This window comes from Helianthus annuus, chromosome 1 (genome assembly GCF_002127325.2).
Source record: "Helianthus annuus cultivar XRQ/B chromosome 1, HanXRQr2.0-SUNRISE, whole genome shotgun sequence".
Lineage (NCBI taxonomy): Eukaryota > Viridiplantae > Streptophyta > Magnoliopsida > Asterales > Asteraceae > Helianthus > Helianthus annuus.
This window is the reverse complement of record NC_035433.2, coordinates 125,261,280-125,333,368: the sequence shown is the minus strand read 5'-3', so window position 1 is coordinate 125,333,368 and position 72,089 is coordinate 125,261,280. Positions and strand designations below refer to the sequence as shown.

Genomic DNA, 72,089 nt, shown 5'->3' with positions numbered 1-72,089 from the left:
AAATCAGTTGGTAATTAATATTAGAACATGTATGAACATGTTCAGCCCGTCATTTCCAGTTTATGTATCGGTTCGCAACCGAAAGTTAAGAAGTTTGATTTCTGCTTTGATTTTCAATTCTGACCCGATTTAGCAAACTTTAGCTACTAATTCTAAGTTGTATTATGATCATATTACAGTGTAGAATAACCCTCTTTAATTATACTACTTGATCACAATCAGATTATGAGCTTTTACACAAGTTCTTATAATATGCCTATTATTAACCAAAATGCCCTTTTTGTGCAAAACATGGTTTTAATCAATGATAAACATATGAAATGATTACCTAATGATATGATATTATAATTAACATGTTTTGACAGAATGAACTTGTTCATAATTTAAGTTTTTATACAAATTCTTAAATTATGTCACATTATGACTAAAATGCTCTTATGGTGCATATTTTGGTTTTAAACCATAATGTTCAAACAAAGTTGATAACCTATTGATGTTATAACATAATTAAAGTATTTTGGCATATGAAACATGTTTATAGCTCATCCGACCACCCGACACCGCCTGTGCGCGTACGGTTAGCTTATGTAACTACTTTGCGTAAGTTTACTGAAACGGGTCAAATCTTTTCAAATTCCATAATGTATATTTTTTTATCCATATCATACAAGTCTATTACTTGTGAGGATTAAACTACATTCTATCCGGTCATTCGCTTAATCTAGCGTATTGTAGTGTTTTCGTTAGTTTAAGTTAACCGGTCCAAGTCTATGACTTGAATAAGGCCTGTTAACATTCTAATTGGTTATTATACCATTCATTCCAGACTAAGGCATTCCAGTAGATTGAAACCAAGCTTAGTTAATTGATAAACGACTGTGATTATTATTTGTATCTTGCATTGTGAGATTATTAATCCAGGTAAATACTCTTAACCTATTTTCCCTATACGGCATAGGATACGGTATATTATTACCGCATGGTCATGTATGGGATAAAGACCAATGTGTCAGGAATCCAAATAATCCGTTTTAGTTCGTATTGCTTTGACTTAAACATTGGGGATTAATACGACCGTGTCCTGGATATCCTTGGCTCATTTAATTGCAAGTGGCCACGACCTGGTGTAAGCATACACCTCACAGATGCTAACACTATATTAAAATGATTTTATAACCTAATACGGGTTCGCCCAATAAGGGAATTAATGTGGTGTGTCGGATAATCATGTCCCGGCATAGTTTCCGGGCCCCCTATGTATTGTCAAGCTTGTGAACTGATAACATGAGAAATAGTTTATCCCAAGTTACTTATGAAAATTATATGTACCATTGTGTACATGAAAATGATTTTGAAATATTTTCAAAATGTGTCAGTTATTTGTATTTACCAGTGTAAACTGACGTATCTTCAAAAGACTAAGTGAAAGGTTGCAAGGTTATGAAATAGGCAGGAAGTGCCCGGTAATGCTTAAGAGGAATTTGCAACTCCTTGCATAGAAGCCTATTAGTCTGTTATTTCATTTTGTAAATTTACGATCCGCCTGTGGATCTTTTGAGACAATATCCGCCTGTATTATATTTTGAACATTCGGACATTATTATTTGTAATAGTATTTTATATACAAGACTTCTATTTTGCTATTTGTGTATTTGATATCAATATCGTCACGTATACCCCATCCGGGTTTACAGGGTGACATAAAATATCGGGGTGTGACAGTTTCAAATATTTTCCATAGTCGCTTTTTATATGTTTCAATTTAAAACTTTAGAAATCCACATTTTCAAACAACATTAGATCATTCTCCTCGACTCCAAGCATTATAACAACTGCTACCCAACCATCACAGATAAAATGTTTATTGGACTTCAATTGAACAACAACGAACCATTTACAACCACTATCTGTTATGAGGTTTTACTGACCCTACAAGATATTTAGGTAGTATCACTGAATTATACCACATAGGCAATTCCTGAATTTGACAAAAATATATGATAGCATGTATAAGAAAATATAAATGAAAACAATAAGAAAAGAACTTATGTAATATGTAAAACATGAAGCATAGGAAATTAAACAGGGTTTATCACCAGCTCAGATCTATATGGGTCCGTCATATCAACCAAAAAACCATGATCCATATCTGAAACAAAATTATATTCATTGTCAATGCAAAGACCATACGAGTAGACATGAATAATAAAAAACCTAAGAGAATTAGGATTTAAAATTATGTAGAACAAAAAAAAAAACACAATATGAAGAACAATGAGAACAAAATTTCTGACTAATGCAATTAGGGTTCATATCAACCATAAAACCACGAACCATACCTGAAATAAAAAAAAAAAAAAATCATTGTCAGTTAAGAGACCATATGAGTACACATGAATAACAAAATACCTAAAAGAATCAAGGATTATGATATGTAGCAAAAAACACAAAATATGAAGAATAATCAGAACAAAAATTGAGATAAATGAAATTAGGGTTTATGATAACAACTCAAAACACACAAACTGACATGGAAATCAAAACAGTAAACTCAATACACCATAAATCAAAGAATATAAATTCATTAACATATATGCAATTAACGGATTAAACATCAACATCAACAAAATACATAATATAAGAAGCAATTGGTTGAAAGCACTCACCGATGATTAAGATTTGCAGAATGATGAAAAGAAGATGAATACGGTATAGCCAATTCGCGTTTGAATTCTCTGATTAAAAATATAGAGTTTATAAGTGATAATGGAAAGATATTCAGAACAATTTCAACTGATTGAGAATTGACTGGGGTTTCTGGATTGAAGAACATATTTAGGCCGTTTCACAAATGGCGGAGGAATGAGGAAAAGGAATTGGCGCTCATAAACAATTTTCTCAATAAGTAGCAATGCCACATCATCAACCATATGGCCTAAGATTTTGACATGTGGCTAAGCTATTTTGCTTTAGTATGGAGATAGATTTTTGATGTATGACTTAATCCCAAGTGTAATTAAATTGTGTAATTCATATAGTTTCAATGTGTTTAATGGTTAATAATTTGGTATGGTTCATTGTGTAATTCAAACAATTTATGGGTGGTTTGACTTTGCAAGGTCAAACTATAATATTCATTGTGTAAATCAAAATAGATTATGGTTGGTTTGACTTTGTAGGGTCAAACTGTAATGTCATTGTGTAAATCAAAATAGATTATGGTCGTTTGACTTTGCAGGGTCAAACTTAAGGTTCATTGTTTAACTCAAGGCTTGAATTGCTCATTTGACTTTACATGGTCAAACTTAATGTAATTAACGGCTGGTCAAACTTTATGTAATTCAAGGTTGTAATGGTCATTTGAATTTGCATGTTCATTGTGTAATTCAAGGTTGTAATGATAATTTGACTTTGCAGGATCAAACTAAATTGGTAATTAATTTGGGTGATTTTAAAACAGTTTTTCAGGAATCATTAAACTCATTCAGGGACTTAAAAATTGTCAGTTACTAGAAACCATGTAAATGTAAACTGAAAGGGTATAACTGTGATTTCACATTCAACATAACAAAAAGATGATGTCAACAGACAGCAGGGGATAGAATGATGGCTTTAGGAAACGTCAAGGGCTTAAAATCACGATTTTTCAAAATAGGGTTGCAAAGTGTCAATTGGAGTAACCACAGGAACGCAAAATGCACTTTACTCTAATGTCAATTATAACTCCTACTTTTATTATTTAAGGGGCTGTTTGACAATTTCTAAATGGTTAATTGCTGAACCAGTAACCATTAAGTGTTGAACCTAAGATGTCTAAACCATTAAGAGTCAGTATAATGCTTAACCGTAAAGAGGCAAATGTCTGATTAATTCAAATTAGAGGTCTTAACCATTTAGACTAAGTATAATGTTTAACTACTCAGAGGCAAATGTCTGAACCATTCAGACATCTACCCGTGAAACAAACAGAACCATTAAATACTGAACCAGTAAGAGGTCATTAAGAACCCCATTAAGAGCTATACAAACAACCCCTAACTTATTTCAAGTGTTTCATTGGGTATTCGTTGTTTCCACAAGTCTTACCACTTTTCTTACCCAGTACTTAATTCAAACATATTACTAAGTACGTTCAAAATTTCCTATGTTTGGTAAACAAGTATACAATACAAAAACAAGTAAAGAAAGATGACCAAAACCTCACTAGGAGATGATTTGTTCCACATACTCACAATCACAAATTCACAATACTCAAAACTACAGATCTTTCAAATTCTAATATAGACATGCTGATAACCGAAATTTACGCACTCGACATACTTCACACTCAACAAAACATCTTATTCGTGATTTCCACACGAAAAAGAACAGAAATAGCGCATTATGGCAAATATATATGATGATGACGTTATGATGATAAAATGGATTGCAATGCAAGTTGTTGTTGGGGCTGCAGGGTTGACCATGTTGAAGCTAATGTTGCAGGTGGTAGTGTCTGTTGAAGCTGTCTCAAAAGGTTGATTATGCGATTTATAGTTTGCTCCGAGGCAAGGTCCTTCCCCGCACATAAAATCTATATCGCAACAAATGAATTGGTAATAACGGTTAATTCTAATAAAAGCAACTTACTTTCTTAATTTACACAAAATGTCCCTCAACCTAACTTTGATATATCAAAATCCCTAAACTTGTCAAATATACACGAAAAGTTCCTTGACCCAATTTTGACACCTTAAAATCCCAAAACTTGTCTAATATGCACGTATTTGTGAAAAAAAAAAAATAATGATTTATTAACTCTTAAACTGATCAAATAAGATGGTATAATTTTTTTGTGCAATATGTTGAATGCCACTAAGTTTAGATGGTGTTTGGCGTTTCACGAATCTGAACTAACCTCGGCAAAAATGGAAATAAGTTTAGGCAGACATTGATTGTTGTGGCCCAGGAGTTCTGTTGCTGACCTGTTAAAGAGAAATGTTATTATATAACTAATAAGTTGTTAATTGTAATTATATAAACAATATTTGTATATTAATAATCCAAATCTTCAAAAGAAAAAAACGATTTAAAGGGTTTTAACCTTTCGACCATAGAACAAAGCAGGTCATGAACAGCTTTAGCCTCAACAAGATCGGTTTTTATCGGTAAACAGCTTAACCATGCAGGAATAACCTGCCAACCAACAAAAATAATTGTTTATTAAAACTAAATCAATAAAAAAAATATATGACGTCACAAAAATGTTGAAATTACCTGAGCGGAATCAATACTGTCACGATGAAAATGGCATACTTTCCCTAAAGCAGAAACGGCATTATCATATGCCATCACATTATCGAGTTCGAGAGCATCGGGTTGCCTTATAACAAAATTTAGCCTTGAAAGGACCTCTGAGAAAGCCAACAAAAAGGTCAAAAAGTCAAATTCTGAATGCAAAGAGTTGACTTTTGTTTATGTGAGATCTACTTTACCTCCAATAAGAGGCTTGATAACAGAACCTCCATGTTCTGCACACACACCAAGGCCATATACAGCTGCCTGAAAACAATATTTGTAAGGGTAAGTTTGTAATTTTGTATATTACCAACTAGATGTAAAATAAGGGACGGTCATCAAGCTGACCTGTCGGACATCTGGATTTTCATCATTGCATGCATCAAGAAGGAATGGAAGATAGGTATCATAATACCTGGTTTGTGAATTAAAATAGAAAAATAAAGATTACACTGGATAATTAGGGTAGATATTCTTAAACGGGCAAACGGGTTAGTTAAAAAAATAAACTTGAAAGAAACGGGTCAGAAAAGTCAAACGGATTGAAAGTCACCCAAAGGGTATTTTAATACACAAGACTTCCTAAATCATTTTATTTAATAAGTAAACTATTGTTGAAATAATATATTTTTTATATCATAATTGACACACTAGTTATTTGTAAGAAGAGTAAAATGCCATTTTTGTCCCTGACCTGAGGTTCAGCTAGTTTTGCGACTTTCATCCAAAGGTTTGTTTTTCCGCATCTGGATCCAAAAGGCTTGAAATCTTGCCATTTTCATCCGGCTCGTTAACTCCATCCATTTTTCTCCGTTAAGTCAAGGGTACTTCCGTCTTTTTTTAACTTAATGGGCAATTCGGCCTTTTTCAGGGATATTCGGTCTTTTTACATAAAGTGAAAAAGACCGAATTTCCCTTTAAGTTAGCAAAAAAGACGGAAATATCACTGACTTAACGGAATAAAATGGATGGAGTTAACGAGCCGGATGAAAATGGCAAGATTTCAAGCCTTTTGGATCCAGATGCGGAAAAACAAACCTTTGGACGAAAGTCGCAAAACTAGCCGAAACTCAAGAACAAAATTGGCATTTTACTCTTGTAAGAATTTAAAGTTTAATGACAAAAAGGTTTTAAAACCCAACTTGACCCGTTTTGACCCAAACCAACCGCCCATTTTGCCACCTCTAGAGAAAATTTTAGAAGTGTTTGTACTTTAACGCTGCTTCACGACCCTGCTCTGCAACATCATCAAAGATGCAAATAGCAATTCTTCTCTCTTCAGATGATTTATCCTTGCCCTTCAATAAAGTGAAGGTGTGCGCAATTATTTAGACAATAAAGAAACAAATAGAATTGCAAACATGCATTTAATCAAGCTGGATAAAACATGAAATCTGCCGAAAAAGGGATATAACAAACATTATCTACTTACCCACATCGGCATTAAATAAGACGATAGCTCATCAAAGAAAGGCAAGAAAGAGGCTTTAAACGTTTTTACTAAAGTCCCCAAGATTTCACCAACCTGTAACGAGAAACAGGGAGTCAGAAAATAGAGTTTTATAATTTACAAAAACTTTTTTTTGCAACAAATTACAGGTGGCAATATCAACCCATTTTTTTATAAATACAGTAAAGTACACAGATGGTCCCTGTGGTTAACCAAATTTTGGATTTAGTCCCTAACTTTTCAAAAGTACACGGATGGTCCCTATGGTTTGCACTTTATAACGCATTTAGTCCTCAACTTTTGCCAAAAGTACACAATTGGTCCTTATGGTTTGCACTTTGTAACGCATTTAGTCCCCAACTTTTAGTGACTAAATGCGCTACAAAGTGCAAACCCTAGGAACCATGTATGTACTTTTGGCAAAAGTTGAGGACTAAATGCGTTACAAAATACAAACCACAGGGACTAAATCCAAAATTTTGATTAACCACAGGAACCATCCATGTACTTTACTCTTATAAATATGTTTGATGTCTAACGGGTAAAATCAATATTTCGCTAAAAAAAGAAGTGCTCAAATGAGTTGAAAGTCGCCGAGAGCGTATATTTAGTGCATAAAATCTCCTAAATCATTTTATTAAAAAAAACGTTTTAATTAAGAAAATCATAATATTGTTTGAAAAAAGACACTAATTAAAAATACAAGACCCTTTTTGAGACAAAAGTCCGTTGATCATTAACCAACCCGTTAGGCCCGTCTATTTTGCCACTCTACTAGAGATAAAAAATGTTAAAAGAACAAACTTGGTCAAAGACTTCTTCTTCTTGCTCGTTTTCCTCTTTAAGTAGCTCTCCTTCTTCGGCATCAAAATCTTCAGCATTGGTCCTTTCAGCGCGTTCCTTTTTCCTGCTTGAACTGGCAATGATCACATGCTTTAACTCATCCACAATGCTTCTCACCTGATTTTCATCTAGAAGTGGACCAGATATCTGACAGAATTTGTCAAAATTACACACGTAAGTCATCAAAATTATGAAAAAAAAAACAATTTAAACAAAAATACGAACAGTTCAACACAGAAACTGGCCAACCTGTAGGCATTCATTCAACGCATTCAACATATTTGCACAAATTTCCGTATCAGGCTCCTGCAACAGATATACAGAGAGTTAGTTACAAGCACTGTGAAATGCAATTATCTTTACGAGAGAAAAAACGACCATAACCTTATGTAAAGCTTCCACTAATGATGGAACTATGTAGTCAGACAGCTGTTTTAAATATGATCCATCACGACCCTGAGCAAGCCCTTTCTCTAAAGCTAATTTTGCAGAGCACATGAGCTCAGGCATGGCTAAAACAGTAAAGCAAAATAATTAAATAAATAAGAATTAACCCTCGAATACTCGATTTGCAAAAAGAATTGGCACTCAAACCTGAAACGGCCGCTTTTCTAACTTCTTCATGAAAATAAAATTTGAGAAGCGGCACTAGTATTGGGGCAACCTGACCAGTGTATATGTTAATAAACACCAAGATAACATATTTGTTAATAATAGGGCTGCAAACAAACCAAACGTTCAGCGAACAGTTCGTGAACCGTGATAACATATTCGTTTTTGTTCATTCGTTTATACAAACAAACACGAACAAGAAATTGCGTTCGTTTAGTTAAATGAACGAACATGAACAAAGGCCACATTCATTTATTTATGTTCGTGAACGTTCGGTAACGTGTTCGTTTAAGTTCGATTACGTTCAATAGTTCTTTAGTGTTTTTTTTATATTTTATTTAAATACTTCAAAATTTCGACAAATAAAATATTTAATAATGTCAGTGCATTATATGTTCTGTTCATGAACACTTGTTTGTGCTTGTTTTTTTTTTCCGTTTGTGTTTGTTTGTTTCCATTTGTGTTCATGAACGTTCATTTTCATTCGTTGCTTAATTTTTAACAAACGAACACAAACAAACACGAACACGATCATTTCCTTAACAAACGAGCACGAACAAAAAATCTCGTTCGGTAAGTGTTCGTGAACAGTTCACGAACACGTATATTTCTTAACAAACGAACACGAACCTTGTTCGTGTTCGTTCAGTTCGTTTGCAGCCCTAATTAATAATATATTATGCATGAAGACCAACCTGGTCGATCCATGGATAGAAACCTTCCTTTAGCTCATCGGCATAACAACACAACATGTTGCAAGCTGTAGCTTTCTCCTCGAGTACGCTAGTCTTTATCCCTATTCTCTTATCACCAAGTGTGATGGTCTCCATACTGTAAGTCAAAAAAAATAAAGTAGCATTAAGATAAGTTATGTTCATAACCACATCTAAAGTTGTTAAACTAAATGCAAACGATACAGTGATACCTGTCATCATCTGATTCAATTTCATTATCTGAATCAGCAGATGTGATAATCACGTCAGGTTTAAGTTGGGCAGACTGAAGCAACGGAGGCATAACTACACTCATGTACGGAAGAAAATCTTGCCCCAAACACTTGCATAATCTGGCCCATGCCTATAACGCCACACATGCACACAGTTAGAAAGATAACACACATTAGATATCCGATAATCCGATATGCTTTTTATTAGAATAACACCTACTTGAAGCATATAACTTGTGGTGGGGTCGTCAGTCTCCATTTGAGATCCTTGCAACGACATAAGAACCTCCATCACCTAAAACCGACCATCAGCAACCATTTTCAAGATCATTAAAACCTCAAAACAAAAAAAAGTGACCGACTTTTTGTTCAAAAATAAAAAACTTACCTGCTTAGCATCACTTCTGAACTTTTCCTTTCCAACAGCCATTCCAACAAGACTAATGCATTCCATGGCTTTGGCTCGAAGCATACGATTAGCTTTATCATTTGCATTCACTAATATAGCTTTCAAGTATGGCATAACCGCATCATAGTACTTCTGGAAGTATTCCTATTAATGCACCAAACACCCATCTTAAGTATTTGAAGTATATGACTAATTGTTATAAGACATATTTTGATGTTATGATTGGGTTGACTTACCTGTGATGAATCAGCAACTGATGCTAAAGCAGTCAAGGCCCCTTCTTGTACCATTTGTTTACCATTCTGCATACGAAACGATCATGAACACGTTGTAAAGACTAAATGATAAGCAATTTATTCTGTTTATATGTGTTGTTCTTGTCCTTTAGAAGTTTTACCTGTAGCAGTACAAGCAGTTTGCTCACTATTCCATCTAGGTAAGGTGTCAAAATATCAGGTGTGCAATTCTCACTGAAATTTAACACAGCTGAAGCAGCATGTGCCTGCAAAAACAAGTAGTTAAAAATTAAAACCCATTGTTGACCAGTAATATGAACCCTTAAATAACTGTTAGAGTGTTAGGTACTAACCTGAACGCGGGGATTCTGAAAATCATCCATTGCGGAAGCTAGTGCTGGCAACACACGCTGGTGGTACTGAACTTGCAAGTTTGGACCTAAATCTGTAGATAACTGCCCGATTGCATTAATAGCTGCCCATCTCACTCGTGGGTGAGGGTCTTGGAATGAATTTAAAACCATGGTCACCACTTGTTCCAAATTTTTAATCATCACCTACGAAAGCCAATGAGATGGTTACAACCATAGTAATTTGTTTCTTACTGATATACACAAGCACAAAGAAAAGAAACAATGGAAAGGTTTTATCTTGCAAAAGAATTCACCTACAAAGGATGAATCATATACATAATAATTATCAAGTAATATCACAATAATAGATCCGCAAATAATTGGGCTACCTTTGAGCATCCCTCAGCAATTTGTGCAAGAGCAACGAGAGCAGCATTGTGTTTCTGCCACTCCGGTGCAGCCAAGTACGCAGGCAACAGCTCAGAAGCAACAGGGACAATGGTATTCCCACCCAACGCAATTGCCAACCGATCCAAACATTCCTGTCCAAAGCTATAATTACTCGACTCCCCGACATCCTCATCCTCCGTTTCCGCAGAATGCCAAGCAGGTTCATCCTCGATATCCAACAACATCCTCATCAATATCGCAAACAATCTACTAACAAACTGCGGCAACTTCCTCATCATCCCCGGTGCTCTTTCTCTCGCCTCTGCAAGCGTGATCACAAACTCAATCGCCAAATGTCTAGTCCCTTCCTCTAACGGCTCCGCCTCAGCAATCTGCAACATTGACCCCACCACCTCAACTATCTGCCTTCTCAAAAACCTCGGTTCCGTCCCCGCCAATTCAATCAACAACTCCAACGCCTCTTGCGCTGTAGCCTCTTGTCCACCATTCAACGACTCAGTCAGCGTCTGCATCATCGCCGGAAGCAAATCCTGAAACCGATCTCTGTCCCCAGCGTTAGACAAGCACTGGATGAAATTAATCGCCGCACTCAACGCAGCAATTCGCACATCTGCACTTCCGGATGTAGTCAAACACTGCAAAAACACTCCATGAAGATGTTTTATATGCGGAATTAAACTCTCGCCTACGTACTGTGACAAATGTGCGAATATCAACAAAGCAGACTCCTGCAGCTTATAATTATCCGACGAAACACACTGAAACATGAACGGTAACAGCTCGGGCCAACCGTTATCTCGCAAAATAACCGAAGCTAATTCCGATATAGCATCGCATAACTTCTTCATTATCGTCTTCGCCTGTTCGTTCTGCACACAATTCAAAAACACAGATTTAAGTGAAGATTGAGTCTCAGGAGATAACGAGTTCCACACTAACGACTCATCCTGAGTCAACTGTTTCCGTAACAGAACTGCTGACATGGCACGCGCTTCCATATGAGGCGATAACTGCAACATATGAGCGAGTTTAAGCACGAGCCTGTTAGGATCCGCTTGTTTGCATAGATTGAATAGCTCCTCTGCGTTTGATCGTTGCTCGTTCGATGCAGACATCAGGTGCGATATCAACACTTCAAACGGCGCCGGATCTGCACCGAGAATTGCCGCCAATTGTGCTTGCTGGACCTGTGGATCCATCGGTAGATATATAGATATAGATAATAATAACAATTAGCAACAAAACGGTTACGATAACGGTGACGATGACGGTGGTGGTGGTGGCGAGTGTGTGAAAGTGTGAAATTACACACAGTGAATGAATGTGGAAGTGATGGAGGTGATGATTGGAATTAGGGCAGAGGGACAGAAAGAACAGAAGCAGAAGGGGCAAAAAGGGAAAACTAAAATATTATATTATTATGCTCGAATAACAGGAGGGAAAATGTGCGGAGTGACGTCAGATAAAAGGAATATGGATGGATCCGTAGCCCAATAAAGTGGTTTGTCTTTTAGGGCTGAACCCAAAAAGGATTTGTAGAATCCAATGTGATTAGTGAAGATAAAAACTGACTCAAAGGTTTCAAACTTTAACTTTATTGTTTTGTTATGTTTTGTTTTAATAAAATAAAAATTTTTGCATGTTTAAATAGTGAAATTAAGTTGAAGTTATAGAATATTACAAAGATGTTTTGATAACTTTGGATGGACTCAATTGTTTGGTTAAAATATTGTATTTTACACATGGCATTGAAAACTCCAAAATAGTATGTATTATTAATATACAGGATATTGTTATGAATATATTTATTATTAATGTGGTTATTAACACCAAAAATAGATTAGCTTTCTCTTCAAGTTTTGTACACTTATGTATGCCACTATTGTATCTCATTGTAAATCATACCTATCAATGAAATATCAGTCTATTTCTCCCTACATCTATTTCTCTTATTGTTTGCTATTAGGCTAGTAGGTCGTTGCTTCACAACACGTTATCAGCACGAATTGTTCTTGGAGTTGGATCGCATCATCATCAGTGTTTTGTTGTTCGGTTAGTCAACCATCAATGTTCATTGCTGCCCCGTTGAATGAGTTTAATCTGCCATGTCTTCATAAAGGTAACTGTTAGTATATAATTTTTATTTTATGTTCACGCTCGACCTTTACCTCAGTCGTACACCATCAGTTCCTACATTTTTTTATGTCTACGCTGAACTCTAAGCATTGAATTAATTTGAATTTACCGACAGAAATTTTCCGGTGACCTGGGAGTCATCGGAGAAGATGAACTGCTCATGCTTTTTCTTTTTCTAAAATTATATCCTTGTCGTACTTCATGCTCAATTTAGGTTGGGTTTCATTATACACGTACACCTATAGCAATTTTATCATTGATTCTTAAATATATTTTAATATAGATCATAAACTTAAATAAATCTATACATATAATAAAGTAAACTAAATGGAGTACACGTGGCATTAGAAGAGGCGTTCTTGGAGATATTTGGCGCCTAAACCAAAATCCCTCTTTTTTCCTTTTCTCGCGGTTCTAATTGATCCTGGATCCAGCCCATTTTTTTTGTTTTTTAACCCGTCTTACATTATCTGTTAAATCTTATGTTGCCCTTTACAATTTCAAACCCTAAATCCTCATCATCCATAAATGACGACGCCACATACTTGCTTCACTTGATTTTGTTCAAGGTAAGTTAAGTGTTTCCTCCCATTCTCGATTTACCATTCCTTTGCTCATCGATTACGGGCTCTAATGGCAGTTCTTTGTGGGTTTGTTGATTTTGTTGGTTGTTCTTAATTTTCAAAACATTAATGATGGTTCTTCACTTTCAGCTTGACTTTTTTCTTTGTGGGTTTTGATTTTGTTGGTTCCTCGATGTTTGCAGGGGTTCATTAATGTCACAGATGCGAGTGACCTATTCTGAACCAACATCAAAGTGCGAAACAGTGGTGAACCCACAAGAAGATTTGTGGAATGATTGATAGTTGCACTACTTTGATTGTTTCAAGTGGTTTCAAAAGGTGAACACCACGAGATATAAAGAAAAGACCCCAAGTCAGATTTCATGTTTTTTTACTGAAGTTGTTAAGGGTTTTATTAATTGTTTGAATTTTTTTAAGGGTCCTAAGATTAAGAAGAGTGGCGATGGTGGTGGGATGAGGGTAAAGTTTCAATGGATCTGAATATAAAGTTATTTTGTGAAACAGTGGATCTGCAAACCAAAAACTTGATAGAGATTTTTTGTTTTTTGTTTTTTTGGATAAAATCTTGATTTTGCATTTAGAAATTAGTTTGACTATACAAGATCAAAATTGCATTTCTTATGCTTTTGCAAATACACCCTTGGTGCAACATGTAGAACTATGAATAACAGTAGCCTAATAGTTGTGGTTTGAAACCTAAGATTTTTTTATATATGCATTTAGCTACCGTTCTAGGTATAAATTGCACTAATAAAGTACTTTCTTTTTTCAGTTAGGGTGAAGATTGTTCATTCAGTTAGTTTATGGTTTGGTTAGTTAACCATGCTTGGTGAAGTTTATTAGTGCATTTGAAAGTAAAACTTTTGTTGTCTGTTATGTTAATGTTGCTTGAGTTTGTACATATATATTTTTTTAAATTAATCTCAAGACCATTGCTGAGTTCTTAGCCGATGAGCTTATCAACGCTGCCAAGGGCTCTTCAAACAGGTACCAATGTTGTCTTTAACCAACGTCACATTGGATCTCTTCTCTGTAATCTGCTACACCCTTCTTTATAAAAAGTATATCTAGCTCTCTTCTGCGGAAAATTGAATTGTTTGTTGTGTTGTTGGATTCGTTTAACAATTCAGGTTATAAGTGTTCAAAATAGTGAAATGTGGGGCGTCTTTATTGTATGCGGCTCAATTTATTAAGTAGTCGTTTTCCACTTGAGGCTGAAGGAGAAGAACCTAGAACTGTTTCTTCAGTGGAGTGACGATGACAAAAGACTTAGCAATATTTTTAATGCTTTCTTTTTCTATACAAGTATACAACGGCGTTGGTGTTTTTTTTCATATGAATACAAAGAATAAATTAAAGATTACTGATTTGACTGACATGTTCTTTCTCTTAATTTCGGTCCGTAAAATATCCAAATTCACAATTTATTGAGACAGGCTTCTTGTTATGTTTTCAAGCTGCTGAATGGCCTGAGGATTCCCAAAGTACAGAATTCAAAATTATAGGTTCTCATACATTCATATTCAAAATTATGTGTAAGCTTGATTTTTTAATGTATATGTATTTTAATTGTAATTTTACTTTTACATTAGTTTATATAACATGTAATTACATTGTATCTTTTTTTATTTATACACTTATATTTAAAGTAAATTAAATGGCGCAGCCCGTGTAATACACGGGGTTTAACCTAGTTTTCTATAATTGAATTAAGGGTTTTATATGGATTATTTTATTAATTCATTAGCAAAATCATATTACTATATTATAACAATTATCGTTCTCTACAGTAATATAAAAATCCTTTATTTTACCCATATAATAGTGTCATGCCTTTGATTTTCATCTTAATTTTCACCACATAAAAGAGGACAAACGGATAGCTTTTTTGTCTTTCTTTTCTTTTTTTTTCGTATACTATAGTTTACATTTACCATCAATCATGTTTCTTTACTAATTTTAGACCTGAAAGTTTAGTTTTTTTTTTTTGGTCTTTAAGTTAAATATTTCTCTACAAATTCGAGTTTGTCTATATTTTATGCCAGTTCATTGTTGCCTATATGACTATGTTTTACGTAACATGACTGTATAAATTCGCATTTTTGTTTTACGATTATTTTTGTTTTAGTCTACAACCCTCGCACCCGCTATGTGAGGGTTAAACACTAGTTGAATACAAATAATAATTAGGAATGCCAGCAAGTTTTATGTTAAATGTTAGTGGGTTGGACTTCCTAGTTATATACATTTATGATATATACCTCATAAACACAGTTATTTAGAGTATTATTTTGATGGAACATGATTTATGGGATTTATGATTTAAATAAATAAACCAGTTTCATTTACCAACCTATTCCAAGCCGACAATGGTATTGTTTTTTGAAACATAAAAAAATCATCACAGAAAACGATTCATGATATTGATATTAAATATATAGCCGTTAGGTTGATATGATTCTTAGGAAGGCGCTATAGCATTTGGCATATTCATATCCTTTAATCGTTGTTTGGTTATGTTTTTATATTTATTGAATTTCATAAATAGAATAACATTGAGAAAATTGAAAGATCAAAATCTTGAATATCGCATGAAGATGAAACTGTTATCCATGGTATATTTTAGCTTACAAATTGATTAGTTGATTCTTTTTATTAGACCAGAAAAGCCCACAAAATATTTTAAAATATTAGAGTAGAGTAAAATACACGGATAGTCCCTGTGTTTTGATAAAGTTTCACCTTTAGTCCTCACCTTTTCAAAATTACATGTATGGTCCCTATGATTTGACGACTTGTTACTCAGATAGTCCCTGAGATGGATGGAGGTTAGCTTTTCTAGTTAAGTTGGTGCAGAATGACTAAAATGCCCTCACCTTTATAAAAACAACTAATACTAAATTTGAGACATCTAAATATGAGTATATATTGCGGGACCCACCAATAAAAAAAACTAAAAAACCACCTCACCCTATCAACAACACAACCTTTCTTCTCCATTTCTGTTTCTCACAAAAGAAGGTAAAGTCAAGATCCAGCCATTTATGGAGAACAAATGGGGATTTCTTGAAATCCACCTTCTTTGACAATCAAACCCCCATGAATTCATTCCTAGAATAGAAAATCGGTAACTGGCACATAGATGTCTGGCGAAGATCGAAAGACGGAGCCACTGCCATGCTTTGACAGTGGCGTCTGACGGTGGTTCTTTCAACATACGCGACCAACGGTAAGGGTTATGGTCGTCTCAATTGACGATGGTGGTTAAGATCTACTCCAATGCGTTTTCTGGCGAGTGGTTCTAGTTGATGTTTGAAGAAGATGTGAGTTTTCTGATTATTGTTGTCCTGATGGTGTTTAATGATTGTTGACAGTGAATGTTGTGGTTGTCGGTAGTTAATAGCCGTAGAACACAGTGGTGATTAGGGAAACAGTGATGGAGTTTTGGTGTTGGTTCTGGCTATCTCTGGTGAAATTAGTGGTGGATGAGGCGGGGAAAAAAGAGCTGCAGGTGGGTGGTGGTTATGGTTATTGTGGAGGTGGAGGTGGATGGTGGTTATGGTGGTTGCAGGTGGTGTATGAAAAAGGGATGGGGTCATACAACTTTTTTTTAATTAAATTGTTTTTATTATTTAGGTGGGTTTGATTAAGGTGGGACCCACTTGAGTCTAAATGATTATTAGTTTAATTTATGTTTTAGTTTTTAATTTTTGTTTTTAATAACAATGACATTTTGGTCATTTCATAACAACTTAACTGAAAAATCTAACCTCCATCCACCACAGGGACTATCTGAGTAACAAATTGCCAAACCACAGGGACTATACATGTAATTTTGAAAATGTGGGGACTAAAGGTGAAATTTTACCAAATCACAGGGACTATCTAGGCATTTTACTCAAAATATTATAGGTTACTTATTATTATAATATCATTTATACAAAAGATATTTGATGTATTTGAAAGATTTGAATTGATCTACATCAGTTATGAATAATCATTAAATTTAAATTTGTATGTATGATCTCTAACATTATTATTTTATCATATTTGATTATTTGCTATGATATTTATGGATAATACCGTATGCATGTTTGGGTTTTAACTTCAGTTAATCAATAATTTGTAAGATACTATCATAAATTATAAATGTTTGTGGTAAAAAACATTTTCATAAATTAACTTGATGAGTGATAAGTGATCATAAGAAGATTATTTACAAGGAAAAATCAGATCAAACAATTTCCATTTGTCATATCTCAAATATGTTAAAGTCGCAATACTATAGAACCATGTAACTTTGTTGGTTCACTGAAGTGAATGTGATTTTATAACTATCATTGAAAATGTTGCGAGAAACTTGTAATGAGTTCGAACTACCAGAAAATGTAGAATAGCCAAGTTAATAGTGAGACCGACTATTAATATTGTAATGATAGGCATAATGAGATCGACCACTAGAGGTGGCAATATAAGGGAGTGATAATATACAAATAATATTAATGATAATGATATAACATGTTAGTTTCAAATGATATCTCTCTCGGGTCTTACTTTTGTATTACATACGTACAAGTAATACATCTACGATCATAAACTAGAAGTTTATGGATCATGATATTTGATTGGCATGACCGGCTAGACCACGCCGAGTCAATGATGATGTGAAACACAACGAAGAACATGAAGATTCTTCTTGACAATTAAAGATGTCTTTGCTCTCAAAAAGAAATTAATTATTTATCAACTAAGATAGGGTGTGAATCCCTAAATATTCTGGAATAAAGAAAGGATACGTATATCCAAACATGATACCATTTAGTGTTTTTAAATCGATGCATCATCTAAATGGTTATCAAATCCACAACCTGAAGTTTGTGTGAATGTGGCTTAGCTAATATGATAGCAAGCATATTAATCCAGATTTGCATATTTATTTGGTAATAATGAATTTGATTTCCAAGTTATTAACGATCATTGGAATAAGTGTTATTGTTGAGATGGTCACTAAACGTCTATTATTGATTACAAAGCCAATGATCATGAGAGGAGAAAAGTTCATTTAGGTACATGTAATTTTACATATAGTACCATTAATTCACACCAAGCCAATATGTTATAGTTCTCCCCATACAGTTGGTTTTTGGTCAGGAACCAAAGATGTCTCATCAAAGATTTTGGTTGTGCGACATATATTGAAACTCATCCACCACTCCGCACAAATATGGGACTTCTAAAAATTTTTGAGAATATGTTGGGTATAAATAATCATCTATGATTGAATACTTAAAGCCATTAGTGAGAAATTTGTTTATGGCTCATTGTTTTTCACTTTAGTGAATGAATGTTCCCAACATTAGGGGGAGATAACAAGCAGTTGGAAAGTGAAAAGTGGAATGAATTATCATGTCATCTTGATCCTTAGACTATAAACGGTGAACCAGAAGTTCAAAGGATAATTCATTTACCAATATTAAAGAACAAATTACCAGACAAGTTGACTGGCCTAAATAGAGTGACTAAGTAAGTCACATAATCAACTGCTTATGCTCTAGTTATATTTGTGTCCCAAGAGGACAACCACATTGTTTGTAATAAGTCTATTGTACGCCTAAAGCGTGGTAGACTAGTTGATTCCAATAATAAAATTCCTCGAAAATTAGAGCAAGTAATTAGGATGGTCAAGTCGAGGTTATAGTAATAAGATCTCCTGAAGAGACAGTAGACATGATGGTTCAAGAAGAACCTCAGGTACCTGAAAATAAAGAGATCTCGATAAGTTGTATCATGTCGAATATATGTATGGAATCAATATAAAAAGCGATGTCGTTATACTTTTGTATATAATGTAGCGCTTGAAATGATTAAGTGATGAGGATCAAGATTTGAGATCTGCCTATGAACGTAAACATAGAAATGATTGGCCATAATGGAAAGACGCAAGGCAGAGTTGAATTTTCTATTAAAAATGGAAAGTTTTTGGACCAATAGTCCGTACAACTGAAGTTGTAAAACATATTGGATACAAATGGGTCTATTATGCGAATCATGAATTGAAATCAAATTAAGCGATATAAGACAAAATTGGTAGCACAAAATATTTGCAAAGACCCATGATTGATGATGAGGAGACACATTCTCCAGTGGTGGATGCATTGACTTTACAATATTTTATCCGTCTGGTAATATAGAGAGATAATTGATATGCGTCTTATGAATGTTATGTATCACTTGATATTGAAAGTGTACATGAAAGTCCTGAAGGATTAAATTATGTAAGTCATGTAAAGTAAGTTCTCGAGAACAATGTGATCATTTATACATATTCGAATTTGAATATGTTATGATTATTTTACATGTTGGATATAATTGGAACTACTGATGAGTTTCTAAAGCAACCGAGTGCTTAAAAGGTTAATTGAAACATCTTAACGATGTAATACTTGTGCACCAAGAAACATACATAGAAAACTTGTACCCGGTGATTGTGATATCTCAATAAATAGTGTACACGCATAATACAATATGGATTTCGGAGATAAAAGCAAGTGTTCATGACATTTTTGCATATGATATAGATATTTATGTGTTAAATGGGCAAATTTTATGTAGCAAAACTTCTAAAGAGTAAAAGCATGTGCATATTTCGATAAGATGGAACAAATTCCCTCATGGATTGATAATGCTAGAAGCATTGATGTTAAAACCTCAAGAACATACTATATGAAGTTGACAAAATATGTATGGACTAAAATAGTCGAGTCGAGTGTTGTACAACTCGAGATATTCGCATAAAGAGGGATATAAGTTTGATTAAATTAGCCATGTTTTATCAGCATTCTACTTTTAAAAGTTCACTATAATCGCAGTTTACAGTGATGATATTTAGGCATCATCGAGAGAAACTGTCGAGCTTTTTGAGGGAGAATTTTTTTAATGACCTTGGCACAGTCTAATTATTACTCGAACTGCAGTTCGAGTATATATGTAATTATATTTTATCAATCCCTCGAGTACATCTAGAAGATGATGTTGGGATATTTTAGTATAGACATGGTTGAACCTTAAAGTATGTTAAAGGTTCTTAAGTCACTTGTTATAAAAATGCCTATTATCATCTCCTACCAAAGTAGAGATTCTCATTTTAGAAGTAACATCGTTAAATGCGTATGTTCATTAAAAATGTTTTGCTAGCTATGTATGGTTAAAATATCTTTCACTTGAGTTTATTGTCATGATATAACCTTTGTCAAGCGAAGAGACATTGGAATGAGTTCAACGAAATATTTCAGGTATAAACGATATTTGATTATATTTTACTAACTCATCAAAACAAGTTTGGTTAGTCTTGTAGATGCAGGAATGTAACTAAACATAGTCCTGGACATATGATATTTTTTTGGAAGGATGCACCTAAAGTCTTGTTAGAAGATTATACAACATTGCTCAACATAAAGGATTGCACATTAAGGGATCGAGCGACAAATCATTGACTACAAAAGCTTTGATCAACTTTCAAGGAAGATGGACACACGTCACTTAAAGGATACATGTTAAAATGAGGGGGAGACTTATTTAAGTTGCACTCTTTTTCCCTTGACTAAGTTTTGTCCCATTGGGTTTTCTTAGTAAGGTTTGTAATGAGGCAACATACCTGATCTAGAAGTATCAGGGGGACTAATGCGCATTACACGCTGCACTCTTTTTCCCTTAGCTATGGTTTTGTCCCACCGGGTTTTCCTAGCAAGGTTTTTAACGAGGTAGCATCAAGCGTATTATGTTGATAACCAAGGGGGAGTGTTATGAATATATTTATTATTAATGTGGTTATCAACACCAAAAATAGATTAGCTTTCTCTCCAAGTTTTGTACACCTATATATACCACTATTGTATCTCATTGTAAATCATACCTATCAATGAAATGTCAGTCTCTTTCTCCCTACATCTATTTCTCTTATTGTTTGCTATTAGGCTAGTAGGTCGTTGTTTCACAACAGATATTGGATTTAAAAAAATTTAATTTTCACTAATTGATTAATAGCACTCTAAGCTTTTGATTTGTATCACACTACTCCTAATTTTTAACTTATTGATCGATAGCACTTCCAACACTGACCTAGTTGCTGACATCAGCTGCCACGTCACCAAACCAGTACCACATCAGATGCCATGTTATAAAAAAAAGCCAAGTCAGATGCCACGTCGGTTGCCAAATCATCAAAAAACCAAATCAGATACCACATCAGCACAAAATTCCACGTCATATGTCACGTCAACACACAAGTGTCGCATCAATAAAAAAACTAACTGGTTTACGATTCAGTTAGTTTAGGGGTGCTATCGGTCAATAATTTGAAAGTTGAGAGTGGTGTAGTACAAATCAAAAGTTGAGAATGCTATCAGCCAATTGATGAAAGTTGAGGTTATTTGATTACAATAACCCTAATATATAAGTGTTACTTGATGTGGTTTTCCTCAGAGAAGTAAAGTTGCCAATGGTTATCATATAAAACTCTTGATGGAAATATAAAACTGAACATATACCTATTGTCTTTTGTACTCTGGAGTATAAATTGAGTTGTCGTAAATCATCTAACTTACTATTGCGGCCCCTCCAAAGCAAAGAGAAGCATGATTGGCCGATAGCAACAAACACCCTCATTTCGCGGGATGTAAGTGTTTACCATGTTGAAAGAGAAGGAGGTTATTTTTTATCAGTCCTAAGAATTTGGTTCAGTGGTTAATTGGTATGCCCTCCCTAGTGAAGATGCAGGTTCGATTTCCGTTTGGATCATTTTCGATGGACATCGGGGTGAAGGGGCGAATTGGGGCTTTAATTTCGGGTTCGAACCTGACGAGGGACGAGAGTTTACAGATTCATAGCAATTGAGGATTGGACATAACCCCGAGCAGAGTGGGTTTACACGTGAGCCCCACGACCATGTTGAATCAACGCCAGCATATCATACCTTATTTAAACTATCATATTTGCAAGGCAAAGATTGTATGTGTCATAAACACCAGCAAAGAACAAGGAACATGATCCATAGCTGCACAAATCCCCTTTATGTGGGTAAAAGTGTCCAAACACCATCCGAAACTAACCTCACACGTGTGTCTTAGGGTTAAAAGGATAATTCGTGGTGTTTGCATTACCAAACATGTTAGTTGGCTCAACAAAAGCAACATATGGTGTCATAAAGACATTTACCAACACAAGGCTATAAACAAGGAATTGGTGGAAAGTTTGATCAAGACAAGGGGATGTATACTTTCATCTAAAAAATAACTAGGTTAGAACCCCGTGTATCACACGGATTGAATAAATGTTATTTTATAATGATAATAAAAAGTTATATCTTTATGAAGCTCGTATATTGTACGGGTTAAATAAATGTAATTTTATATATCAAATAATAAAAAAAATGTTATATCTTTAAAAACCATGTGTATTACACAGATTAAATAAATGTAATTTTGTATACTAAATACTAAAAACGCCGTATCTTTAAAAACTCGTGTATAATCGAGTTGAATAAATCTACCAAATGATAAAAAAAATTACATCCTTAAAAACCCCGTATATTACACGTGTTGAATAGATTTAAAAATGAGTTATATCTTTAAAAACCATGTGTATTACACAAATTAAATAAATGTAATTTTGTATATTAAATACTAAAAACGTCGTATCTTTAAAAAAACTCGTGTATAGTCGGGTTGAAAAATCTACCAAATAATAAAAACAATTATATCCTGAAAACCCCGCGTATTACACGTGTTGAATAAATCTAATTTTACATAGCAAATGATATACAAATTATATCTTTAAAAACTTCGTGTATTACACGGGTTATATAAATGTAAATTTGTATAGTAAATAATAAAAGTTAAATTTTTAAAAACCCCGCGTTTTACACGAGTTGAATAAATATAATTTTGTATACCAAATAATAAAAAAAGATATATTTTTAATAAATATGAATAACATTTAATATTAATTTATTATTTATATATTTAATATAAGATAAGTAGGAAAGAGATGTATTTGTTTTAAAAATATATTAAATTAACAATTTAGATTTGAGGATAATATTTTATTAAAGTATGATAAGATTTAATATTAATTTATCATTTATTTATTTAGTTAATATAAAATAAGTATATATTTAAGGATGCTCTCAATGAATGACACGTGTCCAAAAGTTGGTTTCTTTTATTATAGTAGATAGATAATAAATATAAAAATAAAATAAAATAAAATAAAATGAGAATATCTATCCTAACATAGCGTATACATATTAAACTATAAGAAAATATGCAAATAGGATGCCATTTAATCAAGGTTGATTTCATGCAATATCTTCTGGTTTCAAACCAAATTCATATACATGATGTGAGGTTATGGAAGATTGATCCTTCAAATTTAGAAAGCATACCATTTATGTAACTTGAGTGATGAAATTGATGTTACGAAAGAAAAGAAGAGTGGTGGTATTTGAGATTGAGTTTGGAAATGACTTATTAATTCGTTTTAGCCAATACGTCAATAAGTTATTTGGAAAAGCCCCAAATCCTAGCTTTTGGAAATGACTTATTAACTTATTAGTTTTTTTTTTTAAAAAACCTAATAAGTCAGTAATTCATTTCCAAATTCAATCTATGGAACTCATAATAATCCATTGAATCTTTGTTGTATGCTACTAATTTTTAGTATTGTTTCATTTTTTCGGTTAGTTGCTAAATATTATTAACATTGAGTTAATTACTGTTTTCGTCCCTGTGGTTTGTCAAAAATCACTATTTCAGTCCATTAGTTTAAAAATTGCGATTTCAGTCCCTGTGGTTTCACTTTCGTAACCATTTCAGTCCGTCTCGTAACCATTTCAGTCCCTGTACTAACAGAATAAATGGATTGAAATGGTTACGAAAGTGAAACCACGAGGACTGAAATGGTTACGAAATTGAAACCACAGGGACTGAAATCGCAATTTTTAAACTAATGGACTAAAATAGTGATTTTTGACAAACCACAGGGACGAAAACAATAATAACTCTTTAACATTTGATCTCATGACTATTAAGGTGCGGTTAGTTTATATATATATATATATATATATATATATATATATATATATATATATATATATATATAGGATAATGCTTAGTAAGAAACCCCATTATTTTAGAAAACTTAGCAAACTATATATGTGGCTTACATTTTGCCACGTTGCACAGATCCCTTTCTATTACTTTTGACATCAAGGTTATATTAGTAAATTACATTAACCCCCAAGAACTATCCCCAATATGAATTGACATGTTCATTAATTGCCCATCAAATCGTACCATTCACCCTCCCCCATATTTCTTTTTCATATTTTCCTTTATATCTTCTTCATCATTCATCAGAGAAACCCCATTTCACTTTTACTCCAAATTAGCGAGTAACTCCATTAATATCCATGGAGACAAATCCACCAACCTCAAAATTAATGTCGCCGGTCCGTAGTTTCCCAAACCGGTTCTTTTGCAGCGACTTCCAAAATGATGAGGAATTTAATGCTCCAGGTTTGTCCATATATGTCAATTAACTGTTCAAGAAGTTCTGTTTTTTTTTTGTCTTTTACAACTTTTTAATCTAATAATCCAAACTATACTGCATGGCCATGTTCACTTGTTCCATTCGAAGCTTCTGTATACACTTATATGCATGTTGATTGTTCTCGGTCATCTGAAGCCCCTGTTAGATCCCCGGATGTTGTGGTATCCAACAATTTCATGAACAACGCGTTTAATGATGACCAGGTTATGGATATTGAAGAAGGTTTGTTTTTTCTATACACTGGTTTTGTTTTTTTCTTCCCCAGATATGGCATTGTTCAAACATATTCCATAATGTTCACATGTAGCATCCCAAGATTCCCAGATGCAGCCCATGACTGTTGCTGTTTCTGGATCATCTCATGGTCCTTCTATGTTTGCTGAATCATCACGCGGCCAGTTAGACGGTTGTACAATGCACAATGGGAGCCCACTTTATTCTCATATCACAGATTTATAACCTTTTTTGTCATGCCATGTATAGCAGATTCCTAACTTTTTTCGTTTTATGGTACAGGGCCTTCGAATCCATACTTTGTTTTTGATACCCCTCAGGGAACCCGTTACTGGATTCCTAACGTCGCTGATAAGTTCATACCAGTGTGTGGGAAATCTTATCCAACCTTTGCGGATGTTCTTTCCATGTATGAACTTTATGCGTTTGAAGCAGGTTTTTCTGTAAAAAAAGGGCAAACTAAAGTCTGGAATGGAATTCCCACACACAAGTATCTCCGATGCTCAAAATATGGAAAACCACAACCAAAGAGGACTTTTGACACCCTAGATGAATCTTCTGTTAAGCACCGGAGGACCACCTTCACATGGTGTGACTGTAAGGCAAGCATACTAGTCTCGATCTCGAACGATTCATACACAGTTCTGAGTTTCAATGATATTCATAATCATGAACTTGTTGAGAGTTACAACCGTGATCTTAGCAAGATATCACGGAAACTGTCATTCTCCACGAAACAATTCATTCACAACATGAGTCTAAACCGCATCGGACCAATGAGAGCTTATAGATGTCTTGTAGCTTTAAAAGGAGGGCATCACAATGTCAATGGGACGCCGGTCGATTTTAAAAACTTTAGCCACCAGTTGCGAATTTTTATTGGTGAACGCGACGCACAAGTTTTCCTTGAACGCCTGCGTGAGCGTTTTGACAACCTACCCAACTTCTTTTTTGATTACACTGTATCAAATGGAAAGTTGTCCTCTGTATTCTGGGCTGATGAGATTTCAAAGCTAAACTACAAAGCTTTTGGCGATGTCCTAGCGTTTGACGCAACTTACAGCACAAACAAGTTAGTCCCCCCCCTTTAACATATGTTAGGCCTGATCCCCAAGTATCCAATCTTAACCCCAAAAAGTTTTACATATTGTTAACATCAAATCAATTTTTTGTTCATAGGTACAAGATGGTTTTTGTGCCATTCACGGGTGTGGATCATCATTTCCAATGTGTCACATTTGGAGCGGGTTTGATATCAACCGAGTCCATTGAATCTTACGTGTGGTTGCTTAAGGCTTTCTTGAAGGCACACGGTACTCAACCAACTCTCGTGCTGAGTGATCAAGACCCATCCATGCTACAAGCTGTTCCTATGGTCTTTACCGAATCACGACACCGTCTATGCATGTGGCATATAATGAAAAAACTACCCTCAAAGGTATACAGAAGTTTGTTAGCCCTTAACATGTGTTATTCAACATAACACAATTTTTATATGTCTTCTCAAACTGTTTTAATCTAACTCGTGTTATAACTATTAAATTTTTCAGATCTCTGCCGACGTGCTCGATAACACTGATCTTGGGTCCTGCATTCACCGGTTGGTTTGGAATGTTTATATCAAACCTGAAACGTTTGAGTCCCGCTGGAATGACCTCCTACAAACATTTGGGCTTCAAGACCACAGCTGGTTGAACGACATGTACAACATCAAACATCTCTGGGTACCAGCCTACTTCAGGGAACTGCCCATGTGTTGCTTGATGAAGACCACCTCCCGCTGCGAAAGCTCTAACGCTGCCTTCAAGGTTAACTCAACAAGCGCATACACCCTTGTACAATTTATGATGTGCTTTGAAAATAGGGTAGACAGCCAATGATATCGTCAACGTGTTTCAGAGTACAAAACCTCATCCACAATGTTCACTGGCAATACTGATTTAGCGATAGAACAGCACGCGTTCGCCATTTACACAAACGCTGTTTTCGCGCAAGTTCAAAAAGAGATCATTAAAGGGAAGTTTTTATGCTACATCACAAACCAAACCGAGACCAGCGATTCCAGTCTTCTGATAGACGTCACTCATTTGGATAAAAGGAACAACATCACAAACGTCTATCAGGTAACACATGTTAGGCAATTTCATTATTACCCATCCTCTATCATATGTTACATCTAAAGGGCTTTTCTTTTTTGCTGTCTATGTTCAAAACAGGTTACGTATAACACTGTGGATCAATCGGCCAGTTGCTCATGCAGGAATTTCACACGTATCGGATATCTGTGTCGCCATGTCTTTTGCGTCTATCGCTTGAAAAATGTTGAAAGGATTCCACCACAATACATAAACGATAGGTGGCGTCGAGATGCCCTCCCCAAACATGTTTTTTCAATTTCCAGTCGATACGGAGTCAACCCACATGCACCGTCCGTTATGCGGAATGAAACCCTCGACCTCGTTACTGAATGCGTTGATGTTGCCAGAACCGATGAGGATGCGTTGGCAAAATTAGTTGACCAACTCAGGGATTTCAAGATCAATGTTCTTTCCAAGCAACCTTTGTCAACAACTGAAAATGAATCAAATGAGTGTCAAATGGAAGAAATAGTTGGACAGCCAATCAACATTCCAGTCGAAGTTGCTAATCCAGAAGTTGCACGCAATAAAGGATGTGGTACTCATACTCGCATTTCTGGGCCCGGTGAGAAGGCCAAAGCAAAACCACCAAAACGTCCAAAGCAGCTTCGTTTATGCAAGCGTTGTGGTCTGTATGTCGACGACCACGACTCACGCAACTGCCTTAAGGTGGCTGCAATGAAAGCAGCAAAGGCAGCTGCTGAACAACAAAGGCAGACCGCCACTGGCGACTGATCCTCTGATTAAAATCTTTATGTAGTACTATGTAATGGGAGACTCTCTTCATTTTGGCCTTCTTACACACATGTAACAGTCTTTTGACATCATCCTGCTATTCTCTGTTACGTGTGTAAGAAGGTGGAACTATTTTCATCCCAATAACCATAAATAGGATTGTAAGAAACTCTATGGCTTTGGCCACTTTTGTGTTTGTAGGACCGAAGATCTTCGGGGACCGCTGTGGTCTATTAACGGGTTTATCTTAATATTATCTGCATTTTGATATTTGTTTTTCTGTGTTTTATTTTTTTACTATGGCATAAAAACAACTGCTTAACACATGTTATTCCCCATAATGCTTTGGTCTTTTTAACTTGAAAGGATCAAAACAATCTTTGTTAACCACACAATCTGGCATAAAAACAACTGCTTAACACATGTTACTCCCCATAATGCTTGGGCATTTTAACTTGAAAGGATCAAAACAAGCTGTGTTAACCACACAAAAACAGCATATATATTAAACCAAGTCAAGTCAGGTTATATAAGTATACTTCACCTCTAGACAACTTTACAGTGTTATAAAAACAGCTGGTTAACACATGTTAGTCCCCATAATGCTTGGGTCTTTAAACTTGAAAGTATCAAAACAATATGTGTTAACCACATAAAAACAGCATATATATTAAACCACGTCAGGTTATAGAAGTAGACTTCACCTCTAAGCAACTTAAACAAACATTCTACTAGTAGGTTACAAAAAAAGAAAAAAAAAACATAATAAAATACCAACAAGACGACATTCGTATGTCGTTTTGTTACAACATAGGGTCATCAGGTTAACACATCTTCAACCATTTTCAACATACTAACTACCCATTGTTATCCTCCATCTGTAACAAGCTTTTCATCATGGTGTGGGAAATTCCTCATCATGAAAGTACAGAGGAGAGGGGATGCGCTCACTCTCCCATGGGTCATGGTAACACCAGGACTGGATTGTTTCGGGTGAGTATGGACACAACGGGCAACCACACATTTCATGGTCTGGATCCGTTAGCAACCTAACCAACTCATCTGGTAGCCCCTTCAACTTTTCATCTTCTGGAACAACGTGCTCCCTTCGGCGTGACGGTTCTTGCGATACACCAGCTACATCAGTTACATTTTTGGTTCCGCTTTCTGAAGCATCTTCACCAGAAGCTACTACAGTTTTCCCGTCTTCTCCATTCTGGTGACACCCTTTTCTTTCGTTAACCTCCCCGTACCGGCCCTCACATGCTTCCTTCCCCTTTTGCTTCCGCTTCTCCATGCCTGGTTGGCTAGCCGTAACCTTACCTTCACACGGGTCCATCACATTAAAAGACTTTGGGACCTCTACCAGTTTATGGTTAACTGAAGTGGTGAAGTATTACAGAATATGAATTTGGTTCTTCACTACAATACTTATAGAGGTGTTCCCTGACTACATTTAATATAGGTCTTTGTGACTTGACTTTGATGTGACCAAAAGGTGATAAAAAGCAATTGTTCCTTTTCCCAATAAAGTTGTTTTATAGACACCAACCCCTATGCTTGTAGTATTCTGCCACCAACTTTCCCCAATTTCCAATATTCGTACTACCTTTTTAGAAAGACTGTTCCCCTTGGAAGCAGCATTTTCTCTTTTTCTATAATGTTACACGTACCTTTATATAAATTCAAACAATTTCTAATAAAATATTATAAACTACGTCAATAAACTAGATTAATAATATTCTAAGACATTTAACAACACATCAATATTCTTTAGAGTTTAGAATTACCAAGTTACTAAACATCAGATTGAATATAGATAGTCTATCCCCAAAAAGACATCGTGACGATGCCATACCCAACAAAACACCTACCCCGCAATAACTTCAAAGCAACATCCCCAAATCCATCAAAGTACATTACATGTTTCCAAAAACATAGCTGGCGCAATTAATGCACAATGGTTCTACAGTAACTTCCGTTTCACCCCCCTAACACATGTTACTCTATTCGGCAATCCTCCTTGATTTTGGGCAGCAACACATTCACCTCCGAACATAATATGTGCGCCGCATACCTCTTTCTCAACTTTCTCACCTCCGCCATCTTCCTCGCCCCACTCGTGCTGAACCCACAGTTAAAACTTTTGTTTTTCCCCATATAGCACTCCATGTGCCGCATCAAGAAGACCCCACAATCAGTTGTGTTTGCGGTGGTCGCCCAAGGAACCGGCATACGCTGGATGTTGCAGTACTCTACGTCATCGGCTCGCGGATTCCCAACCTCCCGCAGATATTGCACAAACATATCTTTCTGCATACGCATACACAAGCCATGGTAAAAAAAAAAAAAGCAGATCCTCAATATTATCACACTTATTTGTTCAACAATTGTCAGTTTAGTAACTTACGATCTTATACGCTGTGTCCTTGTGTAGGTAGTAGACACTATCTTCTATCAACTGACCTTGTCGGGCTTTGTCATTATCAATGACATAAATCCCGGGGTCGCGTAACTCAAACACTAGCAAGTAAAAGTGTTTGTGCTCCAATATAGGGAAGAAAACAATGTCTTGATTTCGAAAATCAGGAACGTTTTCACCGCTGTTAACCGCACCTTTTATCCCAAGCCGAAACTTGTGCATCCGCGCCTCTACTCCGCCTTCCTCAGATGTGAGCATCCACGGAAACTTTAAGCATAACAGAGAAATTAATAAGGTCAAAAAGTCGCCACACTGTAATCTCTATATACATGACACTCACCACAACTTTAGTACCAAAGAATTGCCTACTATAAGCCTCCCGTGATTTTCTTTTCTCTTGGAAGTTTAGCACCTCCGCCCAACAGTCAATAATACCATCTGAGACCTCATTGCCAACGTTTAAACTCTTGAACATAGACCGAGACGCTTGTACATGGGTAGGGCTTCTAAACAGCAACTCCCTGGTGTCAGATGTACAAATTATAAATTAAATTGCATACGTTAACATATGTAATTTATTGTTTTACTAAAATTTCGTACGGTGACCCCCCTACTTACACAGCCATGTGTATCGGACTATCTACATCAACCACCGACGACGAACCCTGTTCCCTCCTGCGGAAAAAAACAAAATATAACCAATTATCTAGTGTGGAACTTGGTTGATGGTTTACCCTATTACTATAAAACAATAAACCACGTTGCAGTTCTACTTACACGTTTGCCTCCATTGCCCGCTTCCTACGAGAATACCCACTTAAAAGGTGCAATGGGCTTTCATCAGCGTATATGTACTCCCACAAATTTGTCTCCTTCTTAGTTATTGGCTGGCCCATGTCAACAGTCCTTATATAGTAAGGTGATCTGTTTGGTTCCGCTGCCACTTTCTCTCTGAAAGGGAGCTTCCTTTTTTGTGCCCCCAACTCAGCCAACATACGCACACGGTTTGCAAGCGGAATATTGTCCTCCACCTCATACATATCACCCCCACAAAATTCCAGACCAGTTTGACCTTTGTGGATTGCAATGGCCGGGTCATAGGAGCTAACTGGGTCTACCATTATAACCATACTCAAGTCTGTGGTAGCCTCCATATCACCTAACACATATAAAATAAATAGCTCACGTAACGCATTAAAGATTACAACACACTTGATGCGGTAAATGAATGTGTTTCAGCTCACCGGAACGCTCGGTTTCTGTCCGAGGAATGTCATCCATCTTCCCACTTGTGCAACCTGCACGTTTAATGCAAATAAGTATATTATATATGACTCGAACTAACCCATCAATACTAAGTTTGTTTAATGCTATATCGTACCAATTTCCTGTGACACGTCGAATTGACCCCCAATTTGTGTCATCCCAAGACTCCAATTCGGGCCATCTAAATTCCGTTCATCAAAAAGGGTATCGCCTTCACACACTGTGTGTATGATTAACACATGTTAACTCACTAAATGATACATGTAGGAAACCAGTTAACACATGTTAGAGCATGAAAGTCCTTACCGTTCTTCTCCGCAGGAGGGACCTCTTCAGCCGCTTTCCCTTTTCCATCGACAACCTGGGCCTTCTCGAAACCGTCGCTCGAAACTAAGTCTACCCCCGCGCTACTGCACCCTTGCATATTTACAATAGTAGCATACATCCCATCATGCTCAATCTTACCTTCTGCAGCTGCATAAAACAATGCTGTTACATCTCATGCACAACTTAGTACCAGAAGCTGCATATATAATTACCGTTAAAAACACGGTCACACTCATCAACAGCCCCCTTGCCTTCGCCATCCAGAACCCCATGTTCATCCTTATCATTAACAGCACCTTCCACAGATGAAAACACGACGCCACCACTCTCTTCTTTTCTTCCATCAGATGCAGCCCTAACTTCATTCTCAATCTTACGATCTGTACTTGCATAAACATTTTTCGAATAAATAAGGCATGGCTAAGCATGGCTAAACAACTAAAACGGTTTCCGAAGATTACCTTCCTTCTCATTCCATTCAACCTGTTTGCTATCCTTAACCTCCATCTCGACCATTTTGGCCACCTCTTGATCACAAACAAACCTTCCTTCGTAAATCTCATCCTTTTTGGCGTCATTCGCTTCCAGATCGGTGTTCTGTTCATCATTGTCATTCGCAGTCACTTTATTGTCTGTATCCACTCTATGTTCATCTTTACTAACAAACTGCATGTCCGAACCACGGTAATCTGTCCAAACAAGATGCCCTATGTTAAATCAAATAAAGTAACAAAGCACACTTTTAAAGTCAGGCATTATTAAAGGGGTACGGGAACTACCACGTGCACCATGCACTTCTGCTGCTTTAATACGCAGTATTGCACGCATTAAACCCAGCGGCTTATGCACTTCTTCAGCATCACTTTTATCCACGCCTCCTGCTCCTTTATTTTCTTCGGCCCCACCAACACTACAGTCACCTCCACTTGAATTACCAGCATCATGAACACTCTTATCACCTTCGACGACTTCATTTGTTTTTTGCCCAAGTTCACTAAACCCCAGTTCTCTCTCTTCCAGTTGCTTCTTAGTCTTGTTCAACCCTATAACATCACATGAATATTAAATGGGTTTCAGACACGTACGCATATTAGAGGGTACTAAATTTTAACGAGCAACAAACTACGCGTTTTAATTCTAAATCTAAAAGTATGATGAAACTGGTAACACATGTTACAGTTTACCTGATTCGTTGCCATCATCCGTTTTTTCCCGATCAATCTTTATTTTCGTCTTCGGGCAATTCGGGGTCACAAAGCTTGCTTTCGTTTCGGGAGCATCCTTTAACTTATTCAGACGGGGAGATCTCCTTACCCGCGACGACATACCTCCTTCTTCCAGCGCTCCGGTACACTTAGTTCCATCAGCAAATACGCATGATCCCCCCGCACCATCTGCTGCAACCACAAAGGAAGGTTATACTATACGATAATTATCACCTTAACGTGTGTTAGAGTAAACATTTCATTCCATAACATATAGTAAAGGTACATAAACTCTTTTTGCGCTATAAACGTACTCTTAAAATGGTAATACATGTAACAATTTACCTTTTTCTTTGCCACCATCCGTGCCTTGTCCACCAAACTTCATAGTTGTCTTTCTTCTTTTTGGGGTCACAAACCCTTCTTCTGTCTCACTAACATGCTTTAACTTCTCAAGTCTTGCAGATCTCCGCACCTCACCCGACTTTCCACCATCTTCCATCTTTTCAGCATAGTCTTCTCCACCATCATCTACGAATGATTGGCCCGCAACATCAGCTGCAAACCCAAAAAAAAATGTCAATCAATACAGGTTGCCACACCGTCAAAATGTGTTACAGTGACCAAATTAAGAATGATAACCAACACAACAGGTATAACATTTAACACGTGGTTCCGTGTTCATTTCATAAACATCGTCAGCACACCTTCTTGGGCATCAAAGTCTATTGCTGAAGATCCTACTGCTTTCAATCTACTTTTACTGATTTTTTTGTTTTGCCGGATAAGCGACTTCCTGTACAAGCTCGCTATTGGTGACCCATCCGAAAAATCGTCGTCCATGCCATCCCCTACGAAATCGTTTGCACAACGATCAATGGATTACAAAATATTTAACTAAATAACACAAACAATAACAGTTACTAACCAGCGTTCTCTCCTTCGTTGATGTGAAACCTTTCATCATTTCTCAAATCTCCCAAGACCGAATTGATCTTGTGTGACGCTAAATCTACCGCGTCATCGTGATCCTCCCTTTCACTAACTTTCTTCTCAAACATACTTTCAAACGTTGCCTTCAACTCTTGTACTTCTTCGTCTTCATGGCTCTCCACCAATAGCGATTCTAACATACCCTCAATGTTGACTTTGTTCTTCTTTGTCACGTATATTAACTGTCGTACTATCGTCAACCTCTCCTGTTGAGAATAGTTTTTCAACATTTTTCATACTATGAACATATACTAATTGCAAAAAACACATGTTAGAGCATCTAACTTTACCTCTTTAGTTGCCCAGTGTTCCATGTTATAGTTTCTGGGACGTGTTAATCCTTTAAACCGTCCTGTTCCAAACCCACCAGCAAGGATTTCAAGCCTTTCTCTCTCTCTCAATCTTTTCAAGTTCCAAAAAGCTAAAGGACACACCGCACTGTCTACCTCCATCCCCGTGCACTCAATGCTATCAACGTACAACAACTACAAGAAACAACGATCCGTTCAGCCCGGAAATAATCAACTATTCTAACACATGTTAATTATCTAAAATAATTAAAAGTACACTTACCATCAGAATCGCTAGAGGACCGACGAAGAAACTTTGTGGGTCAAGCCGATTCCAGGTATCCTTGCAAGTTCTCAGCTTTTCTACAACAAGGTCACACCAGTCTATTGTTGCAAAGTCCATTTCTTCATCCAGATACTCCAAGATTTCTTCCCGTAAACAACTTTGTTTATGACAATCAACCAGCACTGCCACAAAACACATTACAAAATCCATCCTGAAATCAAAACTGTCTTCGCCATCGGACTCATCTATCATTTTCACCATCTTTGTTGGAGGCACCATTGCCCCCGGGTATCTCGCCCTCCAATCCGCAATGGCATCAGTCAGCATCGGCAGCTTACCAATCGAACTAAACTTTTGTCCACCAGTCGGAATCCCTAATAACTTATGAATCACTTTCCTGTTCACCTTGATATCACCGGCAGGCGTACATATCACCATCTTATCTGGATTAAAATTGTCCACAACAAAATAACCTAACTTAGCCGGCAAACCATCAACGCTGAAAGTTAGCAAACGTCCAAAGCCCATTTCCCTGACTGTGTCACGTTGTTGTTCTGTCAATGCCCGTACACACTTATAAAACTGCAATGGTGCAGATCTTGTCCTTATGCCTGGAAATTCATCCTTTTTTGCTCGCTTACGGGCTTTCTGAACCTTTTCCGGTTTGTTACCAACTACCTTTGGTTTCCCTGCTTTACCTTTCCCATTGTCATCCGAACCCTTCTTCTTTTTGGTCCTTAACGCTCCGCCCTTCGATGTAGCCGTCACTTCTGCCCTACTTACTGAAATAACATTTTATACGAAACAACAACATCCCAAACAATTAGTCTACTTTACAACCACCGATGACAACATGTAAGAATTTTTCATTCGTAACATCCAAATTTTTGAAGGGCTTAAAAAATAACTAACCACGGTTTTTTCGCATTACATTGCCATAATTATCATCGGCGCTGTTTCTTTCACCTGCTGATTATCACATGTTAGTGAATTTTCAAGGTCATGCCCAATTAACACATGTTAAACAAAGCCAACAGTATTTAACTAACCACGTTTTCTTTTATTTCCACACCCAGAAATATCCCCGACAATGCTTTTCTTCCCTACAGTTTCAAACATGTTACTCAGATTTATCTGGATACGCAATTAGCCTCTATTGCAACAAAAGGAACTTACCACTGTGCTTTTTGTTATGTCCCCGTTTGCTTTCCACACAACCTTCATTTAGCACCGATACATTCGTAAGGAAAACGATTAGCCCAACAATACTTTATACAAATTATAAACAATATTACTGCTTAACCGTTACCTGTTTTCCGTCTTTTCCCATGGCTTACTGACACACTATCGGTATCATCATACACTGCAAGGCATCCAACAAAATTCAGTTACGCCTAATTTCTTATCCAACACACTATCAATATACAGATCACCTTGAACTATGTTAAGTGTTCAGAAACATAAAAATTCTAACCTAACTCCCGTTGGGTCGGACCAAAGTCAGATTGTTGTTTGGAAGGTCCGGGCTTGGGTTCGTCGGATAAAATCACAACGCTAGGGCTCTCAGACCTTTTTTGCCCTAACCTGTGTTTCGAAGTCCTACATATATAAAAGAAAACTAACTCAGGTGCCATTTTCCAATAATCCGTTGAAGAAAACCACCTTTTACATGACGGATAACAACAAACTAACCTTTTACTTGAAGTCTGAATCTTCCTTAATCGTTTCAGCTTCAACGACGACGACAAGATTATGAACGACTTCCTCATTCTCCAAGCTGGACACTATCGGCTTCTGTGTTAGGGTTTGGGGAGTAGCTTTTCAATGTTTCTTTTTAATGGTAAAGAAGAAAAACTTTTGAATTGTGTTAGGGTTAGGGACGAGAGAGAAACATGAACAGGAGGGGAGAAATGAGTATAATGGAAAAGAAGATAAATTTTTGAATTTTGTTTACACTTCTTTGATTAGACGGCTACTGCATGGCAGTGGTTTCTGTTTCCCAATGTGTATGTTCACTTCCGAAAATGCCCTTGGATGGTACAAAATGGCAGTCCTTTTTATTTCTTTTTATTTTTATTCATACCAAAATAATCATGGCCTTTGATCAAGTTTGATGTAAGCTAATCAATGGTTCACAATGGGTTTCCATAGTTTTCTTAAAAAGATAGGGTTTCTTATATAACCAAGCCCTATATATATATATATATATATATATGCTTCGTTTTGGCAGGCTACTAAGGGCTGTTTGGCAACTTCTGAATGGTTAAGTGCTGAACTATTAAGAGGTCTGAACCATTAAAATACATTATAATGTTTAACCCTTCAGAGTCAAATGTCTGACCAATTCAGATTAAATGTCTTAACCATTCAGACTTTGTATAAAACTTAACCATTCAGAGACAAATGTCTGAACCATTCAGACATCTGCTCACGAAACAAACAGTCTGAACCATTAAGTGCTGGACCAGTAAGAGGTCTGAATCATTAAGAGCCTCATTAAGAGGTAAACAAACAGCCCCTAGAACATTTAGCAATATGGTTAGCTATTCGTAAATAGGGATTAGGATCAAATACAAAGGTTCTTAATTGTAAGAAGGGTACAAAGGCTCCTAATTATTTATTTATTTATTTTTTTTGCCGAGGAGGGGGGGGGGTTGTTCAGGTTTTGGGTGGTGGCGTAGTAGGTTTAGGTTATAGGTTATTAGACCCTTGTCACTTTATAAATCTTTCTTACACTTCTTACAATTATGAGTATTTGTAGAATAACTTAACCCTCGTAAATAGATTTGTACATGATGCAGCGAGATTTGTATAGTCATAGATTTATGAGTTTAACCTCCTAAAAAAAACCGTGTTCAAAGGTTGTGGTATTGTTGTATGTTCATATTATTTTTACAAAGTCATGACGTTAATCATTATTTTCAAAATAAAACCATAGATAAATCGGTTGCTCTACTAATCCACTGATGAACATGTCTGTTGGAACACTCTCAAGAACCGAGATGATTTAACAAATAACTAAAAGATATAAAAAGTATACTTGAACACGTATAGAAACGAAAACTAAAACTATAAAAAAAATACATTATACATGTGTTTATTATCATTGTGCAGCCAGTTAAATTATATATAAAGCACACTTAGACCATGTGTAGTGGGGTGTTTTCTTTAAAAAAATTTCAAAAAAAACGCCCTAAGAACCATTACAGTAGGCGTTATCTTTAAAAAAAATTTCAAAAATTGGGTTTTGGCGTTATGAGGAAAACGCCACTACACATTTGACTATCCAATGTTTGCTTTTTCCTAAGTTTGACTATCCAATAGTTGTTGGCAGTTGCTTTTTCTTTTTTTTTTTTTTTTAATTATTGAAAGGGGCATTATTTGGGCATTATCCCCACTACACCACTTTATGCTATAATGCCCCATGCTGACTGGATTGTCACGTGTCGGATAATGCCCTATGGTGGGGGCATTATAACAAGTTACCACTACACATGGTCTTATAATGACATGTAGGTTGATAGTGACTATACATTTGACTTTAAACAAACTATTCACGTCATTAAAAGAATGTTTAATTAATTTATCATTCATGAACTGATGAATTATGAAATTTCTAGAACCAACTTCAACCCAACTTGTGCACAACCGGGTTGGTCTGGTCTAGCCCGTAAAATCCGGTTCAACCCGATCTAACATTTTGCCAGTTGGATCATAGAGTAAGGGGCTGTTTGGTAGCCTTTTAATGACCATTCAGATGCTACCTCCTAATGATTTAAAATCTCTAAATGAATAAGAGGTAACTTCAAGTCTGAATGGTTAAGAGGTAACCTCTGAATGGTAAATCATCATGGGCGTAGCTTAGAAGGTGTCCGGGTGGCGCCCGACCCCTCGAACTTTTCGTTCAGTAGTGTTATATTTGTAGTTTTCGTATATAAATTTTTGGGTATATACGTTTTTGACCCCCCGGTTCTATAGAATTTTTTTGGTATATACGTTTTCGACCCCCCGTTATTCGGGTCAAGCTTCGCCACTGTAAATCATCACATGTCACATTCTTCTACCTTCTCATTGGTAAAATTCTTAATGGTTTCATTAAGAGATAGCCTCTTAATAACCATTCAGAGGCTACCAAGCAGCCCCTAAAACCGTTAATTACATTTTCATGTGTCTTGTCTCTTATTATTACTAGTTTAAGATCCCGTAGTAGTGTACTACACGGGTAGTATAAATTATACATAAATGCATTTTTTATAAATCTATTGAATTAATAAATTATACATACATGTATATGTTATTATACTTACAACTGGTTCCCAAGTTACGATTATTAACATATTTTAACATTTCCTACCATTTAACATGAAGTGGCTTCTCATTAATAAATAAATACAAAAAAATCACACATCGTTTTATTTAATATATTTTACTTTTATATAATATATATAGTATAATTCATTTTATATATATATATATAAGTAACAAACATATAAGCAATCTATAAATCTTTAAATATTTCTTTGTACCCCACATCTGTCGTTTTATTTGTAAGATTTTTCATCTTTATCTAATATTAGTAACTTGATTTTGTGTCTTCTTTTTATTCTTAATAGTGTCACATATAATATGAGCAAAAATCAATTCTTTTAAGTATAAACCAATCTTTCATAGTGATTTTATTTGACTTTTATTAATAATCTTTTGCTAAACAACAAATTGTTGTTTATTTATAAACTATACAAAAAATTTAAATATGGAAACGATTTTCAGTTATAATTAAAAATTTCATTAAAAAAATAATAATAATACCAATACATAAAAGGTAATAATTATTATATTGATTTATTTAAAAAAAAAGCAATTTAAACTATTACCATCCTTGAAAATAAATAAAAACTTTAATTATTTTATAATTTGAATGCGTAAAATATATATTATAGTATTTAGAAGTTAGTTATAATTTTATATTAGTTATAATTATAGATTATATTTTAAACGGTCATTGTAGTTATTAAGTGTTTTAGGAATGACGACTCAAAAAAGGAAACTAAAAATTAAGATAGTTATAACAAAATTACATTTACAAGTTAGTTATATAGAAAAAACTTTATATAAAAGAGAACACAATTTCAAAATTAAAGTAAAAAAAAAATCTCATAAATATAAAAAATGGTTTGATTAATATTAAGAATGAATGTAACTAAAATTACAATGATACAACAAAATAATCAAAAGCATTTTTAATTATCTAATACATAAAAAAATATGTATGCAATCGTTAATTGATTAAGATTTATTATAGAAAGTTTGGTAAATGAAATAAATTTATATAACCTGGAATAAACTATTGACAATCACCACCTCCTCACCTCCGGCTCAAACCTAGCCACGACCACCTCGACCCGACTCAACCTGCTAGCTGTCACACCCCAACCGCGTTAAAACAACGAAACCGCGGCGGAAACGTCGGGGAGTGTTGCAGCAGAATTATTGTTCCACAACCATGGTAATTAAATGTTTCGTTTTATTGAATTATTAAGTAAATTACATTGTCTTAAAACCAAACAAACAAATTACATATCGTCTATTATTGTTTTTATGTCACTAAGGCCTCGTCCAGGTCCTAAGTGAACACGCTTCCTAGCAATCAACATCATGCAATACCACCTGGAACATATGTAAAAATAAAGTCAGCAAAGAAATGCTGGCGAGCACATAGGTTTTATAAGAGTATCGGATTCATGGCTCCTTTATATGTTGCAGTATCTCATTAGACTACAAGAGTCAAAAGTACAAACCTCGTTTTGAAAAGTGTATTGCAACATAATTAACCAACTCAAATCAAATTGGTTATAGTTTATAATATCTCGTAGCCATGATTCTTAACCCAAAAACATTTGTTTTAGTAAACCAAATCGTATAACATCTCGTAAAAACTCGTTAATAAAACACGTATGGTTTATATCATTTCGAAAACCTCGTTGTGTGACATCGTTTCGAAATCGTTTCCCAAGTGAACTAAATAATGACACGTAATGCAATATGATAAAAGCACTTATATATAAGATGTACCAGCGGCGTATCTACCATGCTTTTATCATGCTGCACCCGTCCCATTATCTATTCACTACCCAAAACCAATCGTTTAACCAAATCGTTTATGTCGTTTAAGTCGTCTCAAATCGTTTAACTCGTCCCAAAATCGTATTCGTTTTAATTGTGAAACTACTTATGATCGTCTTGCTAATAACATTCAAACCTTCGTGACTCGACTATCTCGTTTCTCGTATTAACAAACCACCAAAGGGTAAGTTAACAATCATCAGATTCGGTCGTTACCTACATAACCCCCACACATAACCATGGGTGTAGTCTGATGACGGGATTTGTCAGATCATATGGTACCATAACCTAATACTGGTCGGTTCGGCCAAAATTAATGAATGTCATTCGTTGTGTAACTACAACCAACAAGTTCGTTCACATTATCAAAATCATTATTAGTTTAATATAAACCATTTAAATCATTTTTGAAACCATCGTTTAAACCTCGAAATCGTTTAATACATATGAATCACCCCAAAACAATTGAAAACAGTAAAATAGGGGAACTATGTACTCACATTGAAGTGCAAAGTATCCTCAATCTAAAGAACTCAACAAGCTCAATCAAACCAAGGAAACTCAAGCAGCACCTAATAATTGAATCACTAGTAAATAAATCGACACCTAAATCGGAAGATCGGATAGAATGAGGTCTTTTAAACCAACGAGTATTGGAACTCGACTATCTCGTTTCTTGTATTAACAAACCACCAAAGGGTAAGTTAACAATCATCAGATTCGGTCGTTACCTACATAACCCCCTGTTGGATCTGAGTTTCTTTTTGATTATATTTTGTGTTTGAAGTTAAGATGGAAATGGATGAGTTGTGCAGCGGAATTAAAATGAAAACAAACTTTGCATACAATCAAACAAGAGTAATACTTTAATCAAACATCTTTTACACAATGAACCGAATGATTGAATTTAATTTCAACAACGATTACAAAGATAGATGTATGAATACAAACTCCCCCTCAGCCCGAGCTCAGTAGTTTGTTCGTGCAAAGAAGACGAGTGATGTAAAGAGCTAATAGAACAGTACAAAGTACTGAACTATTTATAGGCACTTGCAAACTACTGAGCATCTTTGCTGACGTCACCATGAAAGTGACATCTAACCTCCTAACAAACTCTAACCTCTGATCTATACAGACACTGCTTGGGTTAACTACTACTAATACATTCTATTACAAAACAGACTTTAGAACAGCTGCTGCAACCTTCTACTGTTGTGAACCCAGCAGCACTTGTCCGGATCAGCAGTGCTTGACTCAAGGCAGTAGATTGAATCAGTAGGACTTTAGTCTTCCATCAGATCTTTAGTTGAGCAACAGTTATGAGTCAGCAGTTTGGTAAGATCAGCAGATAGGAGGTCATCAGTAGTTGTAATCACTTTCAAGGGGAGGGATTTGTGTATCAGCATCTGCTTATTCATAATCCACTGTTCTGATCCAGTTTTGGCTTTAATTATTTGTTCCTCTGATAGGGTTCAATCCCAACAATCTCCCCCTGGAACAGATAATGCCAAAACCCTTCATTATTTGTGGATATTTTATTGCCTCATTAACAGCTCCCTTATCTGACCTTTAAATTGTAATTCAAAGTCAAGGGCATCTGTATCTTCATCATCCCTGCTAAGTGGAAGATCAAGGAGATCCTGCAAATCTTCAAGACTCAGGCCAAGAGCTTGTTCCCTTGATATTTTCTCCACTTCTCCACCAGACCTGAGCAAAGTCAATACGCAGGTCTGTTTGTCAGTTGCCCACTTTTGTATTTTTGAGCCTGGTGGGTTTCTTGGGAGATGTTTATATGCAGAAGTATTTGGTGAGGCTGGCCTGTTCATCACTGGCTGAGCAGTGGTAGCAGAGTTTTCCTGTTCAAATTCTTCTTTTAACGTTCTTAACAAGCCTTCTTTTAAAACAGCATTTCCAGCAAGAATTTCTTGAACAGTTTCAGCTCCTAACTGGCTTTGTGTCCTTCTTTTGTAGATGGCATTACCAGCTGGAGCAGTGGATCTCCTGATTTGCAGCTTTGATGGTCCTTTTGAAACCGCTGCTTCAGGGTAGTCAGGTTTTTAAGGAATTTTTGGATCTTTCTTCCTTAATTCCTCCAACCTTTTGTAGGTTGACCTGACCAAATATTCTTTCCATCTAGCAACTTGTCTTTTGGTGCCAAATTCAGCAACAACCAATTCTTCTTTCATTCTTTTTAGTTCCAACTGCTTTTCAGGTACATTCTTTTTGAACTTTACCCAATCAGGAGGAGTGTGAGTGACTTTCCTTTTTATCATTACTTGAATTCTGGCTGCTTCAGCTTCAAGCTCTGGAACAGTCCACTCTTTGTACATGTGTCTCTCTCCTTTGTATTTCTTGTAAAACATAATGCTTTCAATGTAGTCTTTCTTCAGAGTTTCAGCTGCTCTTTCTGAAATTTGTTGACTGACATTTTTAGCAAAACGTTCTAGGGAACTGACTTGTGTGAGCAAATATTGGTAGTATCTTGATACTTCTTTGTCAGATTTCCCTTGTGTGTTTCTTTTCGAGATATCCTCTGCTTGCTTGGCCTTTATCTTCAAATATTCTTCAATGTTTTTGGGCCAGGGATATCCTTTGATTGAAGGCAAACTCCTTTTGGCAGGGTCATCCTCAACATAGAAGGATTTTATCTCTTCTCTGACAGCTTCTAGTTCAAGAGGGAATTGAACACCTGCAGGAGGTAAGGGTTTGAGCATTGGAACAGAAGAAAGTGGAACTGGTTTTGGTATATTGACAAGAGCTAAAGGTTTTGAAGATGTTTGGGATGGTGTAGTGACATCATCTTTAGGAATTAGCCTTCTCCTCTTTATTTGAGGAGGGACTGATGATGTTTTGGATGGAAAGGTGGTTGTAGTGGCAGTGGTTTGTGATAGACTAACAGTTGTTGAAACAACTGGTGTTCCAACCACTGTTGTCTTTACAGCAGAAGTTATAACAAGTGCTGTCTTCTGCCTTTTGACAGGAGGTGATTGTGATTTTGGTGGTGATGAAGTGTGTGTTGAAGTGGGAACAGATGTTGAAACTACTGAAGTACCAACAGCAGCTGATACAACAAGAGTTACAACAACTGCTTTAGGTGGTGGTTTTTTAGCAGACTTTGAACGTCTGACCGGAATGGATTTGGGTAGCCTTTCTTTTCTAGTAGGCTTCTTCTTTTCATCAATGAGATTTTCATCATCTCTTGACCCTGAAGTACCCTGATCCGGATAATCTACCCTGGCTTTCTTTTTGGCCTCTCTATCCCTTTTTACACATGCAAGTGCTTCTGCAAGTGCATTTGTGGTCACATCAATTTTCTTACTCCCATCTGGCAAAGGAATATGTTTGGTCATATTGGAATTTTCTGGTGCGAGGTAGAGACCATCTGTTATTCCTTTCCTTATCCATTCCTGAATTTTCTCCCCCTTTTTGGCATTATCTTCGGGGAGTTGATCAATGAAGAATACTGGTGGAGGAGCAGTGCCAGTGGAGTGCAAGATCTGAGTTTTGAGAGCCTTTAGATCAGCCTGAGTGTCTTTGTACCTAGACTCCATAGCATTTCTCAATTGTTGAAGATGTTTTTCATGTTGCTGATCTGCTATTTGTGCTTGATGATGGAGAAAAGGTTGAAATAGATTCCAGAGCTCATTTGTAGCAGGTGCCTGTTGTAGAGCAGGTGCTTGAGGTGGAACAGCAGTGGATTGTACCTTTTGTGCTTGTAACAACTGTTGTAGCATTTCTTTGAGTTCTGCAACAGAGGTATCAAGTTTTCCAACACGAGCCATCAATTTCTGGTACGTTAAACCATCACCCAATTTAATGGGATCATCTGATTTCCCACTAACAGTGGTTTTATCAGTGGTAGAAGTAGGGAGTTTACTCCAAACCTGAACCACTGATGCCCCTTTTTCTTGGTACTGGGGTCTTCTTCCTTCAACACTTGACAACCTTTTGATGTTGCCAGTAGGAGAAATAAATCCACTGGTGGTTGGCAGAGGTGCTATAAAAGGAATTGCCTCCAAGGAAGTCTTATGGATGTAACCACTGTCCAACTGTAAACCTGTAGGTTCAACAGTTGTAGTGGCTGCTTCACTTGGATTACCACAAAGAGTTACTTGTAACTCAATGGGTGTAACCTCCTCAGGTTGTGTTGGTGGGTTAGCAAAGAATGATACAACAGGCTCAGTCATTTGTTGAGGCATATTCTCATTGATAGGTGATTGAGACGGACTGTGTAATGCCTGGTTCAAATCAATTGCATCCAACAGTAGTTGTGTTTTTGGTGGAATTGAGGATGTGATGGTAGGTGTAGAAAGCGGATTTGCTCCGGGCATTGAGCTGTGGATGATGGAAACGAGTGTATCCAGAGCATCATAATGTGGTGGCCCTTTGTGTACAACCTGTTCTTTTTGTGAAGAAGCAGGAGGAGTTATGGTTATGGGTTGAGATATTTGTACCATCTGCTGTGAGGAAGAAGCAGCAGTGGTTTCTTGTGACATTTGTGTTGTCACAGGCATTAACTCTGGTATCTCATCCTCCAGAGTTGCAATTTTGATTGGTTTGGGGGGTTTTTGATTTTTCTTTTTGTAAAGCTTTTTGGGTTTTGTAGGTGTGGGTTTCAAAACAGTTGGTCTGCTGCTTTGATCACCTAGAGCAGTAGGCTCAGCAGCAGATACCTGAGGAGCAGTGGTTGCTGCTAAATTCTGCTCAGGTACCCCTGCTGGTGTTTTGCAAGGTGCTAACATTCGTGAAAAAGTTTCAGATGTTAGGCAGTTTATTGCAGTTATTTCACCTTGGTTTATTAAAGCTAAATCATCCTTACTGAATTTCTTTTGAAAATAATAGCTTAAAAACCTTGGGAATAGTAAGAATGATTTGCTTTCAACATTATTAACCAAATCTTTAAAGATTTCCCGAGAATAATTATAATTTTCTTCTTGAAGAATTGCATATCCCAGATTTTGAATCTTTATAGGGATCTCATTAAAAGAAGTGGTTTTGTTTGAAACACATAGGAGGAGGGTATGAAATAGAAATCTTGGTGCAGGAGGAAAATAACCTTTTTCTAAGGTTAGTTTCTTCATCATTGTGGCTTCATACCCTCTTTCAATGAAATCAATGTGCAACTCGTTTTTAGTGAAGGAAGTTTTACCTGCCTGGTCATCGAGTTGAAAGACTTCGGAGATGGATTGTGGTGTAATGTGGACAGCTTTACCCTTTATGGAAGATTGGATTGCAGTTGCAATGTCTCCTTGTTTTTCAAGGGTTGCATTCTTCCAAAATTCCCTTTGGGTCGCCAAGTAGAGGGGTGCGTCGGCGGTGAGCAAAGTTTTGTACTTTGATTTTGCCATGATGGTGATAATGGAATCGAAAACATCTGTGGTTCCTGGTTTTGTGAGAAGACCCAGGAGATTGTGAGATTTTTTGAATGAAATTTCAGTGGTAGTTGCCTTTTGAGAGGCTGTTTTCGATGATTTTGATGAGGGTTTTGCAGAAAGCTTCGATTTTGTCATTTTTGAAATGAAATGATCGAAGAAATTTGTGAGAAATGAGAAGAAAAACTGCTTTGAGAAGAGAATTTTTAAGAATTCAATTCGACAGTAAAACCCTGTTTTGATGGTGAGTGGGGATGTTATAGGAAAGAGAATGAATGCTGATGTGGCAGCCGTTACAAAAAGGTCTGACTGCTATGTACTGCCCACGTGACAACCACTGGTGAAAATGAAGGACAATACTTTTGGTGAAAGCAACTGATGAAAGCAGTGGAAAGGGGGCAGTGGATGATTTTTACTATCAGTGGATAGCATATCAGTGGATAAGACACTGCTTTTGAACAACAGTGGTTATCAAGGAATGAGAGAACAGAGGTTGCCTTTCAGCAGTGGGCAGACTTTTTGAAGTAGAGCAGACTTTTGAACAATCAGTGGTTATGGCAGACTTTTAAGGATTTTAATGAAATTTTCATTTTTAAGCTATTTTTAAGGATGGATTTTTGATTTTCTGAAAACATTTTGTTGCTTTTATTCATAGAAAAACAAGATGTTGCTTGTTATTCCATGTTTAGCATCCCAATTCTAGAGACCAAGCTTTCAAAAGTGGCTGTATCAAGTGCTTTTGTGAGCACATCTGCCAGCTGGTCTTTAGTTGAGACATGATGCAGAGAAATCAAACCTTTTTCATAGCAATCCCTCACAAAGTGATGTCTGATGTCGATGTGCTTTGTGGTAGAATGGGAAACTGGATTTTTGATGATATTTTCTGCTGCCTGGCTGTCCAACATGAGTGGTGTCTTTAAGGCAGTGATACCAAAATCCAGTAACTGATTTTGAAGCCACAGGAGTTGGGCTGTACAGCTTGCAGCAGCAATGTATTCAGCCTCAGCAGTGGATGTTGAAACTGCTGCTTGCTTTTTGCTTTGCCAGGATACTAAGCAATCACCTAGAAACTGGCACCCTCCTGAAGTGGACTTCCTTGTGGTGTGACATCCAGCAAAGTCACTGTCTGAAAAACCTGAAAGCTTGATATTCCCATTAGCTGGATACCAGATACCAAGTGTGGGAGCACCTTTTATGTATCTGAGAATCCTTTTTACAGCAATGAGATTTGATTTCCTGGGAGCTGATTGACTTCTTGCACAGACACATGTTGCAAACATGATGTCTGGTCTAGATGCAGTTAGGTACAATAAAGACCCAATCATGCTTCTATAGAGTGTTTGGTCAATCAGCTCATCTTTTTCATCAGACATGACCAGCTTATTTGTGGCCATGGGTGTGCTGCATGGTTTACAATCATTCATATCAAATTTGGTTAAAAGTTCTTTAGCATATTTGCTTTCATGAATGAAAGTTCCATTTTGCAATTGCTGTACTTGGAGACCAAGAAAGCATTGCAGCTCACCCATTGCACTCATTTCAAACTCAGCTGTCATGAGTTCTCTAAACTCTTCACACATTTTGGTACATGTGCTTCCAAAAATAATGTCATCCACATAAATTTGGACAATCATTAAATCTTTCCCTCTCTATTTAAGAAACAGTGTTTTATCAATGGTACCTCTTTTGAAACCATTTGAGAGTAGAAAGTTGGAAAGAGTTTCATACCAGGCTCTAGGTGCTTGTTTCAGGCCATACAAGGCTTTGTTTAGCCTGTAGACATGATCAGGATAAAATGGATCCTCAAAGCCTGGAGGTTGACATACATATACCTCTTCTTACAATGTACCATAGAGGAAAGCACTTTTGATATCCATCTGAAACACCTTCATGTTGTGGTTGACAGCAAAGACCAGGAACAGTCTGATAGCTTCCAATCTAGCAACAGGGGCGAATGTTTCATCATAATCAATCCCTTCTTCCTGTCTGTAACCTTGAACCACAAGCCTGGCTTTGTTCTTGACAACAATGCCCCTTTCATCTGTTTTGTTCTTGAAGACCCACTTTGTGCCAATGGGACTAACCTCTTTTGGCAGTGGTACAAGCTCCCATACTTGTTGTCTCTTAAACTGTTGGAGCTCCTCTTGCATGGCTTCTACCCAGCTGTTGTCTTTTAGTGCCTCTTGGTACTTGACTGGCTGATGAAGTGATAGAAAACCAGCAAAAAGACAAATGTTTTGGGTTTGGCTTCTTGTGAGCACCCCTTCATTGATGTTGCCAATGATTTGATCAGGTGGATGAGATCTCAAGAAGATTAAATCTCCTTGGTATGGTATGATGGCATTTGTTGGTGAAGGCTGCAAATGTGTATCATCTGAGCTAACCACTGCTGATGACTTTGATGACTCAGCAGTGGCTTCAAAAGGTGGTAATGGAGTGGACCACTGCTGACTTTTATCCACTGTTTGAGGACTTTTGTCAGCAGTGTTTGAGGATGTGGAAGCAGTGGTGAATGGGCTACTTTGGTCAACAACTGTTGATGTAGCAGTGGTTGAGCTTTGACAGATGTTTTGAACAACTGATGCTTTTCCCTTTGTGGCAGACCTTTGAGGGATGATGACTTCATACCCATAGTCTGGTGTTGTATCCTCTGATGGACCTGCACTGTTAGTCTTGACAGCAGTATTTTCAAAAGTGAATTTTTCAAGATCAAACAGTTCAGCAGGATTTGCTGGGATTTTCATTGATGAAAGTTCATTGAACTTTACATCCAAAGTCTCCTCCACTACCTTGGTCCGTGCATTGAACACTTTGTAGGCCTTGGCAATGGTTGAGTATCCCAGAAAATAACCACAATCAATTTTGGCTGCAAATTTTGAAATGGAATCTTTTAAGTTCAAAATAAAGCATGGGCAGCCAAACACCTTGAAGTATGAGATCAGTGGTTTGATTTTATATAGAATTTCATAGGCAGTCTTTTTGTGCCCGGGGTTTATTAAAACTCTGTTCTGGACATAGCAAGCAGTGTTTACTGCCTCTGCCCAGAAAGTTAATGGCAAACCTGAATCTGCAAGCATGGTTCTGGCAGCCTCAATCAAAGTTCTGTTCTTTCTTTCAACAACCCCATTTTGCTCTGGTGTTCTAGGGATGCTGTACTGCCTTACAATCCCTTTCTTCACACAGAAGGCATCCAACTCCCTATTTTTAAATTCTGTGCCATTGTCACTCCTAAAGCTTTTCACTGGAAAGTCAAATTTCTTTTCAACCTGTGTCACAAAGTCTTGCAAAATGCCTGCAGTTTCATCTTTAGAGTGCAAAAAGAAAGTCCATGTAAACCTAGAAAAGTCATCAACTATAACCAAACAATATCTTTTCTTTTTAAGGCTCATGACTTGAACTGAGCCAAACAAATCCATGTGTAGCATTTGCAAACACTGGGTTGTTTTGGACTCTTCAATGGACTTGTGGGAACTTTTATGCTGTTCTCCTTTTAAACAGGAAATGCAATGTTCAGGACATGAAAACAATTTTTGTGGTAGGCCTCTCACCAAACCATTTTTTGAAATTTCTGTTATTGTATTAAGATTTTTGTGCCCCAGTCTTTTGTGCCAAAGTTCTGTCTCTTTGTTAGAGGCAGCTGAGAACAGACAGGCATCAGCTCTGGGACACTCTTTTGACATGTCAACAACATAAACATTGCCACTTCTTTGAGCAACAAGTTTAGTTTGACCATTTTTGATTATTGCTTCAATCTTTTTGACCATTTCTGGTCCAACAATCCTACAACAATCTTTTGTGAAGAATGACCCAAACCCTTTGTCACTCATTTGAGATACACTCAGAAGGTTGAATTTTAGATTGTCTATTAGATTGACATTTTCAAATTTTACATTGCCAGATTGCACTGTTCCAGACCCCAGAACCTTTCCTTTACTATTATTTCCAAAGGATATATCACCCCCACCATGGATTTTAAAGTCTTTGAGGAGGGCTTTACATCCTGTCATGTGCCTGGAGCCTCCACTATCTACATACCAAAGACTATCAAAGCATGCAGAAGCTCCCTGCACATGAAGTAAAAGGATTAGTTCATTAAGGACTCCAAAGCCAACAGGGCTTTGGATGGAGTCTCAACAGTGTCTGGTATGGATGCAGTGTGATGGACAGTGGTTAAGTCAGGGGTTTGGACAATTTTAGTACTGTTCCTTGCTAACCACTGTTGAGGGTCTTGCCCAATCACCTGCTGGTAACCGAAAGGATGCCTATTTACTCTGGGTTTAGAGGGCTTTTTGTAGACCTCATAAACGTGTGGAATCCTTTGGTAGGACTGTTTTTCCTTGCCTTTTCTGAACTGATTGGCAGGAGGTGCATCAGTAACCTGAACATCTCTTTTAACAGATGTTTGGTTCAGCTGTTTGAACTGGCACAAACAGTGGTTGTTTCTTTGTGAATTTGACAGATGGTGATGCTGATGGACTCAAGGATGTTTTAGCAAGGTACTCATTCTTTTTGATGTCAAAGTTTTTGAGATACACACATGCTTGAGTTTTGTGGTTTGTTTTTCCACAAACAATGCAGCTTTCAGCTGAAACTATGACACTTGTTTTGTTTATATCATAAGCTTTTAAGTGGAAACAATCTTTTGTTAGATGGTTCCTTTTCTCACAAAATTCACAAAACAAGTTATCAATTTTTTCTTTCTTCTTCCTCTTTTCAGACTCCTTTGTAGCAGAGGTTTTAACCACTGCTGGGATGTCCTTAAGAGGAATGACTTTAGCTTTTGGAGCTTTAACACCATCAGTTGATGTAAGTCCATTGGCTTGAAATTTTCAAGAATATCACACTCATCAGACCATTTTGGTTTAAATTGACGATTCTCAATCTCCTCAAAAGCAGAGGGGCCCATTGGTCTGTCAAGTGTGATTTTGTTACCAAGTTTGTCAGTGATTTTCACTTCTTGGCCATTCTTGTTTGTGGGGATGTACTCAACAGTTACATCAGTGGTTGAAAAGATTTTTCAAAAGCAGTGTTTTCATCATCATGTTTTCTATAACCAACCCCAAATTTCACATTGCTTTTTATCTGTTTCTCAAGCATAACCTCATACCCTTTGCATGATTCCACCCATTTCTCACATGTGATCTAGGTGGATTCTAACTCCTTTTTGCAAACTTGGTATTTTTCTACCATAGTTTGGAGTTGGGTTTTGGTTATGCTTTGCTCTTCTTTCATGCTGCAAATCTCTTTCTCTTTTTCAGCCAATTTGTTTTTAAGTTCTTTTAAAGATCTTTCAAATTTAACTTCATTAGTTAAGATTTTGTTCCTAAGGTTTTCATTCACCTCTTTGATGTTAGCAAAAGCAATAATGCAATTGTCAGAACATAGTTTTTCTAGAACTTGAGGTGATACCTTGGCAGCAGCCATCATTGCACAATCACACTGAGTATTCTTTTCATCACCAGCTCTCTCTTCTTTTTCACCTGCCTTTTCTTCTTTCTTATCTTCTTCAGACCATAGATCTGTCAGTGGTTCAATCAGGGTACCTGAACTTTCTTCCAACAGTACTTCATTAGCCACAGCAGTAGCCACTGCTTCAATCACCTCATCCACTGTTTTAGAGACCAGCTGTTTCTCTTCAGATTCAACACCCTCCTGTATTGACTCTAATGCCATCAAACAAAATTCATCATGAGATGAAACATTCGAAGCATAGAGTGCAAAGTTTTCATCACTGAGGTCTTCAGGCATACTGCTCCAGTCAACAAAGTCTTGAGTAAAGAAACTTTGTTGATCAGGTTGTGTTGTTACTGGAGCAGTGGTTTGTGGTGCAGGTTGCACTTGTGCCTGGGGAGCAGGGGTTTGAACATATTGAATCTGTGGAGCAGCTGTTTGGACATAATGCACTGTCACAGGAGCAACAGCATAGTGAGCAGTGTTCACATGTGCTGCTGGGGCATATTGGGCATAGTGCACAGTGTTTTGATTTTGAGGTCTAGGATTTGAACTAGGGTGAGTAATTATGGGACCAGTTGTTTGACTCCTACACTCTCTAGCAAAATGTCCTAACCTGTTACACTTATAACACTTGATTTTCGATTTATCCAACCCAACCCTTAGATTCCCATGCAGCCCTGGGAATTTTCGCCCTGTTCTTTTTATAAAACTTGCTAGTTCTAACACTTAGCAAGGCCAGTTGATGCAAGATGTCCATTTCCTCTAGATCAGTGGGGTCAAAATGCTGTAAATCATTTAGTTCAAAGCTTAAATTGTCTGACATCTGGTTTTCATTTGCAGTGAATGCATAACCTGTAGAGTGAGGATCAGGGTTGTTAAAATTTGCACCAGCAGTTATGTCAATGAAGTGATCATAACCCTGATCCTTACCACTACCACCAGATTCTTCTTGACCCAGAAGAGCAGTGTTACCGAATGAATAATCATCAACGGTTTTCCCTGACTCTTGTAACTTCCTTTTCTGGTTCAACTCCCTTTCGTAGATCAGGAGTCGACCATGGAGTTGGGTCAAGGTCAGATCCTTGAACTCAGGTGAGTTTCGGGTGACAAACGCTATTGTGTCCCATTTATCTGGCAGTGACCTGAGGAACCTACTGTTTTGAGTTGAGTTTGTAAAAGTGGTTTTAACAAGCCTCAGTTCACTGATGAGACAGCTGAACCGCTCAAATTGTTGCGTCAGTGATTCACCTTTAACATGACAAAATGTTTCATACTGTTGGTTCAGGATTTCCCTATTGTTTTCTATGACCTCTTCGGTACCTCCAAACTGTTCCTTAAGTGCGTCCCACAACTCTTTGGCATTGTCACAATGTAACAATCCAGCATATATTTCGTTGGGCAGCGCTGATGCTATGATACTAAATGCTTTAGCATCTAGTTCAAACTTTTGATAATCCGTTTCAGTATAATTTTCAACGGGTTTTGGAACTTGTTTTTTAGCATCTTCAGCGCTTGGCACTGTAGGAACATGAGGACCAAAGATGACAGACTTCCAACAACCTGTGCTTTGTTGAGCGAGGATGTGACCCATCCTCCTCTGCCAGATGTTGTACTCATTTCTTTTTAGCATAGGTGGTTTAAAGAGAGAACCAATGTTGTTTTTATCGTCCTGAGATTGTGACGTCATTCTTGCTGTTTTACAGGTACTGAGAAATCAACTTTAGTGGTGATTAATCCTTACTCTGTTTTTCAACGACGAACAAACGATCAGTATCAACTGTTTTGAGCTGAACTATTTACGTCAAAATGATTGTTAAACCAAATTTGACTGTCCAAGCTCTGATACCAATTGTTGGATCTGAGTTTCTTTTTGATTGTATTTTGTGTTTGAAGTTAAGATGAAAATGGATGAGTTGTGCAGCGGAATTAAAATGAAAACAAACTTTGCATACAATCAAACGAGAGTAATACTTTAATCAAACATCTTTTACACAACGAACCGAATGATTGAATTTAATTTCAACAACGATTACAAAGATAGATGTATGAATGCAAACTCCCCCTCAGCCCGAGCTCAGTAGTTTGTTCGTGCAAAGAAGACGAGTGATGTAAAGAGCTAATAGAACAGTACAAAGTACTGAACTATTTATAGGCACTTGCAAACTACTGAGCATCTTTGCTGACGTCACCATGAAAGTGACATCTAACCTCCTAACAAACTCTAACCTCTGATCTATACAGACACTGCTTGGGTTAACTACTGCTAATACATTCTATTACAAAACAGACTTTAGAACAGCTGCTGCAACCTTCTACTACTGTGAACCCAGCAGCACTTGTCCGGATCAGCAGTGCTTGACTCAAGGCAGTAGATTGAATCAGCAGGACTTTAGTCTTCCATCAGATCTTTAGTTGAGCAGCAGTTATGAGTCAGCAGTTTGGTAAGATCAGCAGATAGGAGGTCATCAGTAGTTGTAATCACTTTCAAGGGGAGAGATTTGTGTATCAGCATCTGCTTATTCATAATCCACTGTTCTGATCCAGTTTTGGCTTTAATTATCTGTTCCTCTGATAGGGTTCAATCCCAACACCCCCACACATAACCATGGGTGTAGTCTAATAACGGGATTTGTCAGATCCTATGGTACCATAACCTAATACTGGTCGATTCGGCCAAAATTAATGAATGTCATTCGTTATGTAACTACAACCAACAAGTTCGTTCACATTATCGAAATCGTTATTAGTTTAATATAAACCATTTAAATCATTTTTGAAACCATCGTTTAAACCTCGAAATCGTTTAATACATATGAATCACCCCAAAACAATTGAAAACAGTAAAATAGGGGAACTATGTACTCACATCAAAGTGCAAAGTATCCTCAATCTAAAGAACTCAACGAGCTCAATCAAACCAAGGAAACTCAAGCAGCACCTAATAATTGAATCACTAGTAAATAAATCGACACCAAAATTGGAAGATCGGATAGAATGAGGTCTTGTAAACCAACGAGTATTGGACCTCATGTGATATGGTTTAACAAAGCCTACATTCTAAATCAGAACTTAATCTAAGTGCTTTCGACCCGTTACGACCCATTAAGGTAGCTTACGCTACTTTAACGCGTCGTTCGCGTAAACGCGCATTCGAGACGTCTAACTAGTCCCATGACAAATATTATATGCCTAAACATGTTTAATTATGTTGCTAATCAGTTAGGAGACAAATGTTTAGGTTACATATGCTTAAAATCCAATTATGCATGAAAAGGGCATTTTGGTAAATTACCTAAGGCATATAAACTACCTATCATACAACTACTTAAACTAGGTGACCATAAGGTATAACCTACGAAGATTATTCCCTATGCAACTATGTTCACTAAACATGCTTGGTTGGATCTTAATGATCGACCAAACGGGTCGAGTTCGAAAGTCTAAGCGGTGGTTTAGACCGCTTGACTTACTACTCTAAACAAGCACTAAACTAAAAGTGACGAGCTAAGCATGTTAAAACATGCTTAACTAAGTTGGAAAACAGGTTTTGATATCAAAACAAAGTGTTTTGATACCAAGAGTAGTTTGATTGCAAAATACGCTTAAATGCGCATTTTGACCGAAACTACGACTCGTCACTACGCCAAGTCAACGTGGTAATCAGTAGGTATAGTCACTAAGGACTATAACCATCGTGATTACGATCACGTTGCGAAGTTCAAATGAACTTCGTGTTGACCAACTCGTGGTCAATGCAGAAAGTCAAACAGAGTTTGACTTCCATGCTAAAAACGCATAAAAGAACGAAAGAGGACTTACAAAGGGTCCAAAGAGATTTGATTCTAAGTATTCTCAGGTATGAAGTGAATAATCACATCAACTTAGAGAAATCTCAGATCAAATGTGAGGAAAAATGGAAGAATGGCATGCCTATTTATAGTTTTCGGTTTACCGTTAGGATCATTTCTTGCTAAAGAGGGAATGATCTTGGCCATACATGTGGGCTCATGGTATTAGAATACAAGGGACATGATAAAAACCATCAAATCTTGCCCAAAGTATGCTAAATCAGCTGCCAAAACCGTCAAAAACAAGCCCAAAGTCCAGATTCAATGTTTCTTTCTGATGGGCTATCGCGGGCCGCGTAAGAATTAAGTTTGGCTTACGCGGGCCGCCTAAGCAAGTTTGGCAGATTGCCAAAACTAGTCCCTGCAGCTTAGAAACTTGCATTTCGATGCATTTTTGGCACGTTTAAGCCCCGTTAACCCGATTTCAAGGCTCTAAAATGATGTTAAAGTATAGGGAACTCAAAACATGCTCAAAAACATCTCGAATATCGGTTCGTTTGGTCGTACGATCGCGTTGTTCAGTTAATTACGACGTAAGTCGCAACGAACGCAAAAACGATCCAAATTAAGCGACGAATAGAATTTTATCATGTCAATCACTAAAATAAAATATTTTAATGATTATATAAATTTTTGGGTGTCCGGATATATTCAGAAGGTAAGATATGCGCGAAAATGCAAACTTATGCACTTTTTGACGCTTTTAGTCCCTATTGATCAAATAAGTTTATTTTAGCACACCGAACCCCTCAAAGCCTATTTCTAAGCTATGTAAAGGATATTTATGGTATGTTTAACTTATAATCAAGTTTTGAAATGTTCGTTACTATACAAATCGGTATAGTTTCGCAGTTTGACACAAGTAGTCCCTACGATCGAACAAACTTGTTCTCGACACACCAAACCATCCAAAACTTATTTCTAAGTTATGTGAAGGTTATTTAAGGTATGTTAAGCCTATGTCACTATCCCAGAGTGTTTGTCGCATTAAACTGACTGCGTTTACGCACCAATTGTGTATAACTTTCCAGAAAGCGATTTAAAGCTTGAAACCGGAATCGAATCAAATCGTAAAATTATCAAACACAAATATACACATAATAACACCAAAACACATTGTTTTAATTAACATTTTTTACATTGTACATCGATTCCCATACCCATCTTCTTCAAACTAAATCTATTGTCTTCATCTTCATCCTAAACTCCACCATGGCCATCGTCATATATCAACTTCCGTCACCCAACACATACATGTAAATCCAAACATCATCGTCCTCTCTTCCCCACACATTGTTGTTGCAACCATTGCCGCCATCTCGAACCACCACCGCGTGATAAACGCCACCGACTAACATCTGCAATTGAACCACCAGTGATATATGGAATAATCCATGGACCTTGTTAATCTCATTTACCTTCAATCCTGGAATCACAAATATGTTTGAAATTAATAAACCTAAATATGGATCTTTTTTTTTCTTGAACATGCTGGGCTTTTTATTACCAAAAGAGCCAAACATCGATTTGTTTGTTGACATAGAATATCTCATCTATATGTTTGTTTTCTGTTGTTCCTCTGCTAAACATCGATCTACAAACAGAAATGATCAAAAATGGTTTTGGATATTGAGATTTATGAAAAATGGTTTTGGAGATGTGGGGGTGAAGAAACACTGGTTAATTGACCGGAATCAACTGAACCAGGGGGTCTGATTCTGCATAAAAGGGTTGATCTCTCCTCGTTTGGTTCGTGGGTGACAGATCTTATTCTCTTCACAGTAACTGCATAACAACCACCGTTAGACTCGCCACGGGGAGAATGGGGGTTCTCTCCGTGACCACCATCCGGCGTGAGAATAAGTACATGGTTTATGAAGAAGAAGAAGTGTAAGTGAAGTGATGTGAATGTAACTTGAAGATTATACATGAATTATCATTCTATTTATAGCCGAAGTTTGGTCGGGAAAATCTGTTTGGTGAAATATTGACGGAAAGTGCTAATTCCGTAAGCGGTTATTTTTCCCTACGTTAATCATTTAACGAGTGTGAGAGCACACGGATCGGTATCTTTGATCAATGGTTGGGGTATTGCCACGTGGAGAGTGAGCAAGTGAAGATTTCTCTTCAATTCCGTGCCATCATCGTGACTTCAAAGGAGCCTAGGATGATGACATGTGGCCATTCGGTTATAACCGTCTAGTGGTGCACGATGGAGCCTTCTAGAAGAAATACAACTGTAATCCTGTGTCGCTCCTTACTGTATGGCATCACTGAAGTAAATAATATCCAAGTCTGGATATTATTTATGCGGGAGTGCTTATCATGTCACACCCAGGCTTTGCGGAAGCGTGGTTAATTTGGTGTGACTTCTTAATACCGTAGCTTAACCATAACAAAGCTATATGAATAAAAACCATGCAAGATCATCCATTCATTTAAGTTTTAAAACCAAATACAATAACATTGTTTTAACGGGAAAACACCCTAACAACCATAACCTTGTTCAACAAACATTACCAACTTAAACATAACACAAACACAGTTTAAGGACTGTGACTTGTCCAGGAAAGAGTCACATTCCCTAAACCCGGATGACCTCGTACTTGTGCAGCGGGAAAATGTGCTATACCGTGCCAGATCCTTTAATTCCCTGAAATACATGTAAGTTGAAAAATCAACAATAATGTTGAGCGAGTTCATGTGTAAGTGAGTAAATGAACCTTTGTTTGTATAAAAATCCTGGTATGTAGCAAATAAGGAAAAAGAGATCACCAATGGTTTGCAAGGCCATTGATATGTGTGAAATGCAAGTAGGAAGGCTCAAACCTAGCAGATTTATGCGCCGGGTACAAAGTCATCCCGAGGTCCGTTATGCTGGGCCTGGGACTGGGCTCGCTACACCCAAATAGATCTATCGCTCCTGCCCCTTGGTCCTACCCTGAGGATTAATGACCTCAAGTTTCCGCCTACCCATAACATGATCTAAGTGGTAACCCTCCTTACGCTAACCATACCATATATAAAGTATTCATAATCAAAGTAACATGTATTTCACCCCCGCAGTTTAGAAAACTGAAAACAGTTAAGAGAAAAGGAGGACATAAACTCACAGCGGTGCGTCTCTACCAAGTATACTCCAAGTCAAGCAGCTGTGCAACGACCTACATGTACTAACTCTATTAGACGGACGGCCGTGCCTTAGCTTTATGGTTTAGGTTTTTGGGAAATAGTTAGACAACTATTTCGTGTTTACATTCCGTATATACTTGGTAATTATTTTCCTTCCCAAGGATGGGGGATTTAATACATGTGCGTTCGAATTATATCATTAAGTCTCACTTAATATATATTTATTTCCAATCCCAAACTATAAATATTTTTCTCAAAAATATTATATTTTACTTTACAAAATTTTCCCAAAATAATACTTTGTCAAATGTACGCGTTCATAAATATTTCCGTAAAATGCGTAAGTTACGTTTTAACGATCGAGTGGTAATAGTAATTACCGGTGTAACTTATATGATTATCGTGAAAGCGTTCGTATTATTTTGGATTCGTTAACGTTCGATAATATTATTTTTACCCTAAAAATAATATTATAAGCTTCACAAAATAATCACAAATAATGTTGTGAAAATATATTTACTAAATATATATTTATCACGTTTAATTTTGTGAAAATCCCACCTCCGATATTTTGTACATAAAGTCGTGGCGAAACTTATATTTTGAAAACATGTCGAAAAGTATTTCTAACACTTATGGTGAAAATAATTCTAGGTGTTAGATTTTTGGAAAAATTTCGCCAGAGTTTCCTCTGTAACTGGAGGTGGCCACGCTTTCAAGCGTATCATTTTCTTTTACAAATCAATCCAACAATTTTCTTTTTCAATCAAAACAACGTCCAACACAACAAACTAGTTAATAAGCATATAATTCGCAAAAGTTTCATGAACTTGTAGTTTTCTAAAATTATGTAGTAATCTCATTACTTTTAGCGGATCTTTATACAAGTCAAACCGATTTCATAAAAACCCCGTTTCTATAGAAAGTCCGTCTTTACATCTTCTTATAATTTTTACAAAAAATGTTATTGTCGAAACTTTTGTGTTACACAAGTGTTTACACACTTGTGTTTTCTAAAAATCATTCTTGTTAACATAAGATCCGTCTTTAGAAAAACATGATTTTCTTGACACTCGGTCCTTTGAAAATACCACTTGTAGATCCGTAGATCTGCTAGTTTTAAACACTATTTTGTTTGTAAAATCACTTTTACACAAGTTCATGATTCGTGTGTGGTAGAGTTTCACCCTTTAACCCTTGTTTCATTTAAAACAACCTTACGTCATGATCCATGATCATGACCAACCCGGGTTAAATGATGATCCGAGCTACCACAACATAGATCGGGTCCGAATAACCACACAATTTAATTACTACAAGTCTTACACAACAAATGAGCTTTTAACCATCATTACTTGTGTTTTTAGTAGACTTTAAAGCATCATCTTGTAAGATTTCGAGTTTTAATCATTACACATCATATTAACCACTTCAAAATAGTTCGAGTAAGTGATTTAAGCAACATACCACTAGCTCGAGGCTAGGGAAGAATCTAAGCGCAAATAGGGTGGATAAAAGCAAGAGAATGAGGTCCTTCGAGCTCCGAGTGCACCAAGACTCCTTGTGCGTGACCCTTGACACTTGAATGTTGTTGGAATGTGAAGATCAAAGTCGAAAATTGGTTGGATGGGGATGGGGGTGTTCGGCCGAAATGTAGAGCAAGGGAGAGAGAGTTGTTTGTGAATGGTGAAATGTGATGGATAATCTCTTGTGCTTAACTAGATACTTATAGGCAATATTTAGAGTTATGATCCAATGGTTTCAATGTCACAAAGATATTAAACACACCATATTAAAATAATCAACTTAGTACAAAGTATGTCCCCTAGGGGACCGAATTCGTGAGGGGGGGGGGGGGTTCTTTGGTTGGATTGTAACTAATCATTAGTTATTAGTTAGGTTAAATAGGTTAGTTAAGTAGTTAACCCGGTTAGTTGTGTGTAGTGTTTTAGGGCGGGTGTTAGGGTATTCAGGGACCCTAACTGGCTCAGAAAAAGATGAATAATGTTATTAACAATATTTTCATGTTCCGGGTATAGTCCGGTTGTTCGGTTGGATAGTAATCCGTTAAAGTGCTTAACAAAGCTTTTAAGTGTCGTTAATACCCTTTTTAGTGACACAACTTATTCCTGACACTTTGGAAAGTGTCTAGTAATATTTTTCTCATGTTTTGGCACTTTATTAGTTAGCTAAATGCTGAATGGTTAATTAAAGTGCTGAGTTTTGTGCTTAGTGTAGGTCCTAGGCACATCCTGTCATTGTATCTTATTCCTAGAGACGCAGTTCTACAACCCTTGTATCCCTACACTCACTATGGGTGTAGTAAAATCTTTCTGGCTCATACAGGCCTTAGAGGCAATATCTGCCTGATGTTGGCTTTATCAGCATGTTCAATAGGTTATCCGTTCATAGTGCTACTGTGCTTTTGTGCATCATGTTTGTCACTAGAGTTCAGTATGTAAATAATGTAGTGACGGTATGTAAAGTATGATGCAGGAATGTACAAGTATCAGAAATCAAGTAGCAGTTCATCAGTAATTTCAAGTAAGCACAGTAATTTAAGCAGTAATTAATTATTAATTAAACCGTACGGATACCTGATTTAGTGAGGGTTGTCACATATCAGGATTTTTATCCTTATCTGTTATGGAGATTGGCGCAAGGATTCGTTAGTTTCCTTTTGGCGCGCAGGTGCTGCTTGTTGTTCTCCTTCTAAGCCCTCTTTGTAGGACCAGTGCGCGGCCGCGCAAGGTCTAAAGAAGGTTAGAAGGGTGAGGTTGTGGTATGGTCCTAAGCACTTGAAGCGAGGTTTTTGGGACCTTACCTCTTCAAGGGGTGGAAGATTATAGTAATTAAGATGTGTCTGCAAATCCCAATTTACATGAAAACGGTTTTGGAGATTAAAACTTATAAAAAATGGTGGCAGTGGTTGTGGTGGATTGTTTGGTAGATGATGGTGGTGGAGAGAGAGAGAGAGTGGTGGTGGGGTCCATTGTTTTTTTTTAACCTTAAGGGTAAAATACACATTTCACAGACACTTAACTGAGAAATTTAACAGAGGTTAGTGATAAGGACCACCTGAATGCAAAAATTACAACTAATAAGACCAACTCTGTAATTAGTGAACCATTAGGATCAAGTCTGCAATTTTCCCAAACTACAGGGACCAACCAAGCATTTAACTCTAAATAATATTACAAACCCTAACATGCTTGAAAACTAAAACGTCAACATTGATTATTATGGTCATTGTCATGGAAAGGGTAAGCATGCGAGTTTTGTATAAAGTACAATTTGGTTACTTCTGCAAAAACATGACGAAAGAAAAACACAAATAATAAAGCTATATGTTATTAACTAAAGTGATTAACACTCATGAAAAAAAAAGGATCCTTGTCAATGAACACTCATGTAAAACAACCTAATAAAAATATGTATCTATACATAACTACATATACATGATTTCAATGATTAGCATTCATGAAAATAAGGATCGTTATCAAAGAACACTCATGTAAAGCAACAACCTAATAAAATACGTACCTATACATAACTACAGATACGTTATTTCAACATTTGAAGTTCAAATGAATGTCTAAAACACCTGTGTCAAAAAGAAAGGAATTTAGGTTTCAAAAAATAAAAATCAGGATTTAACATACGTGTTGTTGGTTGATTTTTTTCGATTAAGAGGTAGGATCATTGGAAAGTGAATATGCAAATGCAATTGTGGTGAGGATATGAAAGAAAGACTAGGATTTGTGATTTGCAATCACATTTAAAAGGAAATGGTCTGCACCAAAAAGGAAAGTCTAATTTCTTTAAAATTTGTGATAAAAGAAGTACAATAAAGGTCTTGTGTTTTCCCTTCTAAAGCAAAACAATGAGAAGTATAACAATGATATATGACAATTAATGATTTAAGTGGTTGTCAAGTGGCCAAAATTCGTTTTGCTTTATTATAATGCATAGATACTCGATGGCCAAAAACGTTAAACAATGATTAAATATAGAGGAAAATTTGTTATCCTTTTGTAAATCTAAATTAAAAAAAAAAAAAAAAAAAAAAAACAGAAACAGTGCATTTTCTAAGAAAACATATGAAGCATTTATTATGACCAAACAAAATTTTGGGACACCATTCTCGAAAGGTTACCATCAACCCTGATTAAGTAGGAAAAGACAAATCCACAATTCCAATATTCAAAAAGTTAGTCAAAAAATATTTTATGATTACGTGTTAATATATACCCCGTAGACTTGTTCAACCACCAATAATCTTATACTATTACACTTTTTAAACATTATATTTACATTTTTTATAGAATAAATGTTTTACAAAATAACTTAGATATAAATCAAAATAAATCTATATCTATACTATATAATAAAAGAAACCACTTTGGTGACACATGTCACTCATTGGAACCATCTATTTTTTAGCCTATTAAAATTAAATAATTATTTAAAATTAAATAATTATTTATGAGATATACGTAGAGATATACTATTTAATATATATAATTATGAGATATACGTAGAGATATAGTATAGATTAAAAACTTATTTAGAAAATATACTATTAATATTAAATTATTATTTTTATAATATATTTCCTTAGACATAGGAATAAGTTACATTATAGTTTTATTATATCGTAGGGAGATTTTATTTTAATATTTACGTTTATACTTTTACATCCGAATTTAGGTAACATATTTAAATTGTCCATGACTCTTTATAATCAGTAATATGTTTTAAATATATTTAGCTCTTTATAATAAGTAAATGTTTTAAATATATTTATTTTAAATAAAATATTATATATTTTTTAAATATGTTTTATAAAAATAATAATATGACTTAAGATGTAATTTTAAGGAGAGAAAAATTATTATTATTTAATAGGAGAGAAAATGCAGGAAATCAAAATCTGAAATTAACCAGAACTCAACTCGTGTATTACACAAGGTTTTTTAAAGATATAAGTGTTTATTATTTACTATATAAAATTACATTTATTCAACTTATCCAACCCGTGTAATACATGAGGTATTTAAAAATATATTTTTTTATATTATTTGATATATAATTTCAACCTGTGTAATACACGGGGATTTTTAAAGATATAACTTTTTTTATAAATTACTATACAAAATTACATTTATACAACCTGTGTAATACATGAGTTTTTAAAAAAATATAACTTTTTTTATTATTTGATATATAAAATTAGATTTATTCAACCCGTACAAAACACAGGGTTTTTTTAATATATAAAAATAATTTATTATTTAGTTTTTTTTTCATTATTTGATGTATAAAATTATATTTATTCAACCTGTACAACAATACAATACAAGGGGTTTTAAAGATATAACTTTTTATTTTTTAGTATATAAAGTTATATGTATTCAATCCATGTAATAAATAAAGTTTTTAAAGATATATTATTTTATTATTTAGTATATGAATTCACATTTACTCAGCTCGTGTAATACACGGGGTTCTAATCTAGTTTACAATAAAGTAAACACAAGAGGACACAATCAACTTTTCAAATAAACCGGGGATTTGTAAAGGAAAAAAAATTGATATGTGAACTAAAGGTGGCAAAAAAAAAAAAAAACAAAAAAAAAAACAAAAAAAAAACATTTTGAAACCGAAACCAAAAATGGCGACTTGAACTAAACCGATTTGGGATCCAAACCGGTTTGAAGTGACACGGGTCCTAAACTTATAGAAACCGTCACTTTGATACCGATTCCTCTCCCTGGACCCTCAAGCCGACCCGAATTGGCTTTAAATCCAAACATGTGCTAAAAACCAGTTTCAACCTGGATTTGACCATTGGAAACATATTTGAACTTATATGACCGTTTGAACCGAAACGAATCCCAAACTTATGTGACCATTTCTATAAGTTTTTTGCACCCAAAATCACCATTTTGTCATCCCAAACTTATGTGACCGTGCAACATGCATACATTCTTATGAATCATTACATTTAGTTTGTTTATTGTTTGAGGTTGTGTTATGTGTTGTTTGGTTGTTTATCTCTTGGTGCATTTTCAATTATTTTGGATATCACATCATCATAGGCTCGTCTGTTCCCCATTATCTATGAGCGGAACTTGACGTTGTCAACCATACGAGGTTAGCTCTGTTTGATTGAGCTTAAACCTTGCAGCACACCATAGTACCGTGCAATATACATTCATTCATTGGCACACCATATTACCGTGCAAAATACATTCATTCATTGGCACACTATAATACCGTGCAGGATGCATATATTTATTGAATCATTTTAGTTGGTTTGTTTATTGTTTGAGATTATGTTATGAGTTTGATATATTACATACAACATGTTTACTTACATTGGTTAACACACGTTTTCTCAATAAACCAAATTTAAACATTATAATTTTTCAAATAACAATAAGGTTCACTCGCCAACTTTTATTGACCTAAAAACTATTTTTACACATGATACGAGTGATCAGGTACGAAAAGAAGATTTGACATAAGATGGACCCTAGTTAACAAGAAACGGATTAGCATAGTTAATTGTTATGTACAGTGTTCATATGTTTATTGTTTTAATTGGATTATCTGTTTTGTGAAAACATTTGTTATGGATAAATGATTATTTAAAACACGCAATAGCCCCGATCAACTCAATCATGTCCCGATCACCTATTCTGCTGCGAGTCGGGTGTGACAAACAATTACTCATGCGCCATGCAGCTCGGGTATTATTAAGTTACACAAGTTAAGCTAGAAGTTTCTTACCAAACTCAAGTTTAGTTGACAGCAGGCTTCACTGGTCTCAGTTACATCCTTAACCTTAATGAGTTTTATGTTTTATTACCTAACTTTTTCATACATTAATAGCTATATTAACGAACATTTCATTCTCTTAAATTTGAGCAGCCTATTGCTATAGTTTTCTTGAAAAAATTACCGGATTTTAAATAACAATTTGACCATTACGTGATTACGTGATTTTGAATACCCAGCACATGCTACGTGATTTTGAATACCCATTACATGAGTACACATTCAATATAAACCATTACGTGATTACACATTCATTATAAATCCATTACGTGATTACAAATTCAATATGATTTGTTATAACTAATATTATTACAATTATGTTTGTTACGTGATTACACATTCAATAATGAGAACTTCATTGTTATGCTTTATAACGTGAATAAATCTCTAATATACGACATTATGTGATTATTATAAGTTGATTTGGCTAATGTTTTGTATATAATTTATCCTTAATACGTGATTAGACCTGAAATTTTATGTATTACATGTTTTTGTTTTTACGTAATTACGTAATCACTCATTGTGGTTTCACATAAAATACTATAATGAAATCACGTAATCACGAAATGGGTATTCAAAGTCACGTAGTCACGTAATAATACATAGTCAACTATTGTTACGTAATTACGTAATCACTTAGTGGGGTTTCACATAAATATACTATAATGAAATCACGTAGTAATCACGTAATGGATACTCATAATCTTGTATTTAAAATCACGTAATCACATAGTCATGTGTTGGGTATTCAAAATCCTGTAATTTTGTTTTAAGAAAACTATCGCAATAAACTCCTCAAATTAAAGAGAATGGAATGTTTGTTAATACGGTGTAATTTAAAAACAAATATTAGCATATAAAAAAGTTATTGCCATTTGAAAATTAACAATTAAGGGGGAAACTAGTCAAGTGAGAAAATACCAACTTACCATTTCTATATTTGTTATTTCAATTGTTTGAAACTGAAATTCACGTAATTTCATGCCTTATCTTACACGTTGATCTTGCAATTGAACGGTTGTCATTGCGGCATTGCCTCGCATACTTCGTACAAAGAAACCGTCTTGTACGCTATCCGGACTCTAAAAACTATTATCAAAAAGAAATTTATATTCACTAGTCATAATCATCATCATCATCAAATAATTGAATAAGTACAGATTTCAACTCCTAAAGGTCAACAATAGGCTTTGAAAAGTCTTACCCAAAATTTCGTTAATCGAAAATTGACAGGACCTAAATTAATTTCGGGTATGATATTATGGAGTCTCCTTCGAATCTTCCACCAATTAATTTCATAAAGTCAAAATTCCTACCATTTGACTTATTAATTCATAAAGAAGACCGGCAGCCACCCCACCAATCATATAACTAACCCAATTTCAGTTGCAGAAGATCATCAATTCAAAATGGGTATTTGTGTGGGAAAGCAATCCAATGTTGCCCATGCTTCTTCTACTCAATTTCTTGGTATGTTTGATGTGATCCTCTGTTTTTTCTTTATCAATTTGATACTCAGTTTGTAGGTTTAATGATGTTCATAGTTTTGGTTAATTTTGATTTACAGAGGATATGATTAATAACAAGGCGAAATCTAATTCAAAATCTTTGAAGAGTCAAACAAAAACAGTGAGTTTGAACAAGGTTTCGAAAGCACATAAGTATAATGATCATTTGCCTGTGCCAATTAACCTCAAGGCCTTCAACCTGAATGATCTCAAGGCCGCCACCAAGAACTTCCGGCCGGATAGTCTTCTGGGTGAAGGCGGTTTTGGTCAAGTTTTTAAAGGGTGGGTTGATGAGGCCACCCTTGCTCCGGCTAAACCGGGTACAGGGATGGTGGTGGCGGTCAAGATACTCAAGGAAGATAGCCGCCAAGGTCACCGGGAATGGCTTGTAAGTGATCCCCTTTCCTTTGTCGTGGTTCGTTGTTTGCTGTTGGTGTTTTCATAACCGGACTGGTCATTTCACCAACCGTCTTTTGGGACACACTGGTCATATCTATTTCAAAAAGTAAATATCAAATACAAGTGGAATTTTTTTTTTTTTGAATTTTTTCCCTACCCTTAAGAATGATATTTAATTGTAAAATATAAAAACAATATCATGATTTTACAATAGCAGAGTAAAAATTATCACAATTTCTTTTTTTTTTTTTTTAATTTTGAGACTATAATACGTGCCATATAAGATGGGGAAAAAATTTCAAAAAAAAAAAAAAAAAAAAAAATCTCTCTTCCACTTCTTACGTTAAGTGTATTTTGTATTTTATGACCTATTTGTACAATAACTTAACCCTAGTTTCAAAAACTAGATAACATCACGAATAATTTAAATTTATGTATTTGCATGTTTAACTACCTAAGAACATAATATGGAACTAGTTTATCTTTTGGTGTAGATATGCAATGTTAAAAAAAATATATATAAAGTCCGAAGTAGTAATTGTTGAATTAATAAATGAAATTTTTGAAGGAAAAAAGATTGAAATCTGGACCAACAATTGGTGCGATTTACCCGGATTTCAATTTCTTTTCCTTCAAAAGTAGTAAACCGAACTAGTTATGTAGCTAGTTTTCGGTCCAGTTTTATTGTAGTCAGTTCCCGGTCTGACCTATCCGGTTTTGAAAAGGGTGTTCGCGATTAAAGCATTGAAGTGTGTTCCAAAAAGTGAATTATTCACAAGGATTTGTGTTCTGTTTTTTTTTTCTATTTGCAGACTGAGCTAGATTACATGGGGAGACTTCATCACAAAAATCTTGTTAAACTCATTGGCTACTGCTCAGAATGCGAAAACCGCCTTCTAGTTTATGAGTTCATGCCTAAAGGATGTTTAGATAATCACTTGTTTAGAAGTGAGTATTACTTTCTAGTTTTCCATACTGATACTCTGTGTTTCATTTTGTGGGTCCGATATCATAAAAAAGATATGATACGGGACCCGCAAAACATGAAACAAAGAATACAGTAAGATTTTATTAACTTTACAAAACAATTTGCAGAAAGCGTTCAACCGATGCCATGGGCCACAAGGATGCGCATCGCCATTGACGTAGCAGAGGGCTTGTCATTTTTGCATGGTCAAGAACCTTCTATCATATATCGCGATTTGAAGGCTTCTAATATTTTGCTAGATTCGGTATACGCCTAATTTGTTTGTATTTTATGTTAACTTACAAAGCAAAGATATTTTTTGTTCCTTGTATTCTTATTAATTGAATTATGTAGGATTTTAATGCAAAGCTTTCGGATTTTGGTTTGGCAAGAAACGGTCCTGTTGGAGACAACACACACGTGTCTACAAGGGTTGTCGGCACCAATGGCTATGCTGCACCAGAATACGTAGCAACAGGTACGAGTTTTTGATACTTGAAGTATTAAGCTATGGTGTTTGGGATTGCGTTTACAAATTGATTCCTGATTATTGCGTCTTCAAAACGCAAATAATCGCTTTGTAGAAGCAGAAGCACATCCAAACACTATTTCTACTAGACAATATCATTTTGTATGTGATAACTCTTTTTCAAAACATGATCCCAAGCACTTTTTAAAATGTATAAACTATGTACGAACACGTTTGATCTTTTCACACGATACCTAATTTTAACGAGAATGGTTTGTACACTATTCAGGGCATTTGACACCAAAAAACGACGTGTACAGTTTTGGGGTGGTCTTATTGGAGTTGATATCAGGAAGACGGGCCATAGCCGACGAGAGAGCCGGTGGGGTTGAAGAGACATTGGTAGATTGGGTTAGACCATTTCTAAGCGATACCAAACGCGTCCTAAGAATCATGGACACTAGACTTGGTGGTCAATACTCCAAGAAGAGTGCACAAGCTGTGGCTGCACTCGCGTCAAAGTGTCTCCACAGTGACCACAGGTTCAGGCCAACTATGGTTGAGGTTCTTGCTACATTGCAAGATATTCAAAATGGTCAGAAAGATGTTTTGAGGGCTTCACCTGATCAACACCAACGGAAATTTAGGAGTTCAAAGGAGATAAGTGTAGGTACAAATTAAAGATGATGGGTTGTAACTTTTACTTTGTGAAGTACAAGAGTGATTGTAGATAGTAACCGACACATGGCCCTTTACGTCTTGTTGATCGTTGCATACATTGAATAATGCAAAGTTCGCTTCGTGTTCAGCTGCGGCTTGAGCATTATCTTTGGCTACATTGCATGTTACATCTTTAATGTCAGTAGTTTCAACATAAGAAACTTGGTTTTGACACTATTAGGGTGATTTTTGGGTTGATTTTCACAAACCATTAAAACCCACACTACCATCAAATCGAAGTAAGTTGGCGAATTTAGCCTACTTGAGATAACGCGGTTCAGTTCACGATTCGGTTTTTACAGTTCGATGGTTACTAGTCCAACTGACGGTTTGAAAATTGCTATTAGACGTGCAAACAAAGCCAGACTTTTTAGCTACATTTATTTTCATTTTTTGAATATGCATATGCACTTATGTATATGTATTTGTCATATATAAACCTTCCATAATCATATATAATTTTAATACAAATTAATGACTTTAAAATCATATGTAATTTTAATATAAATTAATGACTTCAAAAAAAATATATTCAAAATGTCAAAATTAATTGGTGGGTCTAAGTGACCCACTAAACTTTGGTTGAGTCGCTTGGTGGGTCCAGCTAATCCAACCAGTTGAGTTTATGCTATCACGTAACTTTTGTTAAAACCTCTACACTGATCGCATGTTCTCGTTTTATGTATAAACCATTTTTTATTGGTGACATTGGAACATAATTTATGACCATTGACTCGTTATGTTAGATAAACTAGTTTTATCACCCTAGTCGCGTTGCAGCGAACTTCTTTTATTATTTAGTCTTTGTTTACATGTGGTTTGATATTACTATGAGCGCGTTGCACACGGAACTACTAACAAGAATAAAAAGAAAATGTAAAAAAACAGTAAAAAAATAATCGAAAGAAAATCAACAAAAAAAGTTGTATGTTAATAATGTTGTTCGTATGAAACTCGTGGTCAGAGATGAGCAAATAATACTGGGTACCTGTACCGAATTTCCCAAACCGAAGGATCTTAAGTACCAATTCTGTACCGACTTTTGGCGTTCCTAGTAACGGTTCGCTACCGATTTTTATCTTCATATGCCGGTACCGTAACCGGTATTTTCGGTATCGGTTGTCACCGAGCTCATCTCTACCCCAGAAACTAAAAAAAGAAATCATTAAAAGTTGAAGAAAATCAATAAGAAAAAGTTGTACGATACCGTTGGTGTTTGTACGGCACCCGTGATTGGGGATGAGCAAATGGTACTGTGTAGCAATACCGAATTTCCGAACTAAAAGATTTTCAAACTCAATCTGGTACCGTCTTTTGGCGTTTTCTGTATCAGTCTGGTGCCGATTTTTACCTTTATGTACTGATAATGAACCGGGTCGTACCTATATTTTCGATACCAGTATTGGTTGACACCAAGCTTATCCAACTGAGAAAGTAAAGTAAAAAAAGTAATTATTATTATTATTATTATTATTATTATTATTATTATTATTATTATTATTATTATTATGTTAATATGGTATTATAATATAATATAGTTACAGATCATTTCATTTCTAAAATTAATATATAGTAATAATAATAATAATATATAGTTTTCTACAGATTACCACTCGGCGTTATTTTTTCCCGTCTTTATTTATTTTGTTTTTACAAGTTTTTTCGGTGTTGATGGTCGCTGACAATTTTACAACCGCTGCAACGTAGGGGCTTAATACTAGTAATAATATATAGTAATAATTACGATCTTGATAAATAATAAATGCTTACCGAATATTTCTAATTTAAATTTAAATATGAACAACGAATAATAAATTAAGGAAAATAGCAATACAACTAATTTGTATACCTATCCATGATACATTGAATATTTCCAAAAGGTCGGATTAAAGACAATGCTAGTATACTACGTTGAATTGAATTGGGGGGGGGGGGTGTGTAAATGTACGATACCTCTGATCGAGGGGAGCGAAAGCCTGCAAGCAGGATTCGAACCCGCGCCACTTAGACTCCCGAATCGGTTTTAGATGGGTGCCGGTGGCCACTGGGCTGACACCCCGTGGTTGACAAACAAACCTGTAGAACCCAGGAATCGAACCCGGGTCTACCAGGTTAATCATATGCATACTTTTACATTTTTATATTAATGAGAAACATAGACGAAAATAACGTTGACCCCCACACCTACGTTGTGGCATGTTAAATCGCAAAATTTAAAAGGAAACGTAAAACGAAAAACTTGCGAAAGATGAAAAGTATGGTGACCAAAATTGATACTAAAAAAAGTGTAGGGGTTAAATTGCAAAAAAAAAAATGAAAATCTTTGGGTTAGAAGTGAAAAATCAATATTTTTTTTGGGAAAACCCCTATGCATAGGTCACAATACTATAAAACCTTACAATGTTACTAATTTATAGCGTGGTAATATGGTAATAATTGTTGTTGTGTTAGGGTGATTTGGCAACCTTATCACCTTTTAATGGTTCGAATT

At 36.0% G+C, this 72,089-nt stretch overlaps 5 protein-coding genes and 1 long non-coding RNA gene across 6 annotated transcripts; 3 read left to right on the top strand and 3 right to left on the bottom strand.

The window, feature by feature from the left end:
- Nucleotides 1–4,162: 4,162 nt before the first annotated feature.
- On the bottom strand, nucleotides 4,163–11,927 carry LOC110876676 (importin-5). Its single transcript, XM_022124842.2, has 20 exons — nucleotides 10,516–11,927; nucleotides 10,127–10,330; nucleotides 9,935–10,039; nucleotides 9,774–9,839; nucleotides 9,517–9,681; nucleotides 9,349–9,423; nucleotides 9,108–9,259; nucleotides 8,878–9,013; nucleotides 8,165–8,234; nucleotides 7,955–8,082; nucleotides 7,820–7,876; nucleotides 7,532–7,717; nucleotides 6,710–6,802; nucleotides 6,490–6,575; nucleotides 5,626–5,692; nucleotides 5,475–5,541; nucleotides 5,257–5,393; nucleotides 5,084–5,175; nucleotides 4,898–4,964; nucleotides 4,163–4,573 (listed from the first exon to the last, which is right to left on the bottom strand). Exons 1-20 carry the CDS (start codon nucleotides 11,734–11,736, stop codon nucleotides 4,409–4,411), a joined length of 3,339 nt encoding a protein of 1,112 aa, XP_021980534.1. The 5' UTR covers nucleotides 11,737–11,927; the 3' UTR covers nucleotides 4,163–4,408.
- Nucleotides 11,928–25,070: 13,143 nt separating this feature from the next.
- On the top strand, nucleotides 25,071–26,978 carry LOC110930727 (protein FAR1-RELATED SEQUENCE 5-like). Its single transcript, XM_022174093.2, has 5 exons — nucleotides 25,071–25,086; nucleotides 25,172–25,270; nucleotides 25,381–26,170; nucleotides 26,278–26,536; nucleotides 26,649–26,978. The coding sequence occupies exons 1-5, from the start codon at nucleotides 25,071–25,073 to the stop codon at nucleotides 26,976–26,978; spliced, it is 1,494 nt and encodes a 497-aa protein (XP_022029785.2).
- A 39-nt stretch (nucleotides 26,979–27,017) lies between these two features.
- LOC110930720 (protein FAR1-RELATED SEQUENCE 1-like) lies at nucleotides 27,018–27,971 on the top strand. The gene is made up of 2 exons (XM_022174080.1): nucleotides 27,018–27,221; nucleotides 27,315–27,971. The coding sequence occupies exons 1-2, from the start codon at nucleotides 27,018–27,020 to the stop codon at nucleotides 27,969–27,971; spliced, it is 861 nt and encodes a 286-aa protein (XP_022029772.1).
- A 6,357-nt stretch (nucleotides 27,972–34,328) lies between these two features.
- LOC118491356 lies at nucleotides 34,329–35,688 on the bottom strand. Its single transcript, XM_035989060.1, has 4 exons — nucleotides 35,673–35,688; nucleotides 34,758–35,542; nucleotides 34,470–34,669; nucleotides 34,329–34,422 (listed from the first exon to the last, which is right to left on the bottom strand). Exons 1-4 carry the CDS (start codon nucleotides 35,686–35,688, stop codon nucleotides 34,329–34,331), a joined length of 1,095 nt encoding a protein of 364 aa, XP_035844953.1.
- A 119-nt stretch (nucleotides 35,689–35,807) lies between these two features.
- LOC110939592 lies at nucleotides 35,808–36,122 on the bottom strand. Its single transcript, XR_002592333.2, has 3 exons — nucleotides 36,070–36,122; nucleotides 35,937–35,978; nucleotides 35,808–35,863 (listed from the first exon to the last, which is right to left on the bottom strand). It is a non-coding gene; the product is annotated as an uncharacterized LOC110939592 (long non-coding RNA).
- A 30,627-nt stretch (nucleotides 36,123–66,749) lies between these two features.
- On the top strand, nucleotides 66,750–69,775 carry LOC110916772 (probable serine/threonine-protein kinase PBL18). Its single transcript, XM_022161443.2, has 6 exons — nucleotides 66,750–67,005; nucleotides 67,103–67,431; nucleotides 68,255–68,390; nucleotides 68,538–68,674; nucleotides 68,764–68,887; nucleotides 69,168–69,775. The coding sequence occupies exons 1-6, from the start codon at nucleotides 66,945–66,947 to the stop codon at nucleotides 69,557–69,559; spliced, it is 1,179 nt and encodes a 392-aa protein (XP_022017135.1). The 5' UTR covers nucleotides 66,750–66,944; the 3' UTR covers nucleotides 69,560–69,775.
- The last annotated feature ends 2,314 nt before the right edge of the window (nucleotides 69,776–72,089 follow it).

Excerpts from the sequence above, each read along its gene's own strand:
- LOC110876676 (XM_022124842.2), bottom strand. The coding sequence starts at position 11,736 with ATGGATCCACAGGTCCAGCAAGCACAATTGGCGGCAATTCTCGGTGCA. Across the intron at positions 10,331-10,515 it reads TTGCTGAGGGATGCTCAAAG|GTGATGATTAAAAATTTGGA; the intron begins GTAGCCCAATTA and ends TGGCTTTCGTAG. Across the intron at positions 8,235-8,877 it reads TCTATCCATGGATCGACCAG|GTTGCCCCAATACTAGTGCC; the intron begins GTTGGTCTTCAT and ends TACACTGGTCAG.
- LOC110930727 (XM_022174093.2), top strand. Across the intron at positions 25,271-25,380 it reads ATCACGCGGCCAGTTAGACG|GGCCTTCGAATCCATACTTT; the intron begins GTTGTACAATGC and ends TTTATGGTACAG. Across the intron at positions 26,171-26,277 it reads GCAACTTACAGCACAAACAA|GTACAAGATGGTTTTTGTGC; the intron begins GTTAGTCCCCCC and ends TTTTGTTCATAG.
- LOC110930720 (XM_022174080.1), top strand. The coding sequence starts at position 27,018 with ATGTTCACTGGCAATACTGATTTAGCGATAGAACAGCACGCGTTCGCC. Across the intron at positions 27,222-27,314 it reads ACATCACAAACGTCTATCAG|GTTACGTATAACACTGTGGA; the intron begins GTAACACATGTT and ends TGTTCAAAACAG.
- LOC118491356 (XM_035989060.1), bottom strand. Across the intron at positions 34,670-34,757 it reads GTCCTCTAGCGATTCTGATG|TTGTTGTACGTTGATAGCAT; the intron begins GTAAGTGTACTT and ends TGTTTCTTGTAG. Across the intron at positions 34,423-34,469 it reads TGGGCAACTAAAGAGGTAAA|TATGAAAAATGTTGAAAAAC; the intron begins GTTAGATGCTCT and ends ATATGTTCATAG.
- LOC110916772 (XM_022161443.2), top strand. The coding sequence starts at position 66,945 with ATGGGTATTTGTGTGGGAAAGCAATCCAATGTTGCCCATGCTTCTTCT. Across the intron at positions 67,006-67,102 it reads TTCTTCTACTCAATTTCTTG|AGGATATGATTAATAACAAG; the intron begins GTATGTTTGATG and ends TTTGATTTACAG. Across the intron at positions 68,675-68,763 it reads CTAATATTTTGCTAGATTCG|GATTTTAATGCAAAGCTTTC; the intron begins GTATACGCCTAA and ends TGAATTATGTAG.